The following is a 71,064-nucleotide window of genomic DNA, read 5'->3' as shown; positions in this document are numbered from 1 at the left end:
CAGTTGTACCTTATGATATGATTGGCCAGATAAATTAAGACTTTCTACTATTTTATTATGCAGAAGCTCTAATTTTCCTTCTGGGCAGTTAGTTTCATCCATCCCTATAGTTAGACAATACTCATCTGAAACACTCAATTAGATTAGAGCTGTATATAATTCTACCAGGGGGAATTATTAGGGAGTGTCTTGGAGGAGTTTGCCCAAGATGGGTCCTTTATAATAGATACAGCCTGAAAAAATGTACCAAAGCTTATAATGACAGTAGAAGACCAGTGTGTGGGCAATAAAACATTAAACTTCAATATCAGAGCTGATAATCAGAATATCATTGTCTAGTAGGTGGGAAAGATTAGCAGGCCCGAGTTATATGTTTTTCATCTCTAATAAGGGGGGGGGGGGGGGGGTACAGGAAAGCAAATGTTGTTCCACTAGGAAACCACAGGAGGATAATGGCAGTAAAACTCATCTCACTCACATTCAATCAGTAACACTGGTGACTTAGAACAAGGCTGGAGCAGCATCAGTTTGTGAGCACACAGGCCTCGTGACGTCTTGCCTCCTCCCTGGTTGGCGGCTGCTCATCCGTGAGCTGAAGGTGAGTGTCAGAGACCTAACCATTCGCATTGGGTGCCTGAGACGGTGAGGTCCCTTTAACACTGTTGGAGAGAGTGTTTAATTAATGCATTTCCCAACGGACAAAAATCTGCAGGTTGTAAGTCATGGTCTTTGAATCTTTGCCTCTTGAGAATACTATGAAATGAATGTTACTAATTTATTAGTTTCTATAATACAGAATGTCTGCTTTTTAGTTTTCCTTATATTTAGGAAACAAAAGATTAAAAAATCAACAATATTTTAAACAGAGTCATAAGAATAATAATTATTCTCAGTTAATTAGTCCCATGACCATTTTTGTTTATCCTGATTATTTGTCAGTATTTTTTTTTATGAATTCAGTTATTCCTTGAAGTTCTATAAATCCTCATCCAGTTCGAAGATCTGACCTGTTTAGAAGCCTTCAACTTAGAGTAAGTCAGAGTCCTTTTCATGGATTTTTCTTAAAATATAACACACCTGCAAATGCATCAAAATAAAACAATGACTATCTATAAATGACAAAGCTTAAAGTGTCCTGGTTATAGATTTGATCATAATTTAATTGATAAAAAAGACTTAGTTTTTCTATACGATATAACATTCCAACACAATAATTTCTTGGTAAATAATAATTACTGTAAAATGATATAGAGAATAATATAAAGTCTATATATATTTAGATTCAATATGTAATTTCAGCATATAAAGAACAAATAACATGTAAGGTTTTAAAGGTTGCACATGGCTGATCAGAAGTGTGCGTTAAGCATTGAAAATAACTCATAAACCCCCAACATGTGGAGCACAAATACCCAGAGTGTGACTGCCAGGCGGCCACCAGGAACCATCTCTCTTGGCTTGCCTGGTGTCCCTGAATGGACATATGCTACCCCTGAGAGTTTCCTGTTTGAACTTGGCCCTGGATCTTTGTAAGTTCCTTTCTGCAGCAGACTGAAATTTCTAGAACATTGAGGAGACATCCCAGAGGAGTGTTTTTTTGGGGGGAACAGAAAAAGAATTCCTCATGGTATAAATTAGGAAGAGGAGGTAAGCAACAAAGCTAGACTGAGGGAGGGAGTCCTAGCCATCTAGTCAGGCTCTGAGGGGAGAAAGACAGTCTGATCCAAGTGTTGGGCTTCGCCAAAATGAGGAAGAATGTGGGACCTGTCCCGGGCCAAGGCCGGACTGGAGAGGATTTCTGTCCGAGCGCTAGGTCTTTGTCTGAGATGGAAAATGGCAAATCAGAAATCCAGAGGATGGTCCTATTGTGTTGTAGTGGAGATGGAATGAGCTGGTGTTGAGTGCAGGTCAGCAATGCAGAAGGAGAGGTCCCTGATCTGTGGCCTCCTGGGCTGGCTCAGGAGGGCCACTAAGAGGGAGGCCTAATGGAGGCCAGCAATCGAGTCGCCAATAGGATTGGGAGGTAAGTCCAGGTCGAGCTGCTGCTGCCTGCTGCTCTCTGAGTAGCAAACTCAGGGTGACCAAAACTGGGGCGATGTCTTCCCTTCCCCATGGAACCCTTCCGGGTTTTGGCACCAAATGTTAGGGTTGCTGAAGGAGGAACGCAGGAAACCAAAGTGGTAAAGAATAACGAATTTGTTAGGTCATCTGGATACCAGATGGACTGATTCCAAAAATGGCACCAGCACCAAGGTTGGGAAGTTAGAGATTTTTTTAAAATATATTTTTATTGATTTCAGAGAGAAAGGGAGAGGTGGAAAGAGAGAGAGAGAATGATGAGAGAGAATCATTGATCAGCTGCCTCCTGCACACTCCTACTGGGGATTGAGCCCGAAACCTGGGCATGTGCCCTGACCAGGAATCGAACCGGACCTCCTGGTTCATAGGTCGACGCTCAACCACTGAGCCGCGCCAACTGGGCAGGGAGTCGGAGATTTTAAAGGACTCCAGATGGGCTTTTTTGGCCAGGAATTCTCTGGGCAGTCTGGATCCTGGACAAGTCTGGAGGGGAAAGATAATGGTCTTAGCAAACTGAATGTGGTCTAAGCGAACGGGAATGTCGGTTGTGAAGTGTCTAAAGGTCAGTTCCCAGGGGAGGGGGTATTGATTCAATTATGTGATCAGACCTAACAATCGTGTAACTGGACAACCGGTGGGTCCAGGCTGCCTGTCACTACTTGAGCCAATTAAGCAGAGACAGATAGAATCCTATATGAGCGTTTATTCCAATCCTGCCGGCAGCGTGGAGAGCAGCAGGTCACCCACAAACATCTGCTCTGCCCTCCCATAAGCCAGCTGCTAATATTGGGTAGAAGGACAAAGATCACGTGGGAAAGTAGGCAATGAGGGCTGGGGCAGGACTCCATTGTTTGGGGAAAGATGATCTTTTTGTTTGCTTGTTTTTTGTTTTATTTTTTTATTGATTTCAGAGAGGAAGGGTGGAGAGAGAGAAATATCAGTGATGAGAATCATGCCTCAGCTGCTTCCTGCACGCCTCCTACTGAAGATCGAGTCGGAAACCCGGGCATGTTGCCCTGACTGGAATGGAACCCGGACACTCTATCCACTGAGTCAAACCGGCCAGAGTAAGAAGATTGTTCATCTTTCCATGCTAATAGGCAGCTCCTGAGTGAGAATGGACCGCCTTCCAAGGTTGGCTCCCAGGTCCCCGGGGTGTACAACCCCCAGCCAGGTCAGAATGTGCTTTCTTTGACCAACACAAGGCAATCACGGTTAAAGAGCAGGATTAATATTTCTTATAACTATAGTTGGTCCCAATATTCTATTTCTGCCCCTAATAGCAGGAGGTGAGAGGAGTTAGCTTGGCACGCAGGCAGGCGGGGTCCCGTGGGAATCCGGGGCGGGTGGCACACAGGCAGGGCAGGTGCGGCGGGGTGAGCAGCCTGACCGCAGAAATCGGAAACTGTTTCTGGACTCTGCGGGAGGCTGGTGCCGGGGAGGGCCTGGGCAACACGGTGAACTGGTGCCTAGAAACAGGAAGTTCAGACAGGAACAGAGAAGAACGCAGAACCAGGGCCAGCCCAGCCCCGCTGGCAGGAGCGGGGAGGAGTCCGTCAGGCGGCCACGCGGGCAGCCCAGGGCGGGACCCTCCCGGGAGGGAAGTCGGAATCTGCCCGCGGTGACTTCTCCACACTTCGCTTACATCTTCGGTCCGTGGAGCTCATTCTCCGCTGCCTGGAGATGCGACCCTGGGAACGTCTGGGCCCCGCTCCGGGCCTGGGGGCCTCCAGCAAGGCTGGCTGAGCCTGGAGGCGCAGGAGCAGAGACCCGTCCATCAGCTGGAAGAAGAGGATGTCCGGTTGCTGATGTAAGCCAGAATGACCCAGAGACACAGGCACGGCACAGGCGTGGAGTCCCAGCGGGAAGGCGGGAGGGTGGGTGGGCGGGAAGAGATCAACCAAAGAGCTTGTACGCCTGTAAGCATCACCCAGGGACACCGACAATGGGGGGGGGGGGGCGGGCTAGAGGGGGTTAATGGGGGGGTATACTAGTATGTAATACTTTCAACAATAGAGAATTAATTTTTTTTAGAGAGAATAAACCCCATTTTGGTACGTCAGCATAAAGCTGATGAATAGTCTATTGAAACCCTTCCCTAAGACCTCCCCTAAACGCCCAGCCTTTAAAATTCCTCAAAACTGCCCGAAAGGCGTAGCTCAGTGGTGGAGCACTGTGACCTATGAACCAGGAGGTCATAGTTCAACGCCTGATCAGGCCACATGCCTGGGTTGTGGGCTGGAACCCCAGCTTCCAGGAGGCAACCAATCAAGGATTCTCTCTCATCATTGATGTTTCTATCTCTCTCTCCCTCTCCTTTCCTCTCTGAAATCAATAAAAATATATTTAGGAGAAACCAAGATGGCGGCATAGGTTAAACACCTAACCTACAGCCGGGCACAACAATTTCAAAAACACAACTAAAAATCAAAACGGACATCATCCAGAACCACAGGAAAGCTGGCTGACTGAAATGCCCACAATTAGAAGGAAAGAGAGGACCACAAGGAAAATCAGGGAAGCCGTAAAAGCTTGAGGTATGGAGACACGGGTGGAGACAGGAGCCCGCGCGCGTGCGGGGAAGACGGAGCCGGAGAGGAAGGGGCGGCTGACGGCCTGGCTGGCGTTCTCTGGCAGGAAGGAGATAAAAGCGCCAGATTGTGCTGAACCCCAGCTCCGACTGCACTGAACCCCAGTCCCGGGCGAAACCCTGGGAAGCCGGGCTCATGCTGGGGGAGTCTGGGCTGTGGGGCGGAGACACGGAGGAGTTGCGCCAGAGCCGCGCACGGGAATGTGCGCAGAGGAGGGACTGTTGCCTGTGCCGCTGGATTGCCCTAGCGGGAGGGAGACAAGGGCTCCGGACTGTGCTGAACCCCCAGTTCCAACTGTACTGAACCCCAGTTCCGGGAAAGACCCGGGGAAGCCAGGCTCATACTGGGGAAAGCTGGGCTGTGGGGCAGAGGTGCAGAGCAGAGCACCGGAGGCGCGCAGGGGATTGTGCGCGGAGGATGGGCTGCTGACTGTGCCGCTGAGTCGCCCTGGTGGGAAGGAGACAAAAGCGCCAGACTGCGGTGAGCCCCAATTCTGACTACACGGAAACCCAGTTCTGGGCGAGAATCTGGGAATCCAGATTCATTGGGGGAGAGACTAGACTGTTTGGCAGCACGCGAAACTCCAGGGCGCTTTTCTCTCAGAGGTGTTTGCTGGGAGTACCGAGGGACACTGAGACACAGGAACCTCATAGGGCGGGGCTGACGGGAAGCCAAGGCGGTAGGCTCCGCCCTGTAACTCCGCCCCATCCAAGCTGAACACAGAGGCTTTTACAATTTTGCAAGTCTAGTTGAATGGGGCTGTCTCCCGGCATAGACACAGCTGATCAAAACAGCCAATTGGACTGGAGGTCACATCCTCCCAGTGTACCAACAGCAATCAAGGCTTAACAACACCAAGACTTTGCACTCAGCCCACAAAGGGGGGTATCAAGAGCGACCACCTAGGGAGATTGGGGAAGCTGAGCGATAGGGAGGCAGCCAAAAGGGGAAGACACCGAAACAGGTCACGAATATAAGTGATGCTGTAATTCATGCTGAGGGGCCACAGGCAGTAGCTGACCTACACTCCATTGGAGACCCAGAAACGAAGGCATCTAGTGGTCGGTGTGAGATGACACCAGATTTCAACCACTACCATAAGGGACACATTCAAGAGGCAGACGCAGTGAGCGCCAAAGCCTTGCTGCACCAAGACCCGGCAAATAAACGTGTCTCCCGCACAGCAACTCTTCCTTTATAGACACAGAGGGTCCGCACGACCAATTGGCCTGGAGGACAATTCCTCCCAGTGACACCAACAACAATCAAGACTTAACTATACAAACAAGGACCAAGATGGAGGCATAGGGCAGAAGCCTGATTGCTGCCTACCACAACAATTTTGAGACTACGACGGGAGAGCAGAGCGGACACCATCCAGAACCACCGGAGGGCTGACTGAGCAGATGCTCTACAACTAGAATGAAAGAGAGGGGTACGCGGGATGAAGCTGATGCCGGTGACCCAAAGACCACACTTTAAAAACTACGGCTCAGGCGACACAATGGCGGCCTGGATCGTGCTCGGCGCAGTTCCCCCAGCGGTCTCCGGCTGAGGGGAAGGCTTCACTCGCTGCTGAGCACGGACAGACGAGCCCCTGGGAGACATGGGGCGGGAGACTACGCGCTTGCTGACCTCCGAGTCCTTCAAGAATCTCAACGCCTCGGAAGTGGCCAGGTGCGCACGCTCGGCGACCGGCCACCGCTGCAGACCCAAGGGCCGACGCAGCCACCCCGGACCAGCCCGCCGCCGCGCACCGGGCACACCGTAGCTTCGCCGAGCCCGCCGCCCAACGAGTTCTGCGGTGGCTGCCCTGGAACTCTGAGAGAATGGCCGAAGGAATTGCTGAGAGGGAATTGACCAACAGGAATTGGGATCAAGAAGATGAAACCCCGCTGGGTCCCGGAACCGGGTGAAGCCGCGCGCCTCTGGGTCCGGGTGAGGCTGGAAACTGGGTCAGGGTGAGGCTGGGCCCCGGGTCCGGGTGAGGCCATGTGCCCCTGGGTCAGGGCAAGGCCATGCGCCCCTGGGTCCGGGTGAGGCTGAATCCCGGGTCTGGGCGAGGCCGTGCGCCCCTGGATCCGGGTGAGCCTGGGTCCCGGGTCCGGGCGAGGCCGTGGGCCCCTGGATCCGGGTGAGCCTGGGTCCCGGGTCCGGGCGAGGCCCTGGGCCCCTGGATCCGGGTGAGCCTGGGTCCCGGGTCCGGGCGAGGCCCTGGGCCCCTGGATCCGGGTGAGCCTGGGTCCCGGGTCCGGGCGAGGCCCTGGGCCCCTGGATCCGGGTGAGCCTGGGTCCCGGGTCCGGGCGAGGCCCTGGGCCCCTGGATCCGGGTGAGCCTGGGTCCCGGGTCCGGGCGAGGCCCTGGGCCCCTGGATCCGGGTGAGCCTGGGTCCCGGGTCCGGGCGAGGCCCTGGGCCCCTGGATCCGGGTGAGCCTGGGTCCCGGGTCCGGGCGAGGCCCTGGGCCCCTGGATCCGGGTGAGCCTGGGTCCCGGGTCCGGGCGAGGCCCTGGGCCCCTGGATCCGGGTGAGCCTGGGTCCCGGGTCCGGGCGAGGCCCTGGGCCCCTGGATCCGGGTGAGCCTGGGTCCCGGGTCCGGGCGAGGCCCTGGGCCCCTGGATCCGGGTGAGCCTGGGTCCCGGGTCCGGGCGAGGCCCTGGGCCCCTGGATCCGGGTGAGCCTGGGTCCCGGGTCCGGGCGAGGCCCTGGGCCCCTGGATCCGGGTGAGCCTGGGTCCCGGGTCCGGGGGAGGCCCTGGGCCCCTGGATCCGGGTGAGCCTGGGTCCCGGGTCCGGGGGAGGCCCTGGGCCCCTGGATCCGGGTGAGCCTGGGTCCCGGGTCCGGGGGAGGCCCTGGGCCCCTGGATCCGGGTGAGCCTGGGTCCCGGGTCCGGGCGAGGCCCTGGGCCCCTGGATCCGGGTGAGCCTGGGTCCCGGGTCCGGGCGAGGCCCTGGGCCCCTGGATCCGGGTGAGCCTGGCCCCGGGTCCGGGCGAGGCCCTGGGCCCCTGGATCCGGGTGAGCCTGGCCCCGGGTCCGGGCGAGGCCCTGGGCCCCTGGATCCGGGTGAGCCTGGCCCCGGGTCCGGGCGAGGCCCTGGGCCCCTGGATCCGGGTGAGCCTGGGTCCCGGGTCCGGGCGAGGCCCTGGGCCCCTGGATCCGGGTGAGCCTGGGTCCCGGGTCCGGGCGAGGCCCTGGGCCCCTGGATCCGGGTGAGCCTGGCCCCGGGTCCGGGCGAGGCCCTGGGCCCCTGGATCCGGGTGAGCCTGGCCCCGGGTCCGGGCGAGGCCCTGGGCCCCTGGATCCGGGTGAGCCTGGGTCCCGGGTCCGGGCGAGGCCCTGGGCCCCTGGATCCGGGTGAGCCTGGGTCCCGGGTCCGGGCGAGGCCCTGGGCCCCTGGATCCGGGTGAGCCTGGGTCCCGGGTCCGGGCGAGGCCCTGGGCCCCTGGATCCGGGTGAGCCTGGGTCCCGGGTCCGGGCGAGGCCCTGGGCCCCTGGATCCGGGTGAGCCTGGCCCCGGGTCCGGGGGAGGCCCTTGGCCCCTGGATCCGGGTGAGCCTGGGTCCCGGGTCCGGGGGAGGCCCTGGGCCCCTGGATCCGGGTGAGCCTGGGTCCCGGGTCCGGGGGAGGCCCTGGGCCCCTGGATCCGGGTGAGCCTGGCCCTGGGTCCGGGCGAGGCCCTGGGCCCCTGGATCCGGGTGAGCCTGGGTCCCGGGTCCGGGCGAGGCCCTGGGCCCCTGGATCCGGGTGAGCCTGGGCCCCGGGTCCGGGCGAGGCCCTGGGCCCCTGGACCCGGGTGAGCCTGGGCCCCGGGTCCGGGCGAGGCCCTGGGCCCCTGGATCCGGGTGAGCCTGGGCCCCGGGTCCGGGCGAGGCCCTGGGCCCCTGGATCCGGGTGAGCCTGGCCCCGGGTCCGGGCGAGGCCCTGGGCCCCTGGATCCGGGTGAGCCTGGCCCCGGGTCCGGGTGAGGCCGTGGGCCCCTGGATCCGGGTGAGCCTGGCCCCGGGTCCGGGTGAGGCCGTGGGCCCCTGGATCCGGGTGAGCCTGGGTCCCGGGTCCGGGTGAGGCCGTGGGCCCCTGGATCCAGGTGAGGCCACGCGACCCTGGGTCTGGGAGAGGCCACGCGCCCCTGGGTCCGGGTGAGGCCATGCGCCCCTGGGTCCGGATGAAGCTGAATCCTGGGTCTGGGCGAGGCTGTGTGCCCCTAGATCCGAGTGAGACTGGATCCCGGGTCCGGGTGAGGCCGTGGGCCCCTGGATCCGGGTGAAGCCGTGCCCCTGGATCCGGCCGAGACCAAACCAGAGGGAGTCGGACCTGCATTACCACCATTTGTCCACCATCCAGAGTTGAGGGGTTAGTGCCGACATGTACTCATAAGGAACTGGTGGACATTGATATTGGGTCTCAAAAGAACTGTTGGACCAGAAAGAAACTCACTACAGACTGATTCATTTGCCTGTCAGCATAACTATTATTGCTCGTCGCACATTCAATTCTTATAAGTATATCTCCAGTGACACATGATTTCGCTCATCTAGGGGAAATGATGAACAACATAGACTGATGAACAAGAACAGAACCAGAAACAAGGAGGCATCGATCGGACTATCGGGCCTCAGAGGGAGGATAGGGGAGGGTGGGGGGAGGGGGGAGAGATCAACCAAAGGTCTTGTGTGCATGCATATGAGCCTAACCAATGCTTGAGTTCAACAGAGGGTTGGGGCATCCATGGGGAGGGGGGTGGGATGGGAATGGGGGGATGAGGACAAATATATGACACCTTAATCAATAAAGAAATTAAAAAAATAAATAAATAAATAAATAAATAAAAAAATAAAATAAAAATATATTTAGAAAATAAATAAGGCCCAGCCTGGCCAGAGTTGCTCAGTGGTGAGTATCAGCTGGTGAACCAAGAGGTTACTGGTTTGATTCCTGGTCAGGACATATGCCCAGGTTGCAGATTTGAACCCCAGTAGGGGGTGTGCAGGAGGCAGCCAATTGGCATTTCTCTCTCATCATTGATGTTTCTATTTCTATCTCTCTCTCCCTCTCCTTTTCTTTCTCTCTAATATCAATAATAATTTTTTTTACATTTCTTTATTGATTAAGGTGTCACATATTTGTCCTCATCCCCCCATTCCCATCCCACACCCCTCCCCACGGATGCCCCCACCCCCCTGTTGTCCTTAACCATTGGTTAGGCTCGTATGCATGCACACAAGTCCTTTGGTTGATCTCTCCCCTCTACCCCCACCCTCCCCTACCCTCCCTCTGAGGCCCGACAGTCCGGTCAATGCCTCCTTGTTTCTGAGTCTGTTCTTGTTCATCAGTCTATGTTGTTCATCATTTCCCCTAGATGAGTGAGATCATGTGTTACTAGAAATATACTTATAAGAACCGAATGTGAGACGAGCAATAATAGTTATGCTGACAGGCAAATGAATCAGTCTGTAGTGAGTTTCTTTCTGGACCAACAGATCTTTTGAGACCCAATTTCAATGTCCACCAGTTCCTTGTGTGTACATGTCAGCACTGACTTTTCAGTTCTGGATGGTGGACAAATGGTGGTAATGCAGGTCCGACTCCCTCTGGTTTGGTCTCGCCCGGACCCAGGGGCGCTCAGCCTCGCCCGGACCCGGGACCCAGCCTCACCCAGACCCAGGGGCATGAGGCCTCACCCAGACCCAGGGGCGTGCGGCCTCACCCAGACCCAGGGGCGCGTGGCCTCGCCCAGACCCAGGGGCGCGGCCTCACCCGGATCCGGGACCCAGCAGGGCTTCGTCTTCTTGATCCCAATTCCTGTCGGTCAATTCCCTCTCAGCAATTCCTTTGGCCATTTTCTCAAAGCTCCGGGGCGGCTGCTGCGGAATTCGTTGGGCAGAGGGCTCGGCGAAGCTCCGGTGCGCCCGGTGCGCGGCGGCGGGCTGGTCCGGGGTGGCTGCGACGGCGCTTGGGTCTGCAGCAGTGGCCGGTCGCTGGGTGTGCGCACCTGGTCGCTTGCGGGGCACTGAGATTCTCAAAGGACTCGGAGGTCAGCAAGCGTGGAGTCTCCCACCCCATGTCTCCCAGGGGCTCATCTGTCCGTGCTCGGCAGCGAGTGGAGCCGTCCCCTCAGCCAGAGACCACCAGGGGAACCGCCCCGAGCACGTTCCAGGCCGCCATTGTGTCGCCTGAGCCGTAGTTCTTAAGGTGTGATCTTTGGCTCACCGGCATCAGCATCATCCCGCATCCCCCTCTCTTTTATTCTAGTTGTAGAGCATCTGCTCAGCCAGCCCTCTGGTGGTTCTGGATGGTGTCTGCTCTGTTTTCCAGTTGTAGTTTCAAAATTGTTGTGGTAGGCAACAATCAGGCGTCTGCCCTATGCCTCCATCTTGGTCCTCCTTTGTGTAGTTAAGTCTTGATTGTTGTTGGTGTCACTGGGAGGAATTGTCCTCCAGGTCAATTGGCTGTGAGGACCTGCTGTATCCATAAAGGAAGAATTGCTGTGCAGGAGACACATTTATGGGCCAGGACTTGTTCCAGTAGGGCTTTGGCGCTCACTGAGTCTGCCTCTTGAATGTGTCCCTTATGCGAGTGGTTGAAATCTGGTGTCGTCTCACACCGACCACTAGATGCCCTCATTTCTGGATCTCCAATGGGGTGCAGGTCAGCTACTGTCTGAGGCCACTCAGCAGGAGTTACAGCAAAAACTGCAGTTTTCTCCTCTTTGCTTGAGTGGTTTTGGAGCAGTCTGACTGGAACTGCAGTTTATTTGGTTAAGCTGCCACAGGGCAGGCCATTTATATGCAAAAGCTGCTGTTTGAAGCCTGGGCGGGTTTGTAGAATGTTCGGGGTGGGTCTCAGGGCGGGGCGGGGTCTCAGGGCGTCACTAGGCTAGGATGTGGCAAACAGCAATGGCTGCAAGTCTGCCTTTTCTGCCTTTCCACGTTTCCAAGTCCCTGCGTCCCGTGCTCCAGCGCAGTAAACACTGATTGCTGGGCGCACCTCTGCAAGAAAGTCGCTCTCACTCTCCGACACGATGGCCGAGAGTCCAGCTTCTCCCCGTAGGTGTCTGGGTCTCCCGTGCATCCCCAGAAACTGGATTTCAGAGTGATCGGGAGCTTATCTCCCTTAGGGTTGGAAAAAAGCCGCGCGTCCCGTCACCCGCCACCAGCCCGATTCACGCGCCTCCGTACCTCAGCCCTTCCGCGTTTGTTCTTTCTTTTTCCTTCTTAGTTGTAAATCTACCATTCAGCCAGCTTTCCTGTGGTTCTGGGTGGTAGACTCTTTGTCTTTTAGTTGTATTTTTGAAATTGTTGTGCGTGGCGCAGTTTATTTGTTTAACTTTGCTGCCATCTTGGTTCTTCCTCTCAATATAATTTTTTAAAAGGCCCAGAATGTGCTCTTCTGAATAACGAATTTAAGTAAATAACTTTAAAGATCAAGAGTAAACTATTACAGAGTTAGAATTCGGTTCTTTTCTACTTTGTTAAAAGGACAAGGATTTTCCTCTTGCTTTTCTGATATAAGGAGACTTGTTTATTCTTCAAGCAATTTGGTGAAGTATATGTTTTTCTCCCTTCAGAATTTGGCAATTCTTTTTTTAAAATATATTTTTATTGATTTCAGAGAGGAAGGGAGAGGGAGAGAGAGAAGAGACCTCTGCTCTCTGTCAGAGAGGCGATAAGGCCTGAGCACAGGAGATGGTGATGGTGTCTAGAGGTCACATTCCCTGAGTGTGAGTAGGGCTTGTAACCTGGTGGAGACAAACTGTAATAAATTTTAGTATTATTGGGGCAAAAGCTAGAATGACAAGAATTATGACAAATGGTTCAGTGGAAGGAGAAAAAAATGTTAGTTCTCACTAATTCCAATCAAAGGATGGGAGAAAAAAGAAACATTAGTTTGGAGGGTTGTAGTAAAATATTTAAGAAAACTAGAAAAAAATAAGGATCCAGTTCAATCCATAGGTGAAAAATAAAAGTTTGAAGACAATTACTTGAATTAGAGACTAATATTAACAACTATGTATTATAGTCTGTTGAAATACATTCCCTCCCCCCTTAAAATCACCCTCATTTTTATTAAGGAGCTAAATTAAGACCAGTTTATTTACTGTAATAAGTCCAGTTTCAATTTGGCCTGATTGTTTGCATGAGCACAGTAAGGATAGTAGTTGATTATTTAGGCTCTTTAAATATACTTTGTTGGAATCTCACGATTGAGCCTTAATTCGCCCCCAGGACAAAGAAGCTGAGCCCCAGCTGCCATCGGGTTTCCTGCAATGCCTGTAGGCTTGGGCATTCCTCATTCTTGAGGCTCCTTCCTTGCCACCTCTCAGGAAAGCAACCTTCGTTCCTCACCTGGAGAGACTGCCGTGAACCAAGCAAGGCACCAGGCTTTCTCCAAGGGGCTCTTATTGGCTTCAAAGTTAGTCTTCATTTTTTTAAGGCTTCTGGAGACATCCATAATGTAGACATGTCTCTCTCAGACATGACAGTCCATCCAAAGTCTTGGTTAATAAAACCACAATTGGAAACTGGTCTTATTGAATTAATGCAAAGAAACGTATTGCCATGACTCACTCATTAAGAATTGCCAAGCTCTAGCTGGTTTGGCTTTGTGGGTAGAGCATTGGCCTGTGGACTGAGGGTCCCAGGTTCGATTCCCAGTCAGGGCACATGCCTGGGTTGTGGGCTCAATCCCCAGTGGGGGGCATGCAGGAGGCAGCCAATCAATGATTCTCTCTTGTTATTGATGTTTCTACCGGATACGAAGGAAAGCTTCATCCCTCTTCAGCAGGAAGCAGCTATAGAAAAGACCCTGCATCCCCTTTCTCTGAAAGAATCCAGAGCCAAGATCCTTGAGGGGGTGAGTCGAGGAGGCAGTTAGACAGACATGAGCAGAGCAAGAATGATGGGCCAGGTACTGAAGGTCAACAGGGTGGAAAGCCCCAGGTGCCTAGCAACGGACAAATAGAGGGTGGAACCTTACCCCCACAGCCTATCACTGGCCATGCAGTGTGGACCCCTGTACTTTCCTCCCTAGAGATAACATCTAGGCTGTGGTTGTATTTCAGCTCCAGGAGAGCAACAAAGCCAGCCACCGACTCAGGACCAGCTCATTGGCCCTGGTGCTGGCCAGTCAGTGGTGACCACAACTCTGAAAACTGCTAAGTATTCTATGGAGATCTTCCCCTGGGACCACCCCTAAATCTCCCCACTTAGAGCCCTTAGGACAGAGGACCCAGGGAGCTCTCCCTCCAGGGAGCACTCGGCGCTTTCCCTTCCCTCCCCCTACACCTTTGCGAGTCACCATTAGCTTCTTCACTCGCAAGCTCCAAGGGTCCTTCGTCTATATCTGTTTTCCTCAGCCCATTTCTTCTAGGAATTACTTTTCTACCTCTGGGATTTACCCAATAAATGTCCCCTAACAGTCTGGGTTTGGGCTCAGAATCCTTTCCCAGCCAGAACCCCAGCATTGAGGTTGCTGAATCCAGGTTTGGTCTGACTCCACCCGTCAGACACCAGGTGCCCTTCCCACTGCCTACAGCATAAGGAAAAAGAACGTGTTCCATGGAGAAAGCCTAGGATACATCAAGTGAAAACTTTGTCAGAGAACCATATGTTTGGTATGACTGCAATTCTGTAAAAAACAAAATATTTTTTAATACATACAAATGCAGAGAAAATAGAACAGTAAGATATACACTAACATATGGATGATGGTTTCATTTGGAGAAAGGTATAGCTTTCACATTTTATACAGAAGTTAAAATGGTACTGAATGTTGACTGCGGAGACAAAGCAATAATTTCAGATGCCAATAGAACGTGAACGTGCAAAAATCACAAAGGAAATGTTTGAGAACCAGTTTCATGTATTTTGAAAGCGCAGAAGCAGCGGACCTGTGTGGGGCTCCTTTCGCGATGGCACTGCCAGGGACAGAGGGGGTGCGGCTGGCGGTGAACTCCTGGAGGAGGGGTTCAGGGGGCCTGGGACAGCCAAGCGGAGCAACAGCCACAGCACAGGCTCGCCCCGCCCCCGCCGCGCCCCAGCCCGTCGCCCGGCTCCTGCGGTTTCCAGCTGACGTCGCGGTGCGGTGCCTCGGAGAAGTCACTCGCTAGGCCCCTCTGTCCTTTATGAACCTCTTTGCCCCGCCTCGCGGCTTCCAAATACCAGTTATCAGTAATACTGTCGGTGTTAACAGTTCCTGAGAAAACTTCTAAAAGCACTTTTTAACATTAAGCGTTGGTAAGGCATTAGGCTCAGATATTACTAGGAAATAAGGGGGTGAAAAAAAACATGTGTCAGAAGTGGGATTCGAACCCACGCCTCCATTCGGAGACCAGAATCCCCAACAGGGAAGCAGAGCTTGAGTCTGGCGCCTTAGACCACTCGGCCATCCTGACACTGGCAGCAGAGGGTGAACTTCTTACTAAAGTAAACGCGGGACTGGCGTCCCTGCCGCGCTCCACGGCGCTAGCGCCCGGGGGCCGGAGGGCGGCGCCGACCGTCACGAAGCCGCCGCCGCGGGGGGAGGAGGCTTGGTGGGAGCGGAAGGCCGGTGACTGCACAGAAGTGAGCGCGGGCGTCTTCAGGGCCTTCGACTGCCCCCCGCGAGAGGGGTGACCGCCCCGTGCCGGCGGGAGGGAGGGAAGCCGGGGCGCTGAGCCTCCCGGGGTTCTTCATCTGAACACGGTGAGGAGCAGCAACAGTGAAAGCACGTGGCCCCTATCTACGGCCCCGTGTTTCTCGTTTGTGTGCGGTTCTTTTGTGCCCAGAACTGCTTCGCGGCTCCAGAAGTTTCTCGGGCTCGGAAAGCGGCCGGGGCACGGACCCGGGGCCACCACGGCTTCTCGGGGCGCGGGCGAGGCCTGAGCGCAGCCCCGCCGCCCGCAGGGACCCCGCCCCGCCCTCGCGGAGCCCCGCCCTCGCGGAGCCGGAACTGAGCGGGAGCGGCCCTCGGAGCTGGCGGCGCCCCGGCTCGCCCGGCCCGGCTTCTGCTGCCGTCTTTGGGTCGTGAGTTCGGGAATGGAAACACCGATTTGGGAGTTTTAAGTAGATTTTGTCCCGATGGGTTATTTTCTGTATTTATGAACACAAAGGTGTTCTCTTCTCTTTCAGTGAGGTAAAGGTTAGGGCTCTTTTCTGCATGGAAAAGAAATAATTAATGTGTTATATTGTCAATCAGCGAGCTGAACAGAAGACGCCTGAACAAGCCAAATTAATGTGGAGTCTTTTATTACTTCCAGAGTCTGAGCAAAATCATGGAGGAAGCTTTTCCTTTTCATATTTTTCTAATGTCTTTGTCTCCTAAATATGGGGCTTCTGGTCCCTTTTGCAAGTTTTCAAAAGAGCCCTGTGTGTGCTTAGCGGGAAGCCTGTAGCCTTGAGTGCAGATACCAAAAGGCACCTGGTGTGGGGCAGCCAGGGCCGGCAGCGAGCGGCTGGCAAGGTCAGACAGTTGGGTCCCTATCATTAGAGCAAGGTGTTTTACAGAAGCCAATAACAGCAGAATTAATTCACAGAATTAGTTACAGAAGTCAATAACAGCAGAATTAATTCACAGAACAAAGGACCATCTATGTCTAGTGGAAATTTCAAACAGCACTTTTTACAAAATAGAGGTTATTATGCTTCAAATGTACTGTATTTTCTTTAAATTACTCCCAACATTGCCAGAGTAACCTCTTCAAATTTATAACTAGTGGCATTTTTTTTCTAATTGCAAAGTGCTGCAGATTTCCCATATTGAAATGGTATTGAAACTGGGTTATTTCTAATTTTTCATTTTCATGAGCAATACTCTAAAGAGCATTCTTGCTTGGAAAAATATTTTCAAATACCAACAATTATTTCCTCAAATTTCTAGAAGTGGAATCACTACATCAAAGTTTATCTAATTTTAAATGCTTTTAATAAATACAGTCCAATTACTTACCAAAAAATTTGAAGCTATTTAGGTACCCCAAACTAGATCGGCACAGAATACTATAAACAACAGTAAAACGGGTGAAATGGTGAGGCATTGTTATTCGCCTTTATTAATGAGGTTCAATATTCCTGTTTAAAGAGTTTTTGTTACCTAATTTGTATTGAGGTGTTCATCTTCCCTTATTGATATGTTAAGCTCATTATATGAAAGATAAACTTTTTCGGTAGTTTCCATTTACCATGAATCCAGACGTTCCTTTTACTAACAAGAATCCTATAAAGTCCCTTAACCATCTCATAAAAACTATGAGCTATAAAATTAACAAGGGTCGAATGTCAATCTTTAAAAACCAAACTGTGGCCCACATTTACTGACCTTATAAAGTTATCATGTGATACATTCACTTTTATTACTGGTCATTTTTTTGTCCCATCCTTATTTCTCTGTTCCTTTATGCATATTAAACTCCTGTTACCTTATTTCACTTTATGTGGTAAACAGCTTGAAGTCCTTTCTGGGATAAGGTCAGATGTAATTAAACATGCAAATATTTTACTATTCACTAACAATATTTACTGTGCAATAGGACTCGCCAGAGGTCATCCTTTTCATGAAAACATTTACAAGAGAAACTTTGAAAAGCCCTCTAAATTATCCTATATAATAAAAGCCTAATATTCTAAGTGTCTGGTTGTGTGGTCATCCGTTCAACCAATCAAAGCGTAATATGCTAATGATATGCTAAGGCTGTTCAACAGCTCATTATGACATGGACTGACCACCAGGAGGCAGACACTCCAACCAGTAGGTTCACTTGCTGCTGGGGTTTGGCCCATTGGGACTGAGCGAGACTGGCCCTGGAGCTCTCCTACGGTCCCTCCCCAGCCGTGATCATGCACTGGTGGGGTCCCTCAGCCTGGCCTGCTCCCTTTTACAATCTGGGACCCCTCGGGTGATGTCGGAGAGCCAGTTTCGGCCCAATACCGCAGGTCAGGCCGAGGGACCCCACTGGTGCACGAATTCATGCACCGGGCCCCTAGTTTTCAATAACAGGGGTGGGTGATAATTGAGGTGAAGCTGTAGTCAAAATGGGATTGGCATATATTGTTGTTGAAGATGAGACATGGTACTGAATATTTTCTTCATTTTTGTGTGTGCTTCAAGATTTCCAAAGTGCAGCTGCAATACAAGGTGGTGTGGGGGGGGTCATCCATAACCTCATCAAAAGCATCTGTTACTATCTACACTAATAAAAGAGTAATATGCTAATTAGACTGGGAGACCTTCCAGAGACCTTCCGGACAAGACCAGGGGCTTGGCCGGCCTGCAAACCACCCCCAAATGGCCCTCAGCCCCTTGCCCAGGCTGGCCACGCCCCCCAGTGGAAACCCCCCCAACCCCAAAGGGTGTGTGGCTAGCCTGAAAATGGCCCTCAGCCCCTCACCCAGGCTGGCCACGCCCCCTCCGTGGGGACCCCCACTTTGATGGGGGCATGGCCGGCCTGAAAATCACCCCAGGCTCCTTGCCCAGGTCAGCCCCGCCCCACTTAGGGGACCCCCACCCTGATCTGGGATCCCCTTTAGGGCAGACCAGCTGACCCCCACCTGTGCACCAGGCCTCTATCTATACTAATAAAAAAAGGATAATATGCTAATTAGACTGGGAGACCTTCCGGACGGACGTCCTTCCAGACAAAGCAATGGTGGCGGGGCAGAGGCAGAGGCAGTTAGGGGTGATCAGGCCAGGAGGAGAGGGCAGTTGGGGGCGAGCAGGCCGGCAAAGGGGCAGTTGGGGGGTGAGCAGGCTGGCAGGGTGGAGGGCAGTTGGGGGTGAGCAGGCCAGCAGGCAGAGTGGTTAGATGCAATCAGGCGGGCAGACAGGTGAGTGGTTAGGAGCCAGCGGTCCCGGATTGCAAGAGGGATGTCCGACTGCTGGTTTAGGCCCAATCCCTGGGATCAGGCCTAAACCGGCAGTTGGACATCCCCCGAGGGATCCCAGATTGGAGAGGGTACAGGCCAGGCTGAGGGACCAACCCTCCCCCCCCCCCGCCATGCATGAATTTCGTGCACTGGGCCACTAGTTTTTTATGTACTTCTTTAGTTTTTTTTAATGTGTTGGTTGAAAAATATGAAACCTCACTACACTAAAATAAATTTTATTTTTAAAAATATTTTTTATTGCTTTCAGAGAGGGAGAGATAGAAAAGTCAATGAGAGAGAATCACTGATCGGCTGCTTCCTGCACACCACCCTACTGGGGACCAAGCCTACAACTCGGGCATATGCCCTTGACCCACAGTCGAGCTCCTGGACCCTTCAGTCCGCAGGGCTAGGCCTCTTTTCTTTTTCTATTACATTATTTTGTGTATCACAAACCCCAAAATGGGTTTGGCATTTGCATCCCATACTATTATCCAAATACATCTGTGTGTGTACCTCAAAAGGTTACCCTCAAAATGCCCTGCTTACATTTCAAACTTCAAATGCAAAATGAAGCCAACAAACCAGATCTGAGAAATTTGAAATTGAGCTAAAAATAAAAGGCTTTTCAAAGTGAGAGGTAACAGCATTTCTGACATAAAAGAATAGCGTCCAGGAAGCACTAGTGCAGGCAGTAGCCCAGATAAGGAGACAAAGGCCATGGGTGTTTGTGAGAAGGGAGGGAGAGCCATGGCGTCGCAGAAGGCATTGCTGTTGTGCAGAAAAGCCGGCTGCCTCTGTGATGTTACCCTAAACAATGTTGTAATGCTACGTGCAGTAGTCAGACTGCTCTTTAAAAAAATATTTTTATCGATTTCAGAGAGGAAGGGAGAGGGAGAGAGAGATAGAAACATCCATGATGAGAGAGAATCATGGATCGGCTGCCTCCTGCAAGTCCCCTATTGGGGATGGAGCCTGCAACCCGGCACATGCCCTTGACCAGAATCGAACCTGGGACCTTTCAGTTCAAAGGCCGACACTCTATCTACTGAGCCAAACCAGCTAGGGCCAGATCGCTTCTTGTTATGCTGCACACAGCTCCCTGGGACACCGGGTTGCCCTAGGACCAGTCCAGTGGGGACTTTGCTTTTTTAATATTTCAAAAGTGTGAGGCATAAGACCCACAGGTAGTTCTGGAATGAGAGCTCCGGCTCATTTTATTGTTTTTTCATTCTCCAAACAGAAAAAGGAAATGTAACTGCAGCATCACTGTCAAGTTCAAGTACAGCAGATCCTCAGGTGTAACATCTATATATAATCTATATAAGAGCCAGGGTCCGTAAGGACTGAAGGCTCCACCTAACACCAGAAGTCAGCACTGACTGCTAAGAGGCCTGCAGAGAGAGAGGCAGGGTCTGATCTGCAGCCTCTGTGGAAGCTATTGATCAGCGGTTGCCTCTTTCTCTCGGGCTTCACCAGCAGCTGGCCTCTGTTTCTCTCCAGGCCTCAAGGGGGCTGCTAATCAGCCCCGCCCTTTTGATCAGGCCCAGATAGACCCAGAGACACTGACTGGCATAGAAACGGACCAATCAGAACCAAATCTGGGTGAAGTGCCAGGAGCCAATGGATGCCTAGGAGGCGGAGCTTTTGATGCTGACTGGCATCGAAACTGACCAATCAGAAGCTAATCTGGGTGAACTACGAAGGCAGAACCTAAGGTGGGGGCTGAGGAGGGGTTTTAAGGGCAACAGCTGTTTGGTGTAAGAAGTAAGAAAGTTCAATTTTTTAATGACCGGTTTGGTAGTATAGTGCATATGGCTGGCAATCAGTCCAGATATAGGGATTATGTGATATAGGGAGATGCCAAGAGCATCTCCTCCTGCTGAAAAAGGCTCTCCCCTCCCCCTCCATTTAAGCAATCCTATCCTATATAATCTACCTATACTAATAAAAGGGTAATATGCTAATTAGACCAGGTTGACCGGCCATCTTCTGGACATCCAACTTCCTTCCAGACAAAGTCATCTTGGTGGGGGCTGAGGCAGAGGCAGTTAGGGGCAATCAGGCTGGCAGGGGAGGGCAGTTAGGGGCAATGAGGTAGACAAAGGCAGTTAGGGGCAATCAGGCCAGCAGGAGAGGGCCGTTGGGGGCGAGATCAGGCCAGCAGAAGAGGGAAGTTGGGGGCAATCAGGCTGGCAGGGGAGCAGTTAGGCGTCAATCAGGCTGGCAGGGGAGTGGTTAGGGGGTGATCAGGCAGGCAGGCAGGCGAGCAGTTGGAAGCCAGCAGTCCTGGATTGTGAGAGGGATGTCCCATATTGAAGAGGGTGCAGGCTGGGCTGAGGGACACCCCCCTGCAGTGCATGAATTTTGTGCACCGGGCCTCTAGTTTTATTATAACATTGATGAGATGTCATGTTCCACTTAAAGTTGACCATGTTAGGACTTACTGTATTGTTTGCAGTTTGAAATTTAAGCTCCTTCATTAACATCCCAGCAAAGCCAATTCCCTTACAATCTACACTGGTTTGCTTGGGCCTCCTCATTATTCCTCAGACTTCACTTGGGAAGAATGTCTGAGTTAAAGAAGGGGCAGGAGTTTAGTGATTTAAATACATTGACAAGTAAGGTTTTCTCAGGACCAGCACTGGCGTCAGCCTCAGGACAAAGGACAGTGTAGGCCTGGGGTTTCCATGGGACCCAGGCATCTCCGTTGCAGTCTCACTTCCTCCATCTTCTGCTGTTCACTTTTCATGTTATTTTTTTCTCCTCTTAATTCACTTTAATTTTTTCACGAACATAAGCCACTCCTATGCTCAGGAGCCAAGTTCAGCTAGGGGCACCCAACACTGGTTAATTGTATATCTGTGTCAAAGAATCACCATCTTTCTTTTCGGAAGAGCAGCCCACCCTTACCCTACTGCACACCAAGGACCTTGTGAGTGTGTCCTTTGCTGGGATCTGCACTCTGGCTGGGACGGGTCCCTGCAGGCAGTGAAGTGGCTCATTTACCACCGGGCAGCTATTTTCTCTAAGTGTTAGGCAGCACCACATGCATGTGTGTTCTTGTTGCAGTCCTCATGACGGAGGGCAGGGATGGCATTCACTCTGACCCTGCTCCTGGGCCTGGGGGTGGGAGGGAGGGAGCCTTTCTTGGCCGCTAGGCCAGTGTTAGAAAACACAAGAGCAGCTGAAGAGGCAGAGGGAAGAGGGTATAGGGGGAATAAATGGTGATGGGAAAAATAAAATAAAATGAAGGGAAAAAAGAAAAGACAGGAGGTTTCGAAGCCCTAATGTGTAATTAACCTGAAGAAAGAACCAGAGAGGAGCCAAAAAAAATCCAAGAAAAAAATGCTACTGCCTTAAGGAGGCCAAATCCCAATTCAATGAATTCTGCAGGTGAGTACACTTTATAATCATTTACATGTTCATTTAGATTCATCCCAAATGGCAGGGTTTTAGAACATTAAAAATTTAAATACTTAGGAACCCATCACAAGAACCAGAGGATAACTGTGGGAGCCTGACCAGACGCCGCCCATGTGCCCGGACCATGTGCGCAGGGGTGACACAGCAGTTTACTGCGTGCACTGCGCAGGCGTGCCTTCCTGTAGCCAGGTTCTGCTCACGGTTTGGCAAGAAGCCCCTGTGGTCCGAGTTGGCACAAAATGTGTTGCTGAGCGGCGGGGGGCGGCTGCTTTGTGGGGCTCTGTCCGCAATGGCTACTTGGTCTGCAATAAAATCTCTCCTCTGCGGGGGCTGCTCATCTTCACCCACTGCCCCGCATCCACGGAGCCCAGTGCCTCGCAGGGGAACTGAGGCCCAACACCAACACACAATAACCTATGCCCCTCCCCTTCCTTCCACATACCCTACTGGCAACCACAGTCCTTTTGTCCATATTATAAAAGGGAATCTTAAGGTATAGACGCTTCAGACATTTCTCACTGTCTTCCTAGTACAAATCACGGGTAACACACCCCCTCCACGTGGAAAGCGTGGTTGACTCCAGCAGCTGCTGCTCCTGAGCGTGGGCCGAGGCGCTCCCCGTCACGCCAGGATCAGGAGCCCACGCCAGGCCCGTTTCCTTGGACTGCCACAAGCAAGGTGCCCTGCGCCCGGGGACTGCGGCTCCGATTGGCGCTCTCCACCCAGTGTTCCCGCTGCAGGTCCTTGAGTCAAGGACAGTTACTGTTCAAGGCCCCGTCTCTCCTTCCCATGCAGAAAAGCATTACACACACATACATACACATACACACGTATACATATACATATGGTGGGGCAAGACATGTGACCAATGTGTTCCATGGCAAGGTGAATCCTGCTCTGCCCCTTTCCCTGTCTGTACCCGTTTCCTCATCTGTAAAATAGGGTGATAATACCCACTTTGTAAGGTTGTTATGGACAGTAAATAAGTATTATGCATAAAGCACTTCATACTGTGTACATATATATACACACACGCATACATACATACATATATGAAAGGCATGTATGTAATATATTTATGGTATCACATGTATTTACTAGAGGCCTGGTGCACGAGTTCATGCACGGGTGGGGTCCCTCGGGGTAGCCTGCGGAGATTGGGCCCCAGCTCACACCCCAGCCTCACCTGGCACCCTGCCTTGGCCTGGCACCGCCCACTCACCTGGTCCACCATCCCCCCCACGGTCCCACTCTCATTGGGGCCATCAGGGCCAGCACCCTCCGCGGCCAGCGCCGCCCGGGTAGTCCACTGGTAGTCCGCACACGTCATAGCAAGGGGTCCAATCGCCCGGCTCACGACTGCCCGAGGGGACAATTTGCATACCAGACTTTTATCATATAGGATATGATATAGAGCATCCGCACAGCTCATCTGGCCGCATGGAAGCCCCCTCTCTATTGCGCCTGATTCTATTATTTCCCTTAAAATCTGGCAGATGATTGAATGAGGCCATCACCAACTCCTGGTCTCCAGCCAGGGAGCCCCTGCCTGGCACAGGACTCCGTGTGGCCACAGCAACTTGTCTCCTGAGGCCACAGCCAAAGGCAGAAAGAGCCACCCCGGCCGGAGACCTCTCCGCCCGCCGCCTGCGTGGTGCTCTCGGCGGGAAATCACGCTCGGACGCTGGGATGCACCCGCGCGGCTGCGTGACCCAGAGAAGACACGTTGGTGGCGAAGTGGCGGCGGCCTGAGCTCAGGCAGAGGAAGGAGGCGCTGCCCCAGCAAATCCCGCTGCGGGGGCCGAGCGTGGGCCCCGGGGGGCGCAGGGTCCCGGTTCCATTCTGGTCAGGGGCAGGCACCTCAGCTGAGGTGAGAGCTCTGGCTGGAGGAGGCAACCCATCAACGTACCCCTCACGTGGATGTTTTTCTCGGTCTGTCTCCCTCCCTCTCCCTAAAAATCAATGAGAAACTATCCTCGGGCGGGGCTAACAACGCCGTGCGTGGCACTGAGGAGTTTTCCACGCGGTTGGAAGTAAGATATTGGCCAGAACTGTTACCCATTCCCCTCCCCCAACATCTCCGAGCCCAGTGTCACCAAGACCCGGAGGCAATGCAGCCGGCACCCTCACTCCCTGCTCCGGAAGGGCAGCGCGTGCTTCCAGCAGGGACAGCGCCACCTCAGCCCGCCGGCCGTGCTCTGACGAGTGGCCGTTCAGCCCGTCAGAACCGCCTCGTCTGGCCGGTTGGATGCGGTGGATGGAGTGTCGCCTGCAGACTGAAGGGTCCCGTGTTTGATTCCAGCAAGAGCACAGGCTCAGGTTGCGTGCTTGGCCCCAGTAGGGGGTGTGCAGGAGGCAGCTGATCCATGATTCTCTCTCCCTTCATCTCTGAAATCAATAAAAATATTTTTTTTTAAATTGCCCTTTAAAGGTCGCTTCCCCCAACCCCCAAAGGACATGAAAAAGAGGAGCAAACAGGTCACTGAGTCCCTGGAATCCTGCCCCAGAACCCTTCCGGGGATGCGGGTGACTGGGCGGGGAGGGTGGGCGCAATGGGTGGCGGGGAGCAGAAAACTGCGCTCGGTGACGGCCTCGGGCACCGGGACGCACTTCTTAGGAGGATGCGGCGGCACAGCCCTCAGAGGACAGCGGCGAGAGCACTGAGGGGCATGACCTCGGGACAGGCGGCCGTCCCCCATCACCGACAACTCACCGGGACCGGGCAGCCTGTTTAACGAGCTCCGTAATGACAGCCTGGCAGAGTGGGCGCCAGGGACAGGGGGGAATAAAGGGACCACGCAGACCGGCCTGCTGGTTCCCCGTGAGGCTCTGAGGGGGTCCCGGCCGAAAGGACAGCAGCCCCAAAGCGACCGAGTGGACCGGACAAAGGCTGCCCTAGGCTCAGCCCCGCCAGCAGCAGCCACACACAGACCGCAGGGTGACACAGAGAGGCGGGAGCTGGCCTTTATTCTGGACAATCTCGATGCTTCTCGCTGCACCTCCTACTGCTCACGGGCAGGGAGAACCCGGGCCTCCTGGCGCCCACCGCCGGCTGCGCAGGGGTGAGGAGTCCGCCGGGAGCGAAGGACAGGAAGCGGCAAGGCAACGAGCTCCCTTCCGCCTGGAGGGGCCTGGCCAACCGCCCTCCGGCCTGCGCCCCTGCTCACGGGGCGGCCTCCATGGGACGCCCGTGACTCCCGACGGGGCCGAGAAGCCGCGGATCCCCTGCGGGGGCAGATGCCCGGAGGAGCGGCGCTCCGGCCCCGGAGTCACTCAGCCTGAAGAAGGGCGCACAGGCCCGCAGAGGCGGCGTGAGAGAAGGCGAAGGCGGAGCCGCTCGTCACTGGTAGAAGGAGACCTCGCCGGCGTCTAGTCCAAGAAAACCCCACCCGCTGGAGAGGGGTCCGCAGGGGCGGCAGTCCAGCACTCCTTCCCAAACCACAAGGACACTGCCAGAACCCGCTCTGGGGGCAGAGGCCACCCGCCTTCCTGCGCACGAGTCCTCACAGACCCGATGGCCCACTTGGCCTTGTCTCCGCCTCCACCTCCCAGGAGTGCCGCCCCGCCAGGGGCACGGGCGCCCGGACGCAGGGGCGCGGGCTGAAGCGCTCGGTCGGGGTTGTCGCAGGTCCTGCGGAGGCCGCTGGGCCCACCTGCCGCAGGCTGTCGGAGAGGACCGGGCTGGGGTAGGCCGTGTCCGGGTCCAGGGTCACGTCCACCGCAGAGACAGGGGGGGGGGGGGCAGTCGGCGGAGGCCAGGGGGCTCCCTCCAGTGAGCGCCCGCCTTCCCTCCCGCCTGCCGACGGAGGAGGAGCGCCCACTACAGGCTGCGCTCCCTCAAGGCGAAACGCATCTTGAATTTAACATTCAAAAACATTGTTTGGATTAGCCGGTTACCTTTGTGAGCTCGGAAATACTGAAAATATTGACATCTTTACCTCTACTCCCTTTCGTTTATATCTTAAGCCACAATGTCCATTATTCACGGATCCCCACGTGCACTCGGTCTTAGAACTGTGGAAGGCCTGGGAACCCGAACCATTTGCCCATCTTTCAATCGCGGCCTCCGTCCATGGATCTTTCCTTAGCGCGGCCGGGCTCTTCCTCTCCGCCTCGTGTCCGACACACCGCCCGCTTCCCCGTCCCGCCTGGCATACCCCATCCCGCCTGGGCATACCCCATCCCGCCTGGGCACACCCCATCCGGCCTGGGCATACCCCATCCCGCCTGGGCATACCCCATCCCGCCTGGGCATACCCCATCCCGCCTGGGCATACCCCATCCCGCCTGGCATACCCCATCCCGCCTGGCATACCCCATCCCGCCTGGGCATACCCCATCCCGCCTGGGCATACCCCATCCCGCCTGGCATACCCCATCCCGCCTGGGCATACCCCATCCCGCCTGGGCATACCCCATCCCGCCGTGCTCCCGTGCTCTCCAGCCCCGCACGGCTAGCGGAACGGGCGCAGAGGCTTGCGATGAGCAGCCGAGAGAGCTACACGTGGACCTGGGCGCCGCGCACGCCTGTTCACGCGGAGTCCTCTCCCCACATAGAGGCTCCCCCGCAACAGCCAGGCCTGCGACCGTGGAAGGCACGGGGCGGACCTGGTGCCTCTGCCCGACACAGATCCGCTCAGTCCCGGAACATGGGGTGACTCGGTCCTTAAGCTCCCCAGCACTCAGAGAGTTGGACTCAAATCACTCTTTTAAGAAGGATGGTTGCTTTTTACAAACCCCAAGTGCCTGCGCCCTCTTTTCGGGGACGGCACTCTATGACCCTTCACAGCACCTGAGCCGGACTTCCTCCAGCCCAAAGGCCCGCTGCTTCCTTCCGCTGAGTCACTGCAGGAGGCAAAAGCCTCGCAAACACAGACACAGGCCATGCTTTTTCTCAGGGTTGTTGTGGATCATTGTTACACCTGTAACCTCAAGGAACCCAAGTAAGCAATTTCTAAAACTCAATCATGGTCCCCTTCCTGAGGGTTCATACTCCGCCCTCATGTTTCTCCCAACACCTACCTGAGTATAACTGAGCCTCTCTTAATTCTGGAAGAACAAGAGAAAAGAAGTTATGGGAGTCAGAGGGGTATTTCCAGGAAGCACCACAGACGGGGCTTTGGTTAGGGCTGCGGAGAGCAGCGTTTCCCCGAGAAACCCTGTGGCCGGTCATGCACTGATTTTTTCATACAACATGACTCCGCCATCCAGCGTTCAGGGGAGAGGGACCGGATGCCCACGTGCCAGGCAATGGTAGCCTACTGGGTCAAACTGAGCCACAATCCGATCCTAGATCCCACCTCAGCGTGCAGCTCGGCTTGCAAGGGGCACGGCGGAGCCCACGGCACACACACTGGGGCTTCCCGGAGCCACAGCTGTTCTAGGGGCTGGTGGCCTGAGACACCTAGGGCCACACTGGGACAAATGAGACCATTCACTTAAAAGGCACTGCAGCCCAACCGGCAGGCTCAGCAGTTGAGCATCAACCTATGAACCAGGAGGTCATGGTTCAATTCCCGGTCAGGGCACATGCCCAGGTTTCAGGCTTGATTCCCAGTGTGGGATGTGCAGGAGGCATGATCAATGACTCTCTCTCTTCATTGATGTTTCTCTCTCCCTCTCTCTCTGAAGTCAATAAAAATATATCTAAAAAAGAAAATAAAGGCACTGTAGAGTTGACGAAGTGTTTACACAAGTATGTGCACACGAAGCCTTTCAAGTGGCAAGAGAAGTAAATGAAAGCCAGAGAGGAAGGTCATGTCTGAACTGACGGCTCTGGTGGTGTCCACTGCGTTCAGTGAAATCCCTCTCCATGTGTTTTGCTCTGAACATGTAACTTTCCTCCAAATCTCTGTTGGCAGATACCAAGAGTATGTATCTGAAAAGATACAATGCAAATGAATAGTCAACATACATAACAGGAAATTATCAGAGATTATGGGGGATTGTAATTTGCAATAAATAATTTAAAAGTTTACCTGTATATAAGGATTTCAGATTCCACCAGACTGCCTAGGAATTCTGGCATTTAATATAGGGTGTCCCCCAAAATGTAGATACACACTTTGAATAATTATCAAGGCAGTGTTTATTAAAATACAGTTCATTTTCAAAATTGAGCTGTTAGCTGTTAAAGTGTGTATACATTTTTGGGGGGACACCCTGTATATATAGCCAGCTCCTAACTGAATGTGAGGAAAAATTTTATACTTGAAAGTTTTCCTTAAATATCTAGAACACTTTATTTTCTCTAATAAACTAAATATAGGGTTCATTATGAGTCAGGCTTCATTCTAAAGGCTTTAGAAATGGCGATCTAATTTAATCTTTACAACCTTGTGAGGCAGGAACTATTCTTTTCCTTACAGATGAGGAGATCACAAACACACCTTGATTTACTGCGCTTTGCAGATATTGTGGCTTCTCTACGAACTGAAGGTAAGACCCTCCACCAGCAAAAGGATTATGATTGCCTGAGGGCTCAGATGATGGTGAGTATTTTTTTTAAATACATATATTTTTATTGATTTCATAGAGGAAGGGAGAGGGAGATAGAAACATCAATGATGAGAGAGAATCACTGATCAGCTTCCTCCTGCACCCCCCCCCCCGCCATTGGGGGTTGAGCCCCAACCTGGGCATATACCCTGACAGAGATTTGAACTGTGACTCCCTGGCTCATAGGTCGACGCTCAACCACTGATCCACACCAGCTGGACCATGGTGAGCATTTTTTAACAATAAAGTATTTTTAAATTAAGTAAGGTCTATACACTGGCTTTTTTGGTTTTGCTTTGTTTAGACATAATGCAATTATACACTTCATAGACAGTATCATGTAAAATAACTTTCATATGCACTGGGAAACCAAAATCCTGTGTGCCTCACTTTTTTGTGGCAGACTGAAACCTGCAACACCTCTGAGCTATGCCCATACAGTGGGTGCAGATCCTAAAGGCGCTCGGGGCCAGGGCCCAGGTACCACCACCTCTGACTCACTCCTCACCACTTCCCTCAAGTGGTCCACAGCTAGGCCCACAGCAGTAGTCCCCGAAGCCAATTCCAGCATGAGGTTGATGGAACTTGGAGATTCAACAAGGGCTGAGTCACGTATGTTATCACCTGTTGGGAATGGCTAAAGGCTTTTCCCCAAACTTGAAAGGGATGCATTAAATTGATTGTTTGCTGCCAGACAGCTCAGGGCATCTTAATCTACATGTTATTGCCTTCTACTGGCCAAACACCTGAACAGCTGTAGGCTATTCTCCAATCTGACAATGTTTCTGTAGGAAACCCTACCCTTTGAAGTGTATCTCCACCTTGCCTTAGGACAAATTGTGTTAATAAAAAGCAAGGGGTCCTGAGACAAAGAGACTTAACTACTTTAGCTAAAGCTCCTCTGACCCCCAATGCCTTTCAAAATTATCTTTTGTCTCTGGACTCCTATTTAATCTACACACAGCCTTTCTCCAGATTGCTGAACCCTTCTTAATGCCAGAACAATAACCCCAGCACAGTAGGCTCTGTAAATTACAACTACCAGGCCAGGTGAAATGTTAACGAGGATAGTTTCTGTTCACTCTCTCAACTCAAGAATAAAAATAAAACCAATCACACTAATTCTGGATTAATTTTGGATTGCCTATTTTTCTCCTTCATCTGTATAGATTGGGAACCAAGTGAATATTGTTAAAAAGACTTCAAAGTGAAACAAGAGGATAGTAATTGAAAAAATTAACAAAGCAAAAAGGAAGGTACAAAATATCAGGCCAGCTGGCCGGCCAGTGAGTATCTATCGCCCCTGCCCCATTTCCCCACACTTTCAATGCAGGTGTTCATTTTCCCAGGACACTTCTCATCAACGCCAGTAGGTGTAAAATTTACCTTGGATCTTCTCCATGTCTGACTGCATTTTTTCTAAGGGGAAAAAAAGAAGATAATCAGTTTGTATCCCACTATTGGGCTGGAAAAGGGACCTGCCAGGGAACAGATACCCAGAGCACAGCCCCCCCCCCCCCCCCCCCTCCGCTCGCAGGCTGCTGCACATCACCTGTGAACTGCTTCAGACTCTCCGTCAGGAACAGACATTTTTGGGCAAAAATATCGATTTTCTCTTGCAGATCGGGAGGTGTGATCCAAGGCTCAGGGACCCTAATTCTTTCAGCCCTGTTAAAAAAAAAAAAAAAAGAGTGAATCCCTTTCCCAACCCCATAGCCTTCCCGGGGCGGGGCAGGGCCTGGGCTGGACTGGCTCCCAAGGATCCACAGCTGCCTTTCGCAGCCCCTCCAGGATGACGACCCCGGGACCAGAGAAGGGAGACACCTTACTCATTTTTTTATCCCCCAAAGCAGTGGTAAGCAAACTGCGGCTCGCGAGCCACATGCGGCTCTTTGGCCCCTTGAGTTTTTAGCAAAGGCCAGCTTACGAGGACCCTAATTAAGTTCATTACAATGTACCTACCGATACAGTTTAAGTTTAAAAAATTTGGCTCTCAAAAGACATTTCAATCGTACTGTTGATATTTGGCTCTGTCGACTAATGAGTTTGCCGACCACTGCCCCAAAGCATAAAGCCCAGGGCTTTTCAAAAGGGTTATTGCATAAGCTGAAGGCCAGAAAACACTGGAGTCCATGACCAAGACCTAGACATTCACCGTGGCAATGACCCAGAATCTCAGGTTCCCAAATACGGTGAGAATGACACTCGGACAGATGGGGCTCTCTGCCCAATTAGCACACCTTCCAGGGTCTGTGGCCAAGCTGACTGCTGACTGCCTACCCAGAGCTACCCCTTCGCCTCCATCTCCCAGACGCTGCTGGGCTCCTGGCTGCCCAGTCTGGATGTGACCCTGAGACAGGGTTCCAGCCGAGAGGTTAAGAAGCATCTTGTGTTAACATAATGAGTCTGCTGAAGAAGAAGTGTGATGCAATCTTCTTGCTGCTGGCTGGCACTCCAGCTTTCCTGGACGAGGAGACTCAGGACCACACCTTCGAGATGGCACAAAGGCAAACAGAAAGCAACTCGAGAATCTGACGCACACTGGAGCCACCACACCGTCCTGGGCACATTTCTCCTAAGGTGGAAATTTTTAAGTTATGTTTAAGCCTGAAGCCAATGAAATTTTGGGTTTCCCCTTTCAACCTTGTTCACCCGTCAGCGCGGCATCTGGTAGTGGTGGAGGCTCTCGTTCCTGCCGCAGCTCGCTCCCCTCCGCCTCGTCAGATCCCAGAGGTCTCCCGCCAGTGGCTTACTCACTGCGCCACCAGCTCACCGGAGCCAAGATGGACTTGAGGATCCCAGAAACGTGTAAACAGGAAGCCATTAGAAGGCTTTTGACCCTTAAAACTAGCAAAACCTAACGACTCAGGACTGAAAATTTCCTGATATCTAAGCAGAAAGACCAGGATACTAAGCCTTTCCGCACGGCTAGCGCCTGCCTGATGAGCCTGCAGCTTATCTGAATGCATCCGGTCTTGAGCTGCCGGGCAAGCTAGGGCTTCCTCCTCGGATTTGAAAGACGTGTTGGCTGACCTGATGCCTGAGGAGCCGGCCAGGGCTAAGACTTCAGGCAGCAGCATGGGAAGACAGTGGTGGGCCACAGCACTGCGGACAGGATGTATGGTGGCATGAGAGGCATTGGTACACGAATCATCAGTTCTTGATCCTGATGAGTTGTACATTCTTACTCTTCTCCTTCAAGAGCACCCGTTTCCATGGCTACGGTATCCCTGAATGTCAGAAACTGCTGCCCAGGCTAAGGGTGGGGAAACCCCGCCGGAGGGCTTCCTTTGGCTGCTGGTAACTGATAAAATCCCAAAAGAGGAGCAGGAATCTTGGCTCCCAAAGGAGTGGCCTGTACCTTCCCGGGTGGTCACCCGCTGGACAACTTTCCCACCGTCTGCACCCACGTCCCAACGCAGTGCAGCCAGTACTGGACCACCGACTCTAGGCGGGACTGGTCCCACAATTCCACCACGTTGGGCTATACCCATGCTCAGTTTACCGAGCTCATGCACTTGTGCCTCACTATTCACAGTGACCAGGAAGGTGGCAACGTCAGTGCCCACACCAGCCGCTTGGTCAGCAGTGCCCTTTCCGACCCCTGCCTGTCCTTGGCAGCAGCTACGAATGGGCTGGCAGGGCCCCGGCATGGACTGGCAAATCAGAGCGTGCTTGTCAGGCTGACACATCTTCAGAAGGAAGCTGGCAAAGGTGTGTCAGATGAGAGGTTACGAGACTACATCTGGAACACACTCAGCTCGGGCGGGCTGTCCCAGGCTGTGGTCACGCAGTGCTGAGAAGGACTGGTCCACGGTACACGTGTCAGCGAGAGTTTGTTCTGAAACATCTGCCTCAGGACCCCAGGTTTAAGCGAGTTGCTCAATTGTACAAGATTGTGCCCAATGTCCTCTTAGAGCAGGGCAAGGCCAAGAATCCTCGGCCCAATGTGGATGCTCACAGCGGGCACTGCTCCAGTGCTGTGGCATGACAGTGCTGTTTGGGGTAGCACGGGCACTGGATGTACTGGCACAGCTCATCTGGAGCCGAGCCCTCGGCTTCCCTCTGGAGAGGCCAAGTCCATGAGCACGGGTGGTCTGATGAAGTTTGTGGACTCTAAGGATAAAACTGGAGACTGGGGGTGGGGGGGACTGACCACCAGAAGTGAAAGAGCTTTAAAAAAAAGTATACTTTTGTTTTGTTTCAGGGGGCTGTTAAAGACTTAAGTTGTATCTGAGACACTGATAATCAGTTTGAGGTTAAAATATAAATTAAGACTTTAAAAAATGAAAAGTGACCCCTTTTCCCTAACCAGCTCCTTTCCCCTGACTGGCAGGAGTTGCTCATCAGCGGCAGGATGACCAGGACTGATGCACATGGTGTGGGTGCGGTCTGGCCCCCACGCCATCTCCGGAGTGCGCATGCGGCTCCTCTTTCCCTGGCCAAAGCGGAGGGCAGAGAACCCGCAGCTGCGTAGTGTCCAGCCCTCAGCAGGCCGGCAACTGGCCCTGCCCCTCTGTCTCCCCAGGAACTGTGATGGACCATCAGCTGCACTAGATGCTTCTTAACAAAACTGACTGGGTAGCTGGACAGGCTTCGGGTAATTTTTTTACACTACCAGGTGACCATAAGGCCAGGGCCATAAAGCCCACGGCATTTGTTGTTGCTGGTGCCGTGTTTGGTACGTCTTTCTAAAACTATCCCACAAAAATGAAGACCTGGGAGTGTCCCGTCCTCCGCTGCTCGAATACGTCCTGAGATGTTCGGCCTGTGCGGCACCTCCGGCGGAGGATGCTCTGGCCCCCCTCCCTCGGAGAGACCTTTCTGCGGGCTGTGGAAACCACAGGCTTAGGGTCTGGCCCAGTCAGTGCCTGAAATGAGCTAAGTTTTTGGCCATCACCCTCTGACCTTTGCCCCTTTGTTTTCATATGCCGTGGGCCACAGCATAGGACATAGGCGTGACCAGCATGACATCCTCATGGTCCCGAGCAGGAAAATGACTTAAGTTTGGACACGTCTCCTTTGAATTTCGGCCCGAGGGCTGAGGGCTTAGGAAGGGTGAGCCTCCCTCCTCACCCCCTTCGTCCCTGTGCTCACCCAGGCCCTCCCCCCGCCTGCCCCTCCAGCGAGCGCAGGGGAGAGTGCTGGCTTAGCAGCCCCTCTGCACAGGTTTCCGGGGCTCAGATGCTCCCCTGCCTTTTCTTTACGGAAGGCTGCACCCCACTCCTGCGGCCTCCTTTCTCTCTCACAACTCCTGCCGTGTCTGTAGGTCCCTAATCCCCAGAACCATGCTGCTCAGATGGACACACTGTCTGTAAACCCCTGGGTAACTTGTCCAGAAGTGATGCAGACTTCAGGTTGTTTGGTATAAAATGCAAAATAAATGTTTTTATTCACAAAACAAAACAAAAAATTTGGTTTTCCTATCCCATACAGCCAAATCCATACCTAATGGCACAGATAGGAGGGCCGTATGCTGGGTCAGAGCTAGAATGATATCCAAGCAGCATGAAGGTAACATGGCCCTAGGTTCGATTACGGTCAAGGACATATGCCCAGGTTGCAAGCTGCGGGCTCAATCCCCAGTAGGGGCTTGCAGAAGGCAACTGATCAATGATTCTCTCTCATCATTAATGTTTCTATCTCTCTCTGAAATCAATAAAAATATTTTTTAAAAAAAGAAGAAGAAGAAGAAGAAGAAGGTAGTATTTGTGGGGGTCAGCTGGCTGGGACAGTTACAAGCACCAATTCATCTCCCTCCAGGGCCCTCAAGAAGCACGTCTGTCACCCTGGCTGGTGGCTCGGTTGGTTAGAGCATTGACCCGACACACCAGGGCGGGTTTGATCCCGGTAAGGGTACGTACGAGAGGCAACCAATGACGCATAAAGAAGTGGAACAACACATCGATGATTCTCTCCCCCCTTCTCTCTCTCAAATTAGGAAAAAAGTTCATTAAGTCAGCTATATAGTGTGAAATGTAACTTTAAAATTATGTAAAACACGCCAATTTTTTCCTAAAATAAAAAAAATGTAACATGTCAAATTTAACAAAAAGAAAAGAAAGACCAAGCCCACCATGACCCGGTCCACACACGGAGCCCGACCCCCTGAGGCCCTCGGCCATCTCCTCAGTGTCCCCCGCAATCAGGCGGCATTTCCTCTGGGGGGCGCTCTCTGTCCAGAGTTCTCATCAGCTTCAAACCTCAGCTCCCTCAGGCAGCTTCCACCCTGAGGGCACCCACCAGACACCATGCGCCTAGGCCCAGGGGGCTTGCGCTCACCATCCCCGAACAAGGCCCCAGCTCTGCCTGTCGGTCATACCCTCACACCAGGGAGCTCTTTCTCACCCGCTGTCCGTCTGACGCCAGAGCACAGACAGAATCAGAGCCAGAGCCAGGTCTGGTCACCATTTCTGGAACTACCTGTCCCTTCCTTAGGCCATATTCCCCCATTTCAGGAAAAGGGAGAAAGAATGAGAGAGGATTCTGAAATGTTTAGGGAGCAGCAATCATAAACTCCCCTTGCACTTTGCCCAAGTTGAGGTCCGACTCCACCCTCTCCATGGAAATGTCCTCAAAAACCACTAGCGCCCTCCCAAGGGAGCCCCAAGTTCACCCCTCACCCCCACAATCCGTGACTAGTTCCTGAGTTTTAAAGAAGAGCTGTGGTCACCCACTTTCAGGAGCAGCAGCGCAGGGGACCCCTGGGAAGGTGCCACCTCGGCTTCGGCTCCTCCAGGGATTCTGAGCAGGAAGGAGACCGTCTCCCTGCGGACTTAGCACTGGGGAGAGACGTCCTGTGAGAGGAAGGAAGGGACAGCCATGAAGTCACTCAGACCCACTGTTCTCACAGATGCTCCTGAAAACCCAGCGGAGGCCGGCCCGCCTGGAGAATCCGGGGACAGGCGCGCTCAGCCCGGGGCGGGCGGCGGAGGAGCTGGGCATACACCACTGGACACACAGCTCCCCCGCCGCAGCACTGCCACAGACCTCGGCACCACACGTGCTAACCCACACTCCCCACCCTTCACCACAAGTGTGCAGCTCGCTTCCTTTACTTTCGATTGTGAAATAATTTAAAATACTCAGAAAAGCTGAGTACAAAGAGCTCCTGTCTGCTCTTTACTCAGACTTACCAGATTATTACAAACATATTTATCCTTTGGACCGTTTGAGAGGCCACGGAGTCCATTATACCCTTTGTCCCTTTATCCTTCTGTGTGCATTTCCTAAGTGCATCCTACATAATAAAGACGTAATATGACCCTCACACCCTTGCACCAGATGGCTGCCCCCATGTGGCCAAAGATGGCCGCCATAAGATGGCTAGCAGAGGAGGGCAGTTGGGGGCGACCAGGCTGGCAGGGAAGGCAGTTGGGGGGACCAGGCCTGCAGGGGAGGGCAGTTGGGGGGACCAAGCCTGCAGAGGAGGGCAGTTCGAGGGGACCAGGCCTGCAGGGGAGGGCAGTTGGGTGCAACCAGGCCTGCAGGGGAGGGCAGTTGGGGGCAATTGGGCTGGCAGGGGAGCAGTTAGGCGTCGATCAGGCTGGCAAGGGAATGGTTAGGGTGTGATCAGATTGGCAGGCAGGCAAGTGGTTGGAAGCCATCAGTCCAGGATTGTGAAAGGGATGTCCGACTGCCTATTTAGGCCCGATCCCGCCTAAACATCCCCGAGGGGTCCCAGATTGGAGAGGGTGCAGGTTGGGCTGAGGGACCCCCCCCCCCTCAGTGCACGAATTTCGTGCACCAGGCCTCTGGTGTTCTTATACATGTCCAGGATAGTTATCACATGCAGGAAACTGAACAGTGAGGTTTGTCTAACCCATAATCCACATCTACTGTAACCAACTGTCTTAATGATATTTTTAGAGCTACTCCTCCCCCTAAGTAATTCAGGGTCCCCCACTGCATTCAGTTATAATGACATGTGTCTTCAATATCAAAGTTACTTAGCATTGATTTACCTTCCATGACACTGACACTGGTTTACTTTATATACTAAGTGTACTGGTTAATAATGAGAATTTTGTATACAACATGCTTTCTTTTTGTTTTCTTTTTTTAAAAATGTATTTTATTGATTTTTTTTTTTGATTTTTTTTTACAGAGAGGAAGGGAGAGGGATAGAGAGCTAGAAACATCGATGAGAAAGAAACATTACCCCCTACTGGGGATGTGCCTGCAACCAAGGCACATGCCCTTGACCGAATCGAACCTGGGACCTTTCAGTCTGCAGGCTAACGCTCTATCCACTGAGCCAAACCGGTTTTGGCTACAACACGCTTTCTTGATAAAAACTCTCAGCAAAGTAAGAATAGCGGGATAATACCTCAACATAATAAAAGCCTTATATGACAAACCTAGTCAACATCATACTCCATGGGCAAGGACTACCGTATTTTCCGGGTATAAGACGACTTTTTAACCCAGGAAAATCTTCTATACGCCAGTGGTCTTATATGCCGGAAAATATGGTAAACTCAATTCCCCTAAGAACAGGAACAAGACAGGGATGCCCACTTTCACCACTCCTGTTCGATATAGTACTAGCCATAGCAATCAGACAATATGAAGAAATAAAAGGCATCCAAACTGGAAAAGAAGAAGTAAAACTGTCCTTGTTTGCAGATGACATGATATTGTACATAAAAACCCGAAAGACTCCATCAAAAACTAATAGACTTAATAAATGAATTTGGCAACGTAGCAGGATACAAAATTAACATCCAGAAACCTATGGCCTTTTTATACACCAATAATGAACTCACAAAAAGAGAAACAACAACAACAACAAAAAACCAATCCCATTTACCATTGCACCAAAAAAATTAAGATACCTAGGAATAAACTTAACTAAGGATATAAAAGACCTGTACTCAGAAAACTACAAGACATTGAAAAAAGAGATAGAGGAAGACGTAAACAGATGGAAGAACATACCATGTTCATGGATTGGTAGAATCAACATCATTAAAATGTCCATACTACCCAAAGCAATCTACAGATTCAATGCCATCCCCATTCAAATACCAATGGCATGTTTCAAAGATCTAGAACGAACTCTCCAAAAATTCATCTGGAATAAAAAAAGACCCCAAATAGCCACAGCAATCCTGAGAAAGAATAACAAAGTAGGTGGGATCTCAATACCAGATTTCAAGCTGTATCACAAAGCCACTGTTCTCAAAACAGCCTGGTACTTGCACAAGAACAGACATATAGATCAATGGAATAGAACAGAGAATCCAGATATCGACCCAAACCACTATGCTCAATTAATATTTGACAAAGGAGGCAAGAGCATACACTGGAGTCAAAACAGCCTCTTTAATAAATGGTGCTGGGAAATTTGGTCAGATACATGCAAAAAAAATGAAACTAGATCACCAACTTACACCATACACAAAAACAAACTCAAAATGGATAGAGGACTTGAATGTAAGACAGGAAACCATAAAAATACTACAAGACTCCATAGGCAGCAAAATTGCAGACATATGTCATAGCAATATCTTTACCAGCACAGCTCCTAGGGCAATGGAAACTAAGGAGAAAATAAACACATGGGACTACATCAAAATAAAAAGCTTCTGCACAGCAAAAGAAACCATCAACAAAACAACAAGAAAGGGAGAACATATTTACCAATGATATTTCTAATAAGGGCTTAATCTCCAAAATTTACAGAGAACTCATACAACTTAACAAAAGGAAGATAAACAATCCAATCAAAAAATGGGCAAAGAATATATATAGACACTTTTTGAAAGAGGACATACAGAAGGCCGAGAGACATATGAAAACATGCCGAAAGTCACTAATCAAGAGATGCAAATCAAAACAACAATGAGGTACCATCTCACACCTGTCAGAATGGCTATCATCAACAAATCAATAAACGCCAATGCTGGTGAGGATGCGGAGAAAAAGGAACCCTCCAGCACTGTGAAAAACAATATGGAGTTTCCTAAAAAAGTTAAAAATGGAACTCCCATTTGACCCAGTGATCCCACTCCTAGGACTATATCCCAAGAAACTAGAAACACCAATTAGAAAGGATATATGCACCCCTATGTTCATAGCGACACAATTTACAATAGCTAAGATTTGGAAACAGCCTAAGTGCCCATCAGCAGATGAGTGGATTAAAAAACTGGGGTACATCTACACAATGGAATACTCCACTGCAGTAAAAAAGAAGGAGCTCTTACCATTTGCAACAACATGGATGGACCTGGAGAGCCTTATGCTAAGCGAAATAAGCCAGTTGGAGAAAGATAAATATCACATGATCTCACTCATATGTGGGATCAACATAATTTAATGAACAAGAATAGATCAATCTAGAGACAGATGGTAGGGGAGGGGGGCAGTTAGGGAGCAACCAAAGGATTGTATGCATGCATATTAGTATAACCAATGGACACAGACACTGGGGCAGTGGGGGCTTGCCCGAGTGGGAATGGCTGTCGGTTGGGGGGGGGGAGGCGGTATCAATTGGGGGAAAAGGAGACATGTAAAACTTTAGACAATAAATTAAAAAAATAATGTGGATTTTGTAATCAAAGAAAACACGATAATTTCAAGAGAAACATCAAAAGTGTTTTATTCAAAGTAATGTCCATCGCTAGCTACACATTTCCCCATCTTTCAGGTTATTAGTGGATACCGTCCCAATAGAACTTTTCTTATTTTGAGGCAAACCATTCAGAGACCAAATTTTCCACTTCTTCGTAGTTTTGAAGTGCTGCTCAGAAAGTGCGTGTGCCATCGATCGGAACAAAGATCCTTACCAAGAGCTCAGCTCTCGCCTGCTCCCCCTGTGCCCGGCGCCTCTTCTTTAAGTCCTTCACTCGCTTTAGGTGGTCCAGCTGGTTCTGGATTTGCTCCTAAGAAAAGTAGAATCAGTTGGGCCTTCCAAGATTCGGCAGATCTTAACGTCAGCATGGCTATTCTGCTCATCACACATGCAACTGTCTCTGATGCCAAATCTCTGATGCCAAAGCCAGGGTTAGACCTGTCCTCAGCCACACTGCCCTCCAGGCTCAGGGGTGGCCACGCCTCTCCTGGGGCAGCCAGTGTGACTCACAGGAGGCAGCCACCTGCCCCTGGGGATACTGCATGGCCCCGGGCAGCCATTTTCAACCTTTTCCGTCTCCTGGCATGCATAAACTAAATACTAAAATTCTACGAAACCCAAAAAACATATTGTATTTTTTGTCTATCTGACAAGAAGAATAGGTATGATGTTGATTTGTCACAACTGATGGCTATTGCTGTGTTGGCTGCTGTCATTTTTCAATTTGACAACCTGCGGGGAAAGAGGTCAGTGCCCCTGACTAACTAGTCAGGTACTGCAAGTTTTAACCCTTCCGTGCGCGGCGCAGGGTTGACAATCGCCGGCCGGTGGGGCGGCCGCCCCAGGCCTGAGCCCCGCGCAGCGGCCCTCCCCGGGCGGAAGGGACAGCGCCCGCGCGGCCTGCGGGACCCACCGGTCACCGCGCTCCCCACCTCACTGCACTGCACTTCATCGCCGCTGTAGGAAATCCCGTGGGCGGGGAACACGGAGGCGCTGAGAAAGGAGAGGGGCGGGGGACGTGCGGCTCCCTCACCATCCACGGGTTCCCCCCAACCTGCGTGCCCCGCTCCGCTCAGCCATTTTCCAGGCGGAAAAGGGAGGCTCGGAGGCTCGCCGCCCGCGGGCCGCCCTCGCCCGGAAGCCCCGCACCGCCTCCTCCAGCGGCAGCTCGCCGTGGCCGCGGTGCTCGCGGGAGCGGGCACACCACGCAGACGGGCGTCCGGTCCTCCTCGCGTACAGCTTCAGGGGCTCCCGGGGCCGCTCGCACCAGCGGGGTCCCGTGCGCCAGGCGCGGTGGGGCCGCCGGCGCGGCCGCGGGAGGGGCTCCCGGCGCTGCGGGCACGACGCGCCGGCCTCCGCGGCGCCCCAGCGGCGGGCGAGGCAGGCGCCGCAGAAGTTGTGGCCGCGGTCGAGCCTCCCGGGCTCCGCGAAGTCCTGCAGGCCCGCGGGGCGGGTGGTCTCCGGCGGCAGGCGCTCGGCCGCGCCCCCCCAGGCCGTGGCCCGCGCCCTAGGCCCGCGGGGAGGCCGGGCCGCTGCCCGCGAGAGCGGAAGGGGCGGCTCCGGGGCGGGAAGGGACGGGAAGGGGCCGGGCCTCCCGCCGCCGCGGGGTCTCGTGGCCGCGGGGCCTGAGCGCTGCGGGCGGGGCGCCGGGACTCGGCCGAGAGGGCGCCGGCTCCGCGCCGGGCGGGGAGGGCGGGCTCTGGCCCCCGTGGCCGCGGGGAGACCGGCCCGCCCGGCCCGTGCGGCGCTTCACTAACCGCCATTCACAGGCACTTGCCCTTTTGTTTCAAAAAAAGAAAGGCGACCAGTGGGGCCGAGACCGGCGGCCGTTCCCGCGGCGCCGGCGCAGCCTTGACCTCCTGAGCCGCCGCCGCCTCTGGCCGCACGGGAGCAGTGAGACGCGGTTAATAAGGAAACCTCATCACATCCTTTAACCATAGGTGCTTATTTTAAGAAAAGAAAAGAAAAAAAAGAGCGTCCTCCCGATGGGCAATGATTCCCCCCTCTCTGAAATCAATCAAAGAGAGAGAGAAACCAGCTCCGCAGAGTTATGCTGCCTGGGGCCTGCTCCTGCTGGCTCCTTCCCGAAGTACTGACTTGGGTTTTGGGTTCTTTCCATTACCCAGTAGATTTACAAATCTTTTTAGCTTTTGGAGTGCTCCCTCCTCCCTACCGTATTTCTTAGTTTCCTTTGCTATTTTCTCAGTATTGTCCTTTATCCTTTATATTTAATCTGGGGCAGCCTTGCCTTGCTTATCCCTCAACTTGCCTCTGTTCATTTTAATCTCCATTACTACACTTAGACCTAAATTTTAAAAAATTGATTTCAAAGAGGAAGGGAGAGAGAGAGAAACATCAGTGATGAGATCATTGATCAGCTGCCTCCCGCAGGCCCGGGACTGGGGGAGGGTGGAGCAGGCAACCTGAGCATGTGCCCTTGGCCATGATGGAAGCTGGGACCTTTCAGTCTGCAGGCCCACACTCTATCCACTGAGCCAAACCGGCTAGGCCAGTGGTCGGCAAACTCATTAGTCAACAGAGCCAAATATCAACAGTACAACGATTGAAATTTCTTTTGAGAGCCAAATTTTTAAAACTTCTTCTAACGCCACTTCTTCAAAATAGACTCGCCCAGGCCATGGTACTTTGTGGAAGAGCCACACTCAAGGGGCCAAAGAGCCGCATGTGGCTCGCAAGTCACAGTTTGCAAACCACTGTCCTATACTAGAGGCCCGGTGCATGAAAATTCATGCACTGGAGTGGGGCGTCCCTCAGCCGGGTCTGCCTCCTCTCACAGTCCGGGAGCCCTCAGGAGCGGGAGGTGACCTGGCGATCAGGGGAAGGTGACGCCCCCATCACACCTCTGCTGCTGCTGCTGCCGGCAGCACAAGCCTCAGGCAGCTCTGGGCGGCTGGGCAGCCACCATCTGAGGCTTGCCTGTGCCTGGGGCCGGCCCTGGGTGGCTGGGGGGCAGGGGGGCTGGGGGACTCTGGAGGCAGGCCCGCAGAGCAGCCAGACCTGCCTGAGGGCGGGCCCGGCCATGCTGGGTGCCTGCCGCCCCGTGAGGCTGAGGGGACTGGGTGCCACCATCTTGTGCCTATGGGCACCGCCATCTTTGAGGGTGTGGCAGACAATTAGCATATTCCCTCCTTATTGACTTGGGCACCACCATATTTGTGAGGGTGTGATGGTCAATTAGCATAGTCCCCTCTTTATTAGATAGGATAATAAAACCCTAATACATATACAAATCGACCTAGGCAGAACTACCACGCACTAGGATGCACACTGACCACCAGGGGGCAGATGCCCAATGCAGGAGCTGCCCCCTGGTGGTCAGTGTGTGCCCACAGGGGGAGTGCCGCTCAGCCAGAAGCTGTGCTCACTGCTGGCGAGCACAGTGGCAGTGGTGGGGGCCTCTCCCGCCTCCGTTGCAGGGCTAAGGACCCCTTGGGGGGTGCCCACCTGTCGGCTTAGGCCCGCTCCCTGTCCTGGACTGCAAGAGGGCACAGGCTGCAGGCCTGGCTGAGGGGAACCACCCCCCCCCCCCCCCAGTACACAAATGTCATGCACCGGGCCTCTAGTTTTTAAAATAAATAGTAACTGGATCAATACAACCAGTTCTGCTAGATTCCCTATTTCTAGTCTTTCCCCATAACCTATTTACATACATAACCTCATGGGAGAGAATCATCCTAAAATCCCCCTAAAATGCTTCTTTCATTCTGTCACTTTTCACTCAGAAATCTTCAAAGCTTCCATTTTTTTTCTTCCAGAACACTGTCCCTACCCTTGAGCAAGGGGTTAAGTCTGAGCTCTGGCCTCCAACATCGGCTGCCATCCTCACTGTCTTCTCACACTGCTGCCAGCCAGGGTGGCTCGACTGTGCTCCCCACACACAGTCCACCACAGGGCCTGCTCGCCAAGCCCCACACACAGTCCTCCACACAGCAAGCATGTCAAACTCAAAGGCTAACTCGGGCCAAATAAACAAGGTGTAAGTTTATGTGGGCTGTAAAATCAAAAGCTTTAATTTTCATAGAAATGTGGGTTTATTTTGATAGAGACATGCTGAATACAAAGGGTTGAAAATAAAATAATAGAACATTTTAATAAAAATTAAAATTTTTTCTTGAACATTAACTTACCAGACACTGAATAACTGCACAAATTAATAAGCATAATGCAAGTAAACCTATTTTTCTTGCTCTCTGAAAGCGAAAAATTTCCTGTTGCACACACCAAACAAGTCAGTCAAAGACTAATGCTGTGGCCATCGGCTGCTAAAATATTTGCTGTTGGTATTAGTGGAGAGAAATGGTGCACCTGCGTGTAAGGTGCGTAAGGGAAATGAATGCAACACGATGACAGTCATCAGTCATTAGCGAACGTTGAAGTTTGTTATTAATAATTATGTACAACAGGATATTATAAAATTTAAGTTATGAAATTTTATTAAAACGTTTCTTACATACCTTATATTGGCTGGGCCACAAAAATATTCGTTGTGGGCCGCATGCAGCCTGCGGGCCGTGAGTTTGACATGCTTACTCTACAAGGCCTGCTCACGGCTCCCCACACACAATCCTCTGGGCCTGGTCACCAAGCCTGTCCCTTCCTGGCTCTGAACCTCAACAAGCAGGCCACATCAATTTGATTTTGATACTGTTAGGGGCAGAAATAGAATATTGGGGACTAGCTATGGTTAAGGGTAATATTAACTGTGCTCTGTTAACCATGATTGTCTTGTGTTGGTTAAAGAAAGGACATTCTAACCTGGCTGGGAGTTGTACGTCCCCAGGACCTGGGAGCCAACCTTTGAATGCAGCCCATCCTCATTCAAGAACTTCCTATTAAAATGGAAAGGTGAACAACCTTGTTATCCAAACAATGGAGTCCCACCCCAACCTGCATAGCCCATGCCTGTAACCCCTACTTCCCCATGTAATCTCCCTCCCACCCTATATCAGCAGCTGGTTTGTGGTGGGGACAGAGCAGATTTCTGTGGTTGACCTGCTGCCAGCAGGATTGGAATAAATGCTCATAAATACAATCAACCCTGTCTCTAATTGGTTCAAGTAGTGACAGGCAGCCAGACCCATTGATTATCCGGTTTCATATTCTGGTTATTTTCTGTCTTAAGACTTTCTTTGACTTGTCTATGTGTGGAACTCTTACCTGAGGTCAGGGCCTTAAGTAACTCTGTGAGGACAGGAGCTCCTCTGCACACCTATTGAATTCCTGTAAATTACTCTTTGTTCCAGTTAGTGTATACCTAATTTCTGACTGGTCCTTTTTCATGTATTTCACATTCTCACTAAGTCCCTTGAAGCTCTCACTAAGATCCTTTAGTAACTTTATAACCATAATTTTGAACTCTGTGTCCAAAGGTTGCTTGCTTCCATTTCTTTCATTTGTGACATGTTTCTTTGTCTCTGCATTTTGACTGCTTCTCTTTGTTTATTTCTATGTATTAGATAGAGCTGCTATGTGTCCTGGAATTGGTAGATTGGCCTTGGGTAGTAGATGTCCTGCAGGGCCCAGTGGCTCAGCCTCCCCAGTCACCTGAGCTGGGAACTCTAGGTGCACCCCTGTGTGGGCTGTGTGCACAATCTTATAGTTGAGCCTTAATTGCTGTAGGTGTCACTGAGAAAATTGACCTCCAGTTCAATTGGCTGTGAGGACCAGCTGCGACTACAGTGGGAGAGCTGCTGTGTAGGAAATACCCCTATGGAGGAGGTCTTGCCTCAGTGGGGCTTTGGTGCTCACTGAGTCTGCCTCTTAAGTGTGTTGCTTGTGGACGTGTAGAGTTGTAATCTGCTGTGGTCAGAAGCTGTCCACTGGATGTACTGGCTCTAGGGCCTCCAAGGAGGTACAAAGTCAGCCACTGCCTGAGACCACCCTGCAGGAACGACAGAGGGATCTGCAGATGGCTGCTACTTGCTATTTGTATTGGATTTGGAAGTGCCCAGGTGAGGCCCAGCTGTGAAGAAGGAAGGCTGGTGCTAGTGCCGGGTCTCGGGCCTTTTATTGATAGGTTTAGGGCACGCTGTCACCAGCTGATGCTTGTTTGAGAGATTTTAGCAGAGTCTGAAGCCTGAGCCAGGACAGGCCGTTCACATGGAAAAGGTTCTGCAAAGAGCGTGGGTGGGGCTGCACATTGGATGGGGTGGGGTCTCAGGGAATCACCAGGACTGAGCAAACAGTGTTCTCCAGGCTGATGGAGACTCAGATATGGCTGCCGGTCAGCTCTGCAATACAGCAGGTCCCAGCACAGGAACAATGACCCTTGTGAGCACTCTCATCTGGGAGAAAGCTGCCCCTGACTTCCTGACCTGATGCCAGACAACCCAGTTCCTCCCCATATGTGTCTGGTCCCCCAAAGCCACCGGTGCTGGGAGTCTGAGTAAATTAGTGTGCCGGCCCTTTAAAAGGAACACCTGGGTCCCCAGCAACCTCTATGTCACTTAGCCACAATCCTGGCTGGTTTTTATAGCTGGTAGTGGTGGGGACTCTTCCCAGCTCTGGAACCCTGGGCTAGGGGTCTGGTGTGGGGCTGGGACCCCTTACCTCCACAGGAGACTGTCTTCCTCCTGATGAAAAAAAATGTCACATGTGGGTGATGGACCAGCCTGTTCCACACCTCCACTCCTCCTACCAGTCTCAGTGTGCTTTCTTCTTTCCTTCTCTAGTTGAAGGACTTCCATTCAGCCAGCTTTCAGGCAGTTCTGAATGATGGTTGTTTGTATTTTAGTTGTAATTTTGATTTGGTTGTAGGAGGCGGCAAGTACAGGCATTTACCTACACTGCCATCTTCAATCAATTACTTTTCTAAACATTTATTCCTAATTCAACACCAGCCTTTGACACTCTTTTATGGTCAAACACGGAGGCTTTTTTTTTTCCTTTTGGAAATATTCCTCTTGTAGTCCTTCTTCTGCGCTATGGTGTACTGATTGCTTTCTAAGTGAAATTAGACAGCCAAGGCGTCCAGGCTGCTGTCACCGCCTGAGCCAGTTAAGCAGAGACAGGGTTGAGTCATTGAGTGTTTATTCCAATCCTGCCCGCAGCCTGGGAGAGCTGCAGGTCAGCCGCAGACATCTGCTCCGGCCCTAGCCAGTTTGCTCAGTGGCTAGAGCATCGGCCTGTGGACTGGAGGGTTCTGGGTTTGATTCTGGTCAAGGACACAGACCCGGAATTGGGAGAAGGACAAAGATTACATGGAGAATTAGGCAATGTGGGCTGGGGTGGGACTCTGTAGTCTGGACAACAAGGTTGTTGTTCTTTCCATGTTAATAGGCAGCTCTTGAGTGAGAATGGACCGCCTTCCACGGTTGGCTCCCAGGTCCCCGGCGTGTACAGTGTCCCAGGGGTTAGGCTGTCCTTCCTTTAATCAGAGCAAGGCAATCACGGCTAAAGAGCAGGATTAATTTTCTTATAACTATAGCTGGTCCCCAATATTCTATTTCTGCCCCTACCTCAGCAGCCTGGAACTTGTCTTCACTGTTCTCCCATGATCGCATCCCCCTCCCCTGCCCCCCCCCCCCCCCCCCCCGACACACACACACACTGGATTACCCATCCTCCTTTTTCTTCGTTTAATCGCCTGTTTGGTGGAACTATTCCTCAGAAGCTTTCTGAGAAAGGGGACATGAGAGGCTTTTTTTTTTTTTTTTTTTGAGAGCGAGAGAGAGATTTTAAGACTGGTGGTTTGGTGGGACCAGAAATCTAGTGTGGAAATTATTTTCCTTTATGGAACAGTGTAAAAGGCGTCACGTGACGTCCTGCACTTCCAGCGCTGCTGTTGAGAAGATGCCTTTCTGAGCCTCATCCTCATCCTCCATAGACATGCGTGTTGCTTTCTTTCAGGGTCTTCGCTTTGTCCCAGGGTCCCGGTATTCACAGCACGTCTCTCGGGCTCTGTCACACGAGGCAGCGGAATGGAGAGCCTCTCTAATCGGAGATGGGAGGTCTTCAGTTCTGGAAAATAGTCCTGTGTTGTGTATGTCTGCCTCTCCTTTCCTCCATCGCCTCCCTTTCTCTTCCCGGAAGCCGGAGTCCTTTGGTGGCGTGCCTTTGACTATGCACCCTCCGCCCCGCCCGCCACTTCCCGGGGAGGGCATTGAACCCCACCCCCTGGGTAAAGCTCCGACTGAAAACTGTGGCGGCTTGTGGTTCACCCACCCGGGCAGGAGGGTCCCAGCCTGCACGCGCTGGAGCAGTCCCCTGCGTGGCTTTAAATGATGAAAAGTTAAGGTTCCACCGAGATTTGAACTCGGATCGCTGGATTCAGAGTCCAGAGTGCTAACCATTACACCATGGAACCCTCCTTAGCTGGCTTCTGCTGGCTATCCTACCAACTCATTTCTCCTAAAAAAAAAAAAAACCCATGCGATATAATTATAGAATATAATTGAAAAAGAGATGGTACTTTGTTCTCTTTCTTTCTTTTTTAAAAGAAATACTAGTTTAAATGAAAGCTCTGCTTCTTCCTCCTAATTGATTTTTTTAAAATTTACAGGAGTTTTTTTTTTTAAATTAGATCTAAGCCCTTTGAAGGAAACGCCCAACACAAGGGTGGGAGGTGGGGTTTCTCTGAATGTTTTCCCGACCTCCTTTCCCGGGTTCTTTCCCCGCTGTCAGGGGCAGGGCAGGGTCCTGATCCGAGAATATTGTTACTTCCGGCGATTTTGATTTCGCCTTCATTTTCAACCCACACAAGGACAAATTGGATTTTTTTCTCCCTGTTCAAAAAGGAGATTTTACCCGAGCTAAATATTAATTATTGACCATGTACCCTTAGTGTATGTCTAGTAGTCCCCCAAGGCTGAATTGCTAAGAAATCCCTGAAACATTTTCAGTTATTCATCCTTTTGTTATATCTCCAACCAAGCAAAATAGCTGCTCAATAAATGTGGGTTGAAGTGAGTATATCTTTTGAAAGGTCAGGAGTGAAGCAGAAAAATTCAAAGACTTTTGGCCAGGTGACAGTAAAGTCCCTTCCCCCCCCCACACACACACACACTCACACACACGCCTGCCCATCTTCACGAACCTCCTAGCTTAAAGGTGGTCTAAGCTAGCTAGCTTCGATGTAGCTGGACCAGGGGCAGGTCTCCCCCACCCCCAACCAAGGTGGCATGTGTATTATTCCATGAGCCACATCCTTTTTTCTTAAAGAGAAAGAAAAATGTTCACTGGTTTAAAACAATACCAGAACTTCAAAAGCCCATTCACTATTCAACTATTGGCTTTAAACTGCTCTCTGAGGAGAGGCCAGGGAGAACTGCTTTTCGACCTTTGCACATTTCCCTCCCTCACCTGCCCCCAGGAGGGTGGGTAACGGCCAGGAAAGCAGGGCAGATGGCCATGGGTTGGTTGGTTGATTTTTTGGTCCCCTCTTAGTGTGATACTGATTTTTGTGCATGTCTGTGTATTGGGATTAAAAACTTTAAAGGTGCAGAACATTATAATATGTTCTATTTTTATCGAGATACAATTATATTAGCTTCAGGGTTGCAACATAATGATTCAGTATTGTATATATTGAGAAATGACCACTGTAATAAATCTAGTTAACATCCAGCACCACAGTTACAATGTTTTCTTGTGATGATAGTGTAAAATTTCCTCTCGTAGCCTCTTTGACACGCACAATACAGTACTTTAACTGCAGTCGTCACAGTTACATTCCAGGACTTTTTTTATCTGACAGCCGTGCGTTTTTCCCTTTTGCTGACCTTCACTCATTTCCCACCCCAACCTGGAGGCTTGTTTATTCCTGACTCTGGAGTCCCTCAGGCTGCACCTTCTCATTGGAATCACCTGCCTGGCTCCTCAGCTGTGGACCGCGCTCCCTTCACAAATCAGAAAGCCATTCTTGCATGCGCATGTTCACGGAAACTTCGCGCAAATACGCATCTGTGTCTATGGTGTGGGGAAGCAAGAGGAACAGGGCTCTGCGTCTGGCAGGGCGCACGGTGCCTGGGGAGAAGCTTCTCCAAAACTTCCAGGGGCTGCGCGGCGCGGGCGGCGGGATGACAGCACCCCGCACAGTTCAGCCGCTCCCGCACAGTTTCGCCTTTGCTGTATTTGCCCGGTTTCGAGTTTTAAAGCTGCGTTTGTATTTTGGTGAGTTCGCTATTTGATTTATGAAACAAATACCCACTCGTTGTAACAACTCAAACTGAAGTGTCTAAAGTAAAAGTTACAATCGCCCCTTCCCTCCTCTGACTCAGCGCGGGGAGCAATGCAGTGTGCGCGGGCGAAGGCACTCTTGGTGCCGGTGCCGGTGCCGGTGCCGGCCCTTCGGAGGCGCTCACGGCCCGTCCCTTCTCCGCGGGCGGGCCCTCCTCTCACCCTCGGTGCCCGCCGGTCACCGCAGGGGGGCGGGGCGGGGGCTGCGGGGAGAACCCGCTTCCCACTGGGACCCGGGTGCGGAGAAGCCGCCGCGGGCGCACGGAGGGAACCAGAGAAGTCGGGAGGCGCGCGGAGGGCAGGGCCTCTCTCTCGCGGGGGACGCGGCCGCTGAGTGGCCAGGCCCGGCCCGGGCAGAGTCCCCGCAGCTCCGGCCGCGTCCCTCGGGTTCACCGGGGAGAGCGCAGACGCTGCGGGGCGGGAGGCTGCGGGGCGGGAGGCTGCGCGCTGCGGTCCCCAGTGGGTGTCGGCTGAGTTCCCCAAACACGGATGGTTACACGGAGGCCTGTGAAGCGCTGGATGCTTCGAAATACGACGATGAAGGGGTCGATGTAGCACACACGCACACGCACACACGCACACGCACACACGCACACACACACACGCACACGCTCATAACGATTTGTGAACTGAAGTAACTGAAGGCCTGTCCGGTGTCGGCGGCCGTTTGAAAACGGTGAGTACGGCGTTACCTCTGACCTCTGGGAAGACAGACGATAGGAACCAACCTGAAGCGGGAGCCTCGGAGCTGTCCACGTCGGGAGTAAAAAGGGGTGTCCCCTGACCGGGTCGGGAGTAAAAAGGGGTGTCCCCTGACCGGGTCGGGAGTAAAATGGGGTGTCCACTGGAGCGCGGGAAAAGGTAGTGGCAGCGGTGGGATTCGAACCCACGCCTCCGAAGAGACTGGAGCCTTAATCCAGCGCCTTAGACCGCTCGGCCACGCTACCGCCTGCCCGGGAGCCCCCGCCCGCACGTCCCCGGAACTGCAGGTCGCTTCTCCCAGCTCTTTCTCTTCCTCTCCAGCCGCCACCCGCCGCCTGCCCCGCCGCCTGCCCCGCCCGGCCTCGCTGCCTCCCGCTGCCAGGTGCGCCCGGAACGGGGGTGCACAGGTGGCCGGGAGGAGGCTCCTGCCCCGCGTGCCACCAACACAGGAAAAGGGGTCCTGCCAACCGGGGGCGCTGAGGACGAGGAGGGGAACATCCGGGCCCGCGCCTCTGGGGAGGTCGAGGAGAGGCCCTGGCCGCCGGCCGCCCCCACCGCCTCGGGCCGGAGCGCCTCCCAGAACCGCAGGGCAGGCAGCGCGGTCCCGCTAAGTCCGGTTGCGGTCCGACGGCGGGTCCGGAGCCCGGCCCCTCGCGGAGCAGCCCCGCCCCGGCCGCCCAGGGAGGCTCGCGGGGAGACGGGTCGGCCCTGCCCTGCTCCGCACCGCTTCAGGTCGCTTTGGGCACTCCTGTCAGTTGCACGTTGTTTTCAAACACTGTGACCCAGGGATTTTGAGTCGCTGCAGCTTACAACGATGCTAGTAAACGTCCTGCGAGCGGGAGCGTGCACCTGCCTCCTTAGCGCAGTAGGCAGCGCGTCAGTCTCATAATCTGAAGGTCCTGAGTTCGAACCTCAGAGGGGGCAGTGCTTTGTTTTTGTTTGGCTTTTTTCTTCTTAAACCTGAACCTAAAAGACAATGAAGGGAGTTGACAAAAATCTTTCTTCTTTATTTTTTTTCTGTAGAAAGTGTACACCATCACCTTAAAAAATCCAATGAAGCCAAACGGTAATTTGCTGTTTAACCCGCCCCCCTCCGCCCCTCTCCGCCCCCCTCCGCCCCTCTCCGCCCCTCTCCGCCCCTCTCCTGCCTCTGGGGCCTCTCCCCGCCTGGTCTGCCGACTCATCAGAGGTGGGGGCGGGGGTGGGGGCGGGGGGCTCCGTCCTGGGCGCCTGTTTTCCGCTCGGAAGGAGCGTTCCGTGACCTCATTCGAACAGAGCGACCCCTTTAGTCCAGCGGAGTCTCCTGAGCCCTCTGTACGGGATAGAGCACACTCCTCCTGGTCTGGTGTCTGCTCACCTTTCCTCTGCTTCACCTTCTTCCCCAGCCGTCAGGCACAGGCCTGTTCAGTGCTCCGGGCTCAGTGCTCCGGGCTCAGGTGCTCCGGGCTCAGGTGCTCCGGGCTCAGGAGCTCCGGGCTCAGTGCTCCGGGCTCAGGAGCTCCGGGTTCAGTGCTCCGGGGTCAGTGCTCCGGGCTCGGTGCTCCGGGCTCGGTGCTCCGGGTTCGGTGCTCCGGGCTCAGGTGCTCCGGGCTCAGTGCTCCGGGTTCAGTGCTCCGGGCTCAGTGCTCCGGGCTCAGTGCTCCGGGCTCAGTGCTCCGGGTTCAGTGCTCCGGGCTCAGTGCTCCGGGCTCAGTGCTCGGGCTGCGGTCATGCTCAGCGGCTGAGCGATGGGCACCCAGGAGCCAACGCGGGGCTGGCTCCGGGCTGGTCAACATCACCTCCTCTCCCAGCCCGCAGCGCGCGAGGCGGTCTTTGTTCCCGGGCCCTTTGTACTGCCCTGGCCTTTGGTGTTTTTATGTGAAAATCAAAATCCGAACTCAATGGAGACTTCTCTGTGTAGCTGTATTAGTTTGCTTTGGCTGCCGTAACTCAATACCAGACTGAACAACAGACATTTATTTCTCACATTCTGGAGGTGACTAGTCCAAGACCCATGTGTCCGCAAGTCGGATTTCCTCTGAGGACTTTCTCCTTGGCGAGCGGACAGCTGCCTCCTGCGGTGTCCTGGCGCGGCCTCCTCTGTGCACGCGCGGCCCCCTCTGTGCACGCGTGGCCTCCTCTGTGCACGCGCGGCCCTGGTGTGTGTGTCCACATTTCCTCTTCTTCTCAGGACCCATTCAGATGGCAGTAGGGCCACCCCAACGGCTCCCTTCTGAATCGCCTCTTATCTTCAATTGCAGTCACGTTTGGAGACGCTGGGTTGGAGCTTCAACATATTAGCTTGAGAGGAGAGATAATTCAGCCCATACATTTCCTTAAACCCCCCTTCCTTCCTCCCTCCCTACGGCAGCTGCCAGTTACTGTAACACTTCACACTTACTTGCCACCTCGTGTGTGTGCCAGGTCTGTCATAGATTTCCAGGGTCTTACAGGGTTCATAGATTTCTTTTCCTCTGATATCATCTTAGTCCTCTAATTCTCCCCCCTCTTTATTCTGATTTAACTCCATTAAAAGGATCCTATTTTCTTATATTTTAGTCTTTTAGCACCCCAATTCACCCTATATTATAAAGATGTAATATGCAAATTGACCATCACTCCAACACCCAAGATGGCTGCCCCCATGTGGTCAAAGATCCTGCCCCCATGTGAACACAAGATGGCCACCACAAGATGGCCAGCAGGGGAGGGCAGTTGGGAGGTACCCGGCCTGCAAGGGAGGGCAGTTGTGGGCAATCAGGCCAGCAGGGGAGGGCAGTTGCGGGGGGACCAAGCCTGCAGGGGAGGGCAGTTGGGGGTGACCAGGCCTGCAGGGGAGGGCAGTTAGGGTCAATTGGGCTGGCAGGGGAGCAATTAGGGGTTGATCAGGCTGGCAGGGAAGTGGTTAGGGGGTGATCAGGCTGGCAGGCAGAAGCAGTTAGGGGCAATCAGGCAGGCAGGCAGGCAGGCAAGCGGTTGGGAGCCAGCAGTCCCGGATTGTGACAGGGATGTCCCAGATTGGAGAGGGTGCAGGCTGGGCTGAGGGACACCCCGCCCCCCGTGCACGAATTTCATGCACTGGACCTCTAGTTTTAAAATAATAGTATAAATGGATGTACATGTACAATGTGCCAATGATTGTTCTAGGCACAACCATCTGAGGAAGAAATTGTTTGTTCATAATGACACAACCCAAATACAGTATTATTTAACTTTCATAATAGTAGTAAAAATGTCTGACATCTATTGAATTGTTACTATGTCCCAGGAACCATTCCTAGAACTTTGCTTGCATTATTTCATCTAACTTCAAGACTCAGATCATGGGGAGTATTCGTCCTTGCCTTTCTTGAAACCCGGTATGGCAGGTGGACTATTATGCCCTCCAGTGATCCCGACTCCTGGTCTTCATCCTCCTGTGTGATCTCCTCCCTGCTGTCTGAGCTGGATACGACGACTAACTTTTAACCAACAGAACATGGCAAATGTGCTTCCGTGATCAGGTTTCGTAAGATTGTGATTTCCGTCTTGTGGGCAGATGCTCTCTTGCCTTCTTGGCCTGTGCTCTCTGCGGAGCAAGCTGCGTGTCCTAGAAAGACGCCCACATGGCAAGCAACGGGGCCACGTCGAGCCAGCATCTTGCCGGGCCCTCCGCTCAGGAGTCCTGGAGGAGCCAAATTCTGCCAACAGCCACGTGAGTTTGAACATGAACCTTCTAGAAGTTCAGCTTCAGACGAGACCTTCGAGGGACCCTGAAGCAGAGGCTCTAGTTGAGACAGGCTGGGCTTGGAAGTGGTAAGAGAACCAACGTGTATTGTTTTAAATCACTCAGTTTGCCATTCTTTGTTGCATAGCAACAGACAACTTCACATACTTGGATTTCTAAATTTGACGTACAGCAGAATCACTTCAGAGTCTTAATTAAAAATCGGATCCCTTGGCCTCCAGCTTAGAATATTCTGGCTCAGTGGGTCTGAGGTGGGATCTACAAACCTGGATTTTTATTTTTTTTTTATTTATTTTTTTATTTTTTTATTTCTTTATTGATTAAGGTGTCACATATTTGTCCTCATCCCCCCATTCCCATCCCACACCCCTCCCCTTGGATGCCCCAACCCTGTTGAACTTAAGCATTGGTTAGGCTCATATGCATGCACACAAGACCTTTGGTTGATCTCTCCCCCCTCCCCCCACCCTCCCCTATCCTCCCTCTGAGGCCCGATAGTCCGATCGATGCCTCCTTGTTTCTGGTTCTGTTCTTGTTCATCAGTCTATGTTGTTCATCATTTCCCCTAGATGAGCGAAATCATGTGTCACTAGAGATATACTTATAAGAATTGAATGTGCGACGAGCAATAATAGTTATGCTGACAGGCAAATGAATCAGTCTGTAGTGAGTTTCTTTCTGGACCAACAGTTCTTTTGAGACCCAATATCAATGTCCACCAGTTCGCTATGAGTACATGTCGGCACTGACCCCTCAGCTCTGGATGGTGGACAAATGGTGGTAATGCAGGTCCGACTCCCTCTGGTTTGGTCTCGGCCGGACCCAGGGGCACTGATTCACCCGGATCCAGGGGCCCACGGCCTCACCTGGACCCGGGGCCAGGCTCACCCGGATCCAGGGGCCCACGGCCTCACCCGGACCCGGGGCCAGGCTCACCCGGATCCAGGGACCCACGGCCTCACCCGGACCCGGGGCCAGGTTCACCCGGATCCAGGGGCCCACGGCCTCACCCGGACCCGGGGCCAGGCTCACCCGGACCCGGGACCCAAGCTCACCCGGAGCCAGGGGCCCGCGGCCTCACCCGGACCCGGGACCCAAGCTCACCCGGAGCCAGGGGCCCGCGGCCTCACCCGGACCCGGGGCCAGGCTCACCCGGAGCCAGGGGCCCGCGGCCTCGCCCGGACCCGGGACCCAGGCTCACCCGGAGCCAGGGGCCCGCGGCCTCGCCCGGACCCGGGACCCAGGCTCACCCGGATCCAGGGGCCCGCGGCCTCGCCCGGACCCGGGACCCAGGCTCACCCGGATCCAGGGGCCCGCGGCCTCGCCCGGACCCGGGACCCAGGCTCACCCGGATCCAGGGGCCCGCGGCCTCGCCCGGACCCGGGACCCAGGCTCACCCGGATCCAGGGGCCCGCGGCCTCGCCCGGACCCGGGACCCAGGCTCACCCGGATCCAGGGGCCCGCGGCCTCGCCCGGACCCGGGACCCAGGCTCACCCGGATCCAGGGGCCCGCGGCCTCGCCCGGACCCGGGACCCAGGCTCACCCGGATCCAGGGGCCCGCGGCCTCGCCCGGACCCGGGACCCAGGCTCACCCGGATCCAGGGGCGCACGGCCTCGCCCAGACCCAGGATTCAGCCTCACCCGGACCCAGGGGCGCATGGCCTCGCCCGGACCCAGGGGCACGTGGCCTCACCCGGACCCGGGGCCCAGCCTCACCCTGACCCAGTTCCCAGCCTCACCCGGACCCAGGGGCACGCGGCTTCACCCGGATCCGGGACCCAGCGGAGTTTCGTCTTCTTGATCCCAATTCCTGTTGGTCAATTCCCTCTCAGCAATTCCTTCGGCCATTTTCTCAGAGTTCCAGGGCAGCCACCGCAGAACTCGTTGGGCGGCGGGCTCGGCGAAGCTCCGGTGTGCCCGGTGCGCGGCGGCGGGCTGGTCCAGGGTGGCTGCGTCGGCCCTTGGGTCTGCAGCGGTGGCCGGTCGCCGAGCGTGCGCACCTGGCCGCTTCTGGGGCGTTGAGATTCTTGAAGGACTCGGAGGTCAGCAAGCGCGTAGTCTCCCGCCCCATGTCTCCCAGGGGCTCGTCTGCCCGTGCTCGGCAGCGAGTGAAGCCTTCCCCTCAGCCGGAGACCGCTGGGGGAACTGCGCCGAGCATGTTCCAGGCCGCCATTGTGTCGCCTGAGCCGTAGTTTTTAAAGTGTGGTCTTTGGGTCACCGGCATCAGCTTCATCCCGCGTACCCCTCTCTTTTATTCTAGTTGTATAGCATCTGCTCAGTTAGCCCTCCGGTGGTTCTGGATGGTGTCCGCTCCGCTCTCCCGTTGTAGTCTCAAAACCGTTGTGGTAGGCAGCAATCAGGCTTCTGCCCTATGCCTCCATCTTGGTCCTTGTTTGTATAGTTAAGTCTTGATTGTTGTTGGTGTCACTGGGAGGAATTGTCCTCCAGGCCTATTGGCCGTGCGGACCCTCTGTGTCTATAAAGGAAGAGTTGCTGTGCGGGAGACACGCCTATGTGCTGGGTCTTGGTGCAGCAAGGCTTCGGCGCTCACTGCGTCTGCCTCTTGAATGTGTCCCTTATGGGAGTGGTCGAAATCTGATGTCATCTCACACCGACCACTAGATGCCTTCGTTTCTGGTTCTCCAATGGAGTGTAGGTCAGCTACTGCCTGTGGCCCCTCAGCAGGAATTACAGCATCCCTTATATTCGTGACCTGTTTCGGTGTCTTCCCCTTTTGGCTGCCTCCCTATCGCTCAGCTTCCCCAATCTCCCTAGGTGGTCGCTCTTGATACCCCCCTTTGTGGGCTGAGTGCAAAGTCTTGGTGTTGTTAAGCCTTGATTGCTGTTGGTACACTGGGAGGATGTGACCTCCAGTCCAATTGGCTGTGAGGATCAGCTGTGTCTATGCCGGGAGACAGCCCCATTCAACTAGACTTGCAAAATTGTAAAAGCCTCTGTGTTCAGCTTGGATGGGGCGGAGTTACAGGGCGGAGCCTACCGCCTTGGCTTCCCGTCAGCCCCGCCCTATGAGGTTCCTGTGTCTCAGTGTCCCTCTGTACTCCCAGCAAACACCTCTGAGAGAAAAGCGCCCTGGAGTTTCGCGCGCTGCCAAACAGTCTAGTTTCTCCCCCAATGAATCTGGATTCCCAGATTCTCTCCCGGAACTGGGTTTCCGTGTAGTCAGAATTGGGGCTCACCTCAGTCTGGCGCTTTTGTCTCCTTCCCTCCAGGGCGACTCAGCGGCACAGTCAACAGCCCATCCTCCGCGCACAATCCTGTGTGCGCCTCCGGTGCTCTGCTCTTCGCCGCCTCTCTGCATCTCTGCCTTACAGCCCAGCTTTCCCCAGTATGAGCATGGCTTCCCCGGGTCTTTCCCGGAACTGGGGTTCAGTGCAGTTGGAACTGGGGGTTCAGCACAGTCCGGAGCTTTTGTCTCCTTCCCGCTAGGGCAATCCAGCGGCACAGGCAACAGACCCTCCTCTGCGCACATTCCCGTGCGCGGCTCCGGCGCAGCTCCTCTGTGTCTCTGTCCCACAGCCCAGACTCCCCCAGCATGAGCCCGGCTTCCCAGGGTTTCGCCGGGCACTGGGGTTCAGTGCAGTCGGAGCTGGGGTTCAGCACAATCTGGCGCTTTTATCTCCTTCCCGCCAGAGAACGCCAGCCAGGCGGCCAGCCGCCCCTTCCTCTCCGGCTCCTTCTTCCCCGCACGCGCGCGGGCTCGTGTCTCCGCCCGTGTCTCCATACCTCAAGCTTTTACGGCTTCTCTGATTTTCCTTGTGCAAACCTGGATTTTTAACAGCGACCTCAAGAGATCTGCTGTGATCAGTTGGACGATACTCTGGACCCCGGCCTCGCACCTGCCCCGCCCGCATCCACCTACCTCCGCGGACTGCTGCTGGGAGGTGGCTTCCTCCCAAGAGTGTCCTTCTTTTCCTTCGGGTCCTCGGGGCTCGTGTGTGGGTGGAACTAGCAGCGCGCAGCTCAGGCTTCCGCGAAGCAGAGCAAAGGCTCCTCGCTTTCCAGACTCATTTATGAACGAGCTCTGTCTCTCTACAGAACCACTGGGAGACAGTGAGGCGAGCACCACAGCTGCATGTGGAAAATCACATGCTTTCAGAAAGGAAGGTATGGAGCATGGGGATTCATTTAAGATAAGGAAAATAGACTGTGTTTTGTGGATAAGAAAAGATATGTGCCATTTATTATTTATGTATTTATTTTTGTTGGAAAGGAAGAAAAAAGAAAGTAATTTTTCCTAAAATAAAATGGTTGTTTTCAAAATTAGAAGGCAAATCATAGGACAAAAACTGGAATGTATATGTAAGTTGCAGAAGGTTTGTGGAGGAGAGATATTAAGAAAATAATCCTATCTAATAAAGAGGGAATATATATATATCCTATCTAATAAAGAGGGAATATGCTAATTGAGCATCACTCCACCACATAGATGGCTGCACCCACAGCTGAGGCCAAGTTCCCATAAGAAGTCTTAATGAGCAATCAGCAGGGACCTGAGGCTGTGCCCTCCCCCGCCCCATGGGGCTTGACAGGGGACCTCAGGACATGCCCCCCACCCTGGCGCCAGGCTGGGGGACCTCAGGCCATGCCTCCTGCCTTGGCACCAGGCCGGGGGACCTCAGACTGCACCCACTGACCAGCAGGGCTTGATGGGGGACCTCAGGTCACACCCCCCCAACCGGCCCCAGACTGGGGGACCTCAGGCCACCCCCACCACCTGGTGGGGCTTGACGGGGGACCTGAGGTCGCACCCCCCACCCAGCAGGCTTGATGGGGGACCTGGGGCTGCACCCCCCTCCTGGTGCCAGGCCGGGGGACCTGAGGCTATGCCCCTCCCTGCCTGGCGGGGCTTGACAGGGGACCTCAAGATGCACGCCTCCCAACCCCGGCCCGGGCTGGGGGACCTCAGGTCATGCCCCTGCCCTGGCGCTAGGCCAGGGGCTTGACAAGGGTGAGACTGGCCGGGTCTGGATCTAGCCCAATGTCAGGGGTGGCCGGGTCTGGGTCTTGCGTGAGTTTGAGGTGCATGTGGGTGGGGCGGGGACTTGACTCTGTGTCCCATGGTGTGCCCCAGACTCTGACAGGAGGAAGGTTTTCATATACATTTTACTAATTTTCTTTTTTTTTTAATATTTCTTTATTGATTTCAGAGAGGAAGTGAGAGGGATAGAGAGATAGAAACATCAATAATGAGAGAGAATCATAGATAGGCTGCCTCCTACATGCCCCCTACTGGGGATCAAGCCCACAACCTGGGCATGTGCCCTTGGCTGGAATCAATCTGGGACCTTTCGGTCTGCAGGCCGATCCTCTATCCACTGAGCCAAACCAGCTAGGGCAGTGGTCAGCAAACTCATTAGTCAACAGAGCCAAATATCAACAGTACAACGATTGAAATTTCTTTTGAGAGCCAAATTTTTTAAACTTAAACTATATAGTTAGGTTCATTGTTATTAATTTAATTAGAGTACTCCTAAGCTGGCCTTTGCTAAAAACTCAAGGGGCCAAAGAGCCTCATGTGGCTTGTGAGCCACAGTTTGCTGACCACTGAGCTAGGGCTATTAATTTTATTTCATCTCTGACACTTCCATTATAGAGAAAGGGTAAATAGCAATATCAAAATATTTCCTGTAATTAATCCCCTTTTAATGTGCAAGAATTTCGTGCACCGGGCCACTAGTTTTATATAAAGGCAAGCTAAGATTGGAATGAATAACTAAGTCAATTACATTATTTATATGTATGTATGTATGTATGTATATAAACTCTCATCAAATCTTTAACCATGGCCATTTTTAAGTCTTTTATTATTTACAAACAATTGTTATTTTACTCTGATGCTTTGGGAAAATTCATTTTTAGAAGTGTTTCATCTTCAAAGATTCATTTTAAAAAAACCTGAAAATATTCTAAAATGCAGGTTTTTGATAAATTTAAAAACATAACACTGAACTGGCTAACGATCTACAGACTCCAAGGAAAAACTGGATTCATAAAACTGCTAACAAAAAGATCAAGATCAATAAGTAGTAATCACATGGGACTAAATGAACTGATAAGAATTATTATAATATTTGTAACTTTTTATGTAAAATATTATTGGTTTTTTATCGTTGTTTCCAAGATATAATATTTTTCTCCTAAGAGAAAAATGACCTACAGCAATTTAGTAAATTATACCTTTGTAAGCAAAACTGAAACACTGATCTTTTCTTCCCTACCAGATCCCTTCAAAATTTCAGATATTCTTAACTAATCCATTTGTGACGAGAGTTAAAGGTGATGATGCTTTCACTCATGTTTCACAATTTTAAAACAAGCTCTTGCACCTAAACTGAACTGATCCCACAACAGAGGATTTGGAAGAAAAAATAACCAGGAAGTGAAACACGACATCCGTGTGGACACTGACCGGGTTCTGGACAAGCCTGTGATTTAACCCTTCACTCCTCCTCCCACTTCAGCTCCTCCCTGCCTCACCAACACTACGGAGGCCAAGCAGAGTATGATGGTTACTGCTTCCCTTTCCCTTTCATCCTGTCTGGGAAGATAACTCAGCACTGGGCATGGTCTTTGAACCTACCTTCCAGGTCAAAACATGCAGCCGGTTATGTGTATACTGAAGGATGTTCAATGCCTGGCCATGTCCACCCAGTAAAGATACCAGATTTGGAAGAATACCTTTTCCTTGGGCAAGTATTGCAATGACCGCCACAGCAATCACCAGTCAGGAAAAATCTTCAAATTTCTTTGCATGAATTATTTTAGACAACAGAATTGCTCCTGACCATATCCTAGCTGAGCAAGGTGGGGTTTGCTCTGATGTTAATGCCTCTTACTGTACTCTGATAAAGTAAAGATGAACCTAGATTAAATCTGAACATAAACCACAAGTCCAGTGTCCACTGGCACCTCTTTAATATCTTCAGCTGACTGCCCTCCCGTATTGCCTCCTGGTTCAGATCTACTCTTACAATTGGAGTTGGCATTTTGTTTGTTATTATAAACATTTTGCTGTTATAAATAATTGTTTTGTTATAAATAATTGTTTTGCATAGCTTGGTACTAGGAAGACACCACCGGATAATGCTTGCTCAGCTATTTAAGATGACCACTAAGCCTCCAAGACTTAATATGAGAAACCTCAAGAACCTACAGAAGGTATTTGCCCTTAAAGAAAAATGACGGTAAAGCCTTCCCCTGTGCTGACGCTCATGCTGCTTAGATGTGGCCTAAGGCTCTTACGCAGGACCTGACAGACCCCAACCCGGAATGAGCCACCTGACAACGGAGAACCAACGACGCTTTTACCAACTGATCAGCGCTTCTTTCAAAGGAACATCTTGATCCAAAGAGGCAAATGTAAACAATAATATAAACGGAGCCGCTTTGAAATGGAGCTGGAGTTGCCATCCCAGAGGAACTGCCCTGCACATCTTATGCCTCAAACGTTAGGGATGTTGAAACAGGGAAAAATGACAGTTTTGGACTGGATCTAAGGCAACATTGCGCCCCAAAGAACTGTTTGCAAGGATAACAAGAAGGCAGTTATTATAGGTAGTCATAATACACCACAAATTAAAAACATTGCTTAGGAAGGCGGGGGAAGGGGAGGTAAAGATTAACCCAAGAACGCATATGCATATGTGCATAACCCATGGACACAGACAATAGTGTGGTGAAGGCCTGGGGGGTGGAGGAGTGGGATGGAGGCAGTTATAAGGGAAGCAAAGGAGACATCTGTAATACTTTTAACAATAAAAATAAATTAAAAAAATTAAAATAAAAACACTAGAATTAGCATCACTATATTATCTTATCTGAACCAATAGGAATGCCTTTCTATTGATATAACTATTCCCCTTCCCTTGCTCACCAATACCCCTTGACTTTGTCTCCTAATTGGAAACTATTTGGTCTTCTGCCTGAATCTGTGCTTCTTGAATAGGTATTTTTTAAAATCTTAAATAAAGGTTTGTTGCCTCTCACTTTGAAAAGCCTTTTATTTTAGGTTAGAAGCTTATACACACATGTTCATAGCAGCTGTATTAGCAGAAGCAAGAAACTGGAAACACCCTGACAAAAAGATACCCACTGAGAAGGGCTCCTGGTGGCGAACTGGGCTCCAATTTAAAAGCAGAGCCCAGCAGCCATTTCTGCACAGCAGCCTCTCACACAAACTGCACTTCACAGAGGCCTCCAGCTGAACTGCTGCCTGCACTGTGTCCTGCCATCTGAGCCAGCCCTTGTAAAGAAGTTCCTGGTATCTTATTTCAACCAATAAGACTGAGGCTTTCCCCATCCAATCAGAGCTGTGCAGCTCGGGCTAAAGTGGCTCTATTCTGACCAATCAGAACAGGACCTTATGGACCAATCAAACTGGGAGGATTTGGAGTCCTCATTTGCATGAGGACGGACCAACCAGGGAACAGGGGCTGGTGCTTCTATCTATACTAAAGGGCCGGTGCACGGATTCGTGCACGGGTGGGGTCCCTCGGCCTGGCCTGCACCCTCTCGCAATCCAGGACCCCTCAGGGGATGTCCCAGAGCCAGTTTTGGCCCGATCCCCACAGGCTAGGCCGAGGGATCCCACCAGTGCACGATTGGGGCCGGGGAGGGCTTCAGGGCATGTCCGGCCCATCTTGCCCAGTCCTGATTGGCCAGACCCCAGCAGCACACTAACCTACCAGTTGGAGTGTCTGTCCCCTGGTGATAAGTGTGTGTCATAGTGACTGGTCGAAAGGTTGAACAGTTGGACACTTAGCATATTAGGCTTTTATTATATAGGATAAGCAAGCTCCCCTGTGACTTAGAGAGCGCATTTTCTCTTTCTATGGAGACTGAAAACTGATTTCCTGGCTGTGCTGAAACACTGAAGATGCCTCCCTGGAGCAGAGCAGAGCTGGCTAGCTGGAGAAGGGCCAGGTCACAGGGCTGCCTGGCCCTAGGGCTGCCTCACTGCCATGCTGTTTCCACAGCCCTGTTGTATTACAATTGAGTTGTTTTGTACTAAAGTTTCCGTCTTCACCACACCCCAAATTGGTGATTCCTGTTGGCATTGAATTGGCACCAAGCATCAGTTGACAAACCCAAACATCCTTTATTGGGGGAAGGTTTAAACAAACTCTGGTAAATTCATACCACAGACCAGGACACAGCAATAGAAAGGAATGGAGCATTGACACTGAGTAACTCAACAACCTAAATGTTTCACCAGAGAATTGCTATGAGTGCAAAAGCCTATCCCAAGAGGTTACGTATTGTATGGTCTTATTTATATAACACTAGAGGTCTGGTGAACCAAACCCATGAACTTGGGGGGAGGGTTCCTCAGCCTGGCCTGCGACCTTTCTCAGTCCAGGAGCTCTTGGGGGATGTCCACATCCTTAGCGCTACCATGGAGGCAGGAGAGGCTCCCGTCACTGCCATTGCGCTCGCCAGCCATGATCCCACCTTCTGACTGAGCAGCACTCCCCCTGTGGGAGTGCACTGACCACCTGGGTGCACCTCCTGTGCTGAGCGTCAGCCCCCTGGTGGTCAGTGCACGTTATAGCGACCGGTTGTTCTGCCATTTGGTTGATTTGCATATTAGCCTTTATTTTATAGGATTTTTGAAATTACAAAACCATAGAAATGGAAAGAAGGTTAGTGTTTGTCAGATGGGGGGGGGGGCAGAAGAAAAGTGGGGTGGCTATAAAAGGGCAACATGAGAGATCTTAGTGGTGATGAATTGTTGTGTATTTTAACTTATATTAACATCAATATCCTGGTACTTTTGCTACTAAATGTGTGGAACCATGGGAGATTTGGTTGGAAAGTTTGTAAGGAGGAAATTCTGAAAAGGGAGGCTGGCTGAAGGTGTCCTGCCCCTGTGTCTCGGAATTCCAACTTAGGGAAGTTGGCCAAAGGCAGCACCCCTAATTGTTCCTTGACCTTTCCAAGCAAGTCTGTGCACGTGCAGACCCTTGGTGTTTACCAGAATCTTTATGCTTAATCATAGGTGTCCTTGCTAAAGGACACTGCAGACACATGTGTACCTCCAAGATTACTTACCCTACTGATTGTATCTAAAAGATAAACTTTATCTCAAACTGCTTTTACAATAAAAGCCTGAAGAGGCAGGCAAACGAAGCTGTCTGGTTCCTTTAGCCAGGCAGTCCCTTAGCCCTCTCTTTCACAGCAAACATGTGTCAGAGTTATCATTCATCTATTGCTCAGGGTCTTCTGGTCAGCCTCAACAACTAAACTCATGCGGCTTGCCACTTGGAGATACTCTGTTCAAGAATGAGATGTGGTTGTCATTGGGTAGTTTAATTTACTTGCAGCAAGTAAAGGAGACAGGAGATTTACATCCAAAGCTGTCTCTCCAAGATACTCGCCAGTGGTACATAAGGGATTAATATCCAAAGTTTTTAAAGAATGCATACTACTCAACACCAAAAAAACAAACAATCCAATTTTAAAAAATGGACAGTAGACCTGAATAGACACTTCTCCAAAGAGGAAATACAGATGGCCAAAAGACACATGAAAAGATGCTCAAAGTCATTAATCATCTGAGATACAAATTAAAACGAAAATGAGATATCACCTCACACCTGTCAGAGTGGCTACCAGCAATAAATCAACAAATGACAAGTGCTGGCAGGGATGTGGAGAACAGGGAATCCTAATAACACTGATGGTGGGAACTGAGGACGAAAGGGACCACAAGCTAACTTAACGAGCTCAGTGGAGGCCTGCGTGGCGGTCTTGCAAACTCAGAGACCTGAAGTCACCACAAAGGATGGTCTGAAATTAAACTTTAACTAAAAGCAGTTATGGTGGGTGGTCAACTCTTAGGCCGGTATCTTCCCTGACAAGGTAAACCTTTACCTTAACTGAGCTTATTGTCTTTTTGTATCCACGATAACATATCATTGAAATGTCAGGATAACATGTAATGTAACTTCCCTTTTTCACAGACACCGCAGGGCACACAACCAAATGCCCTGGGAGCCAGGACCGATACCACAAAATCCTTCATTGTTATTGTTATCATGTTAATTGTTTTTTTAAATAAATCTTTATTGTTCAGATTATTACAATTGTTCCTCTTTTTCCCCCTATAGCTCCCCTCCACCCGGTTCCCACCCCACCCTCTGCCCTTACGCCCTCCCCCACTGTCCTCATCCATAAGTGTACGATTTTTGTCCAGTCTCTTCCCACACCCCCACACTCCTTTCCCTCAGAGAATTGACAGTCCACTCCCTTTCTATGCCCCTGATTCTATTATATTCACCAGTTTATTCTGTTCATCAGATTTTTTATTCACTTAATTTTTAGATTCACTTTTTGATAGATATGTATTTGTTGTCACTTTGTTTTTCATAATTTTATTTTTATACCTTCTTCTTCTTCATCTTCTTAAAGAATACCCTTCAGCATTTCATATAATACTGGTTTGGTGGTGATAAACTCCTTTAGCTTTTTCCTGTCTGTGAAGTTCTTTATCTGACCTTCAATTCTGAATGATAGCTTTGCTGGGTAGAGTAATCTTGGTTGTAGGTTCGTCCTATTCATCACTTTGAATATTTCTTGCCACTCCCTTCTGGCCTGCATAGTTTCTGTTGAGAAATCAGCTGACAATCGTATGGGTGCTCCCTTGTAGGTAACTGTTTTTATCTTGCTGCTTTTAATATTCTCTATTTGTCTTTTGCCCTTGGCATGTTAATTATGATGTGTCTTGGTGTGGTCCTCTTTGGATTCCTTTTGTTTGGGATTCTCTGTGCTTTCTGGACTTGTAAGTCCATCTCTTTCACCAGGTGGGGGAAGTTTTCTGTCATTATTTCTTCAAATAGGTTTTCAGTATCTTGCTTTCTTTCTTCTTCTGGCACCCCCATAATTCGGATGTTGGTATGCTTGAAGTTGTCCCAGAGGCTCCTTACTATCTTCATATTTTTGGATTCTTTTTGCTTTTTGCTTTTCTGGTTGGGTGTTTTTTGCCTCTTTGTATTTCAAATCTTTGACTTGATTCTTGCGATCCTCTAATCTGCTGTTGGATCTCTGTATATTACTTTTTATTTCAGTCAGTATATGCTTAATTTCTAGTTGGTCCTTTCTCATATCCTCAAGGGTCTCACTAAATTTATCAGCCTTTTCTAGAAAATTCTTGAAAAACCTTATAACCGTGGTTTTGAATTCTATATCCAGTCACTTGCTTTCCTCCATTTCTTTCTTTTGTGACCTGTTTCTTTGTCTCTGCATTTTGGCTGCTTCCCTGAGTTTACAGAGTGGCTTTGTGTGCTAGGTGTCCAATAGGGCCCAATGGCTCAGCCTCCCAAAATGGCTCAGTTACCAAAGGTGGACATTCTTGGTGCATCCCTTTGGGCTGTGTGCACAGTCTTGTTGTAGTTAAGCCTTGATTGTTGTTTGTATCACTGGGAGGAATTGACCTCCAGGCCAATTGGCTGTGAGGATCAGCTGTGTCTATGATGGGAGAACTTCTGTGCTGGAGACATCCTTATGAGGCAAGACTTGCTTCAGTGGTGCTTTGGTGCTCACTGAGTCTGCCACCTGAGTGTGTCCATTATGGATCTGAGGAGTTGTAATCTGGATGGTCCTACTTTGACCCCTGGATACACTGGCTCTTGGATCTCCAAAAAGGTGCTAATTTAGCCTCTGCCTGAGGCCACCCAGCAGGAGCTAAGGAGAGATCTGCAGATTCCTTTTCTCTGTTTGGGTTTGGAGGTGCTCAGATGAGGCCCAGCTGTGAAGCAATGCAAGCTGCTGTGGGGCCTTGGGCCTTCTTTTGGATGTTCTGGGTCTCTCTGACTCAGCTTCAGTTTGATAGGTAAGTTTAGATTTCAAAGGACCAGACCATTCATATGCAAAAGCCTCTGTGTACAGCTTGGATGGGCCAGAGTCTCAGGGCGGAGAAACCAGCAATGGCTTCATGGGGCTGGATTTCAGGGCAAAGCAAACAGCTATGGCTTCTCATCAGCTTTGCCCTAAGAGGCCCCCGGGTCTCAGTGTCCCATGGTAATCGCTGCAAGCACCTCTGAGAAAAAGCCGCCCTCAAGTTCCGCCCGCTGCCAGACAGTCCAGTTTCTCCCTGTATGAGTCTGGGTCCCCAGAGTCTCGCCTGGAACTGGAGTTCAGAGCAGTTGGGAGCTTTTGTCTTCTTACTGCTTGAAAAAGACAGCCACATGCGTACTCAGTTGCCAGCCCTCTCCGCACATGCACCTCTGTACCTCTGCCTTTATTTCCGCAGCTCCTCTGAGTCTTTGTGTTCTTTTCTCTTCCTTTCTAGTTGTAGAATTTCCACTCAGCCAGCCTTCCTGTGGTTCTGGATGATGTCCGTTTTGTCTTTTAGTTGTAGTTTTTTTTTGTTTGTTTTTTTTAGTTGTAGTTTTGAAGTAGTTGTGCGAGGCAGCAATTTCAGGTGTTTACCTATGCTGCCATCTTGGTTTCTTTATCATGTTAATTGTTTATTGTTGACTATCCTGTACCCACCAAAGTATGTGTCTATCATTTTACTCTTTATCCAATCCAAGAGGTTTCCCCATTTTGCTGTCTCCCACCTCCCTAATCTATCACCAATGGATTTCCTGTCACCCATATACATTTCCTCCTTTGACTGTAATGTATAAAACAAGGTGAAAAACCACCATTCTCTGGAGCATTATCTCAATCCGTTGAGATATGCTTCCTGGCAATTGTGGACAGTTTGGCTCAAATAAACTCACAAATTTTTTTTTACAGGTTTGGAAGTTTTTACATTGAATGTAAAGACTCGTACAGCCTCTGTGGTCTTAAAAAATTAAATATGAAACTGCCATTTGACCAGTGATCCCACTTCTAGAAATATACCCTATTGTGGACAAAAGGGTCCACATGCTGACCTGACAAGCTCAGGGGAGGCCTGCATGGGGGTCTTGCAAACTCAGAGACCTAAAGTAACCACAAAGATGAAGCAATGAAGCATAGCAATATTCATTTCGGGTAAAAACTGCTGTTTGAATTTTAACTCTGCTATTCTGGCTTCTGTAATCATTTGCTTGCTTAAATAATAGGGAAGTTATTTTGATCTCCTAGTGTTGTAGTGTACCCCGAATCTCACAAAGGACACCTCAAGAAGTCGAATTATGGAGTCATTTACTAAAGGCTGGCGGCATATGAGGGGCAAGAGTGCTCCAGATCTCGCAGTGCCGTAAAGCTCACCGCATCTGGCTTATATTGGCAGAATTTCACAGAGGTATATCGATTACATCTTTGGGTTGGAATGAGGAACCTGATTTACACAAAGCAGTTACAGAAGCAAAATTGACCAAGTTAGTTATCTAAACTATAGTTTTGGGTCTACAGATCACTGAATGAACAGAAACACATTATCTGGGACCACTGGACAATCCTATCTAATAAAAGAGTAATATGCAAATTAACCATCACTCTGCTACACCCAAGCCATGCCCACCAGCCAATCAGGAGCATGTATGCAAATTAACCCCAATCAAGATGGCTGCGGCCACGGAGAGAGCAGGAGAGAGGCTTGGGTTTCCCCGACGATGGAGGAAGCCAAGCTTTCCACACACCCTGTCAGGCCCAGGCCTCCACTCAAGGCTACAAAGTTTCAATTATAGAAGATAAATAAATCCCAACAAAAATGGCGGCAGCCATGTAGCTGGAGAGAGCAGAAGACTAGGGTTGCCTCCAGCGATGGAGGAAGCCAATTTTCTGCAGCCCTAGCCTGCCTTGGTCTCCACTCAAAGCTACAAAGTTTCAATTATAGAATATAAATAAATTCCAAGAGAAATGGCTGCATCCACGGAGCAAGCAGGAGGCTTGGCTCCACTCCAGGCTACAAAGTTTCAATTATAGAAAATAAATAAATCCCAGACACCAGGGTCTCCGCTTGGGTCACCAGTGAGTGTGGCCAACCTGCAAACCACCACAGGCCCCTCGCCCAGGCCACCCCATGCCCCAAGGAAACCTCCATCCTGATCCGGGACACACTTCAGGGCAAACCAGCTGGCCCCCACCCATGCACCAGGCCTCTATCCTATTTAATAAAAGAGTAATATGCAGATTGACCATCACTCCAACACACAAGATGGCTGCCCCCATGTGGTCAAAGATCCTGTCCTCATGTGGACACAAGATGGCCACCACAAGATGGCCAGCATGGGAGGGCAGTTGGGAGGGACCCGGCCTGCAAGGGAGGGCATTTGGAGGTGATCAAGCCTGCAGGGGAGGGCAGTTGTGGTCAATCAGGCCAGCAGGGGGGCAGTTGGGAGGGACCAGGCCTGCAAGGGAGGGCAGTTGGGGGCGATCAAACCTGCAGGGGAGGGCAGTTAGGGGTGACCAGGCCGGCAGAGGAGGGAAGTTGGGGTTGACTGGGCCTGCAGGGGAGGGCAATTAGAGGCAAACAGGCTGTCAGGGGAGCAGTTAGGCATCAATCAGGCTGGCAGGGGAGTGGTTTAGGGGGTGATCAGGCTGGCAGGCAGATGCAGTTAGGGGCAATCAGGAAGGCAGGCAGGCGAGCAGTTGGGAGCCAGCAGTCCTGGATTGTGAGAGGGATGTCCGATTGCCTGGTAGGATAGGGCCTAAATGGGCAGTTGGATATCCCTCGAGGGGTCCCAGATTGGAGAGGGTGCAGGCTGGGCTGAGGTACACTCCCCCTAGTCCACAAATTTCATGCACCGGGCCACTAGTTTAGAATAATTGTGTGTCTAGATTCCGGGACCACTGAGTTAACCGGAATGCATTATCTGTGCTACTGAGGCTGATTCTGGGACCACTGAGTCAACCGAAACTCATTATCTGTAGCTACTGAGACAATTTAGGGTAATTGAGCTGTCCTGGTTCCCAGAAGAATGTGCTTCAATAACCAGTGAGATCACAATCAATGGGATATTCAAACCACCATCAATGGAGTATTCAATTGATTGGGATAGCATACATAAGTTCAGAAAATCAAAATAACTTTTCTATTGTTTTAGCAAGCAAATGAGTACAGAACCCAAAACAGCAGAGTTAAAATATTAAATAGCAATTTTTACCCAAGCATGGTTGCTACCATGCTTCACTGGAGACTCACGTAAATCACCCCATTCTGTTGTAGACCCCGTGTGGTCTTTACAAAAGACATTCTTCTGTACCTGAGAACCAGGACCACAAAAATTGCTTTAATTGCTTTTCCCTTGACTCAGTGGCTCCAAGAACCGAAACTATAATTAATCTTTAGAGATAACTGTGAGGTTCGTGACACAGGAAGCAAGGTCAGGGAGCCAGGCAAGTTAAAAGGTGGATCTTTATTCTGCACTCCTGGGCGAGGTTCACGGGTTCAAAGGCGGGGCCTGTGAAGTCGCGCCAAAAGGGAGTGGAGGTACTTCCTTTATACAGCTGTTTAGTGTGGGGTGGGGGGGCATTTCTGCTGTGGGCAGGGGTTTCCAGAAGGTGCCAGTTATTTGCGTCACCATCTGCCTTGCGGCTCCATGCATTGGCTCTGGACTTCCCCTCCTGTGGGGCCTGTCCATGTCCATGCCTCGACCTAACTGCCCTCCCCTGCAGGTTTGATCATCCTGGCTACTTCCTGCTGACCAGGGGTGAAGAGGGTGGGGGATGCTAAAGGCCAGGGTCTGGCAGAGGCGGGTCGGAGGGCAGCTGAGTGTAGGGGTGGAGCAGGAGCTGGTTTATATTCACCCGTGACATTTCCGCGATTTGGGAGCAGATGAACTTAAGGAGGCAGGGGGCTAGGGGAAAAAAAGACATAGATGAGAATTAGGGGTCCTACCAAGGGATAGGATCCAGGTAGCTAAGGGGCTTTGGAGCCAGCCGAAAAGAGAGTTGTCCCGGGAGTGTCTTGCACGTAATTCTTCACTCAGCTCAGTCAGGGTCTGCACGTTCTCTTCCACCACTCCGGACACATTGATGTAGTAGCAGCATTGTTCTTGAAGGAACATGCAAGTTCCCCCTTTTTCCGCAGTAAGAAGGTCTAGGGCCTGGCAGCTCTGCAGGGCCACCCGGGCTGCCGATGCCAGCCGCCGCTGCAGGGAGGCTAAGGAGGCGGTAGTAGACTCCAGGGCTATCTGGAGTTTGTCATTGAAATCCTGAGCAGAGATTATGCTGTTCCCAAGCCCCCCTCCCGCCTCCCCGTGAGGCCTACTGAGGCAGCAATACTTACCCCTAACATGACAGGGTGGAAGGCGGCCTGGTCAGCCTGGGGGTGGGTGTAGGTTGCCCAGGGCTGGGAGGAGAAGGAGGAGAGGGAGGGCAGCTAAGGGTTAGCTGGGTGAGGACCCCCATAGCTATTCCCTGTTTCTCATCAGTAAATAGTTGGAAAGGCTTAGAGATGTCTGGGAGAGAGAGGGGGGGAGATTCCAGAAGGGTATCCCAGAGCTTAGAAAAAGCTTGGCGAACGAGGGAGGGTGAGGAGAGGGGGCCTACTGGTG

At 51.8% G+C, this 71,064-nt stretch overlaps 1 protein-coding gene and 2 pseudogenes across 3 annotated transcripts; 1 reads left to right on the top strand and 2 right to left on the bottom strand.

The window, feature by feature from the left end:
* Nucleotides 1–24,933: 24,933 nt before the first annotated feature.
* LOC307105783 (zinc finger protein RFP-like) lies at nucleotides 24,934–29,831 on the bottom strand (annotated as a pseudogene). Its single transcript has 3 exons — nucleotides 29,816–29,831; nucleotides 26,954–26,980; nucleotides 24,934–25,727 (listed from the first exon to the last, which is right to left on the bottom strand). The product of its transcript is annotated as a zinc finger protein RFP-like (transcript).
* Nucleotides 29,832–29,981: 150 nt separating this feature from the next.
* LOC307105781 (zinc finger protein RFP-like) lies at nucleotides 29,982–40,771 on the bottom strand (annotated as a pseudogene). The gene is made up of 5 exons (XR_013815270.1): nucleotides 40,766–40,771; nucleotides 40,143–40,640; nucleotides 39,223–39,318; nucleotides 35,107–35,226; nucleotides 29,982–30,097 (listed from the first exon to the last, which is right to left on the bottom strand). The product of XR_013815270.1 is annotated as a zinc finger protein RFP-like (transcript).
* Nucleotides 30,830–33,436, top strand: LOC307105782 (citrate synthase, mitochondrial-like; the record flags this gene model as incomplete). The annotated part of the gene is given in 5 exon segments (XM_079781661.1): nucleotides 30,830–30,936; nucleotides 31,752–32,188; nucleotides 32,191–32,394; nucleotides 32,397–32,504; nucleotides 32,507–33,436. Coding segments are annotated over 5 exon segments (1,005 nt in total). The 3' UTR covers nucleotides 32,656–33,436.
* Nucleotides 40,772–71,064: the final 30,293 nt, after the last annotated feature.

This window comes from Cnephaeus nilssonii (assembly GCF_951640355.1).
Source record: "Cnephaeus nilssonii genome assembly, chromosome: 9".
NCBI classification, from domain to species: domain Eukaryota; kingdom Metazoa; phylum Chordata; class Mammalia; order Chiroptera; family Vespertilionidae; genus Cnephaeus; species Cnephaeus nilssonii.
Note: the sequence above shows the minus strand (reverse complement) of the source record. Positions and strands in the feature narration are given on the sequence as shown.